Consider the following 72,089-nt stretch of genomic DNA (forward strand, 5'->3'; position numbering starts at 1 on the left):
ATGAGGACTAGCTCTGTCTTTATGTTCTTTCAAAATAAGTTTCAAAATGAATTTCAAAAAGTTTTTGATAGGACCATATGCGTTATTTACTTTGTATGCGATTACTAATCATGTTTGTTACATGTCAGGCATGAGTATTCACATATCCATAATAGGTTCATATGTGACCCAAATCTTTCCGAGGAGATCACTTGCAATATTGAAGTGGATAATGAAGATGAGGAATAGATCAGAAGAGAATGGATCCGTCATAAAGAATCAAAGCCACTCACGTTGGAGAAAACGATTACTGTAAATCTGGGTGATAAAGAGAACCCCAAAGAGGTTAAGATTGGAGAAAGTCTTCCCTTAGCAGAAGCAGAAAGGATCACAGATTTGCTCAAGGAATATCAAGATATATTTGTATGGACTTATGCTGACATGCCAGGCCTTAATCCAAGCATAGTTGAACATGCTTTGCCAATTGATCCAAATATTCTACCAAAGAAGCAAAAACTGAGGCGAACAAAGCCGGAATTGGCAAAGAAAATAGAAGAAGAAGTGATGAAATTACTCAAAGTCGGTTTTATTGAAGTAGTACCATATCCAGAATGGGTTGCCAACATAGTACCCGTAATGAAGAAAGATGGTCGAGTGCGGGTGTGCATTGATTATCGCGACCTAAATAAAGCAAGCCCTAAAGATGATTTCCCACTTCTACACATCGATGTATTAGTGGATAGCACTGCTGGGTTCGAAATATTTTCATTCATGGATGGTTTCTCAGGATATAATCAAATCCTCATGAAGAAAGAGGATAAGGTGAAATCATCCTTCATAACACCATGGGGCACATTTTTTTACAAGGTGATGCCTTTCGGTTTGAAGAATGCCGGTGCCATATATCAAAGGGTAATGGTAACTTTGTTCCATGACATGATGCACAAAGAAGTCGAGGTATATGTGGATGACATGATTGCAAAATCCAAACAAGGAGAAGATCATGTTGAGGTGCTTCGCAAATTGTTTGAAAGACTTAGAAAGTACAAGTTGCGGCTGAACCCCAACAAGCGTGTATTTGGGGCAAAATCTGGCAAATTGCTAGGATTTGTGGTTAGTATCAGGGGCATCGAAATAGATCCTTCCAAGATCAACGCGATATACGACTTAAAGACTCCTTCTATGGTAAAAGAAGTGAGAAGCTTGTTGGGGCGATTAAACTACATTGCCCGTTTCATATATCAGTTTTCTGAGACTGCTAAACCATTCTTCAAACTATTGAAGAAAAATGCCAAAGTAAAGTGGGATACGGAATGTCAACAAGTCTTTAACAAGATCAAAGAATATCTGGTATGCCCACCAGTGCGGGTACCACCAATTCCTGGAGTCCCACTGATCTTATATTTGACGATTCACTATGAGTTGCTAATAGCAGTGCTTGTACAAAGAAGACCAAATGATGGTAAAGAAAAAGTCATTTATTACTTGAGCAAGAAATTGACGGCATCAGAGGTGAATTACCCAGCAGTTGAGAAGACATGCATTGCATTGATTTGGGTATTACATATATTAAAACAGTACACCCTTCATCACCAAATTTTGCTAGTGACCGAGAATGATCCGATCAAGTACCTTCTTGAGAAATCCTCCTTGGTCGGGAAATTACCAAAGTGGCAAGTCTTGTTATCTGAGTTCGACATCAGAAGTTCATCCCAAAAGTCAGTCAAAGGACGAGCAATAGCAGACATGTTGGCAGAAAATTCGTAGAATATTGCCAGTTCTGAAGAACGACTTGATGACCACATATTGACATTAGTCGACGACAAATGGACCATGTATTTTGACGGTGCAACTAACTTATCTGGATCAGGAACTGGGGCAGTACTGATCTCCCCAAAAGGCCAACACTACCCGGTATCTGAGAAATTGATATTTCTATGCACCAATAACGTCGCTGAATATGAAGCATGTATTCTCGGCTTACAATTAGCCCTTTCAATGAAGGTAAAAAGATTGCAAGTATATGGAGATTCTATGCTCATCATATTGCAAACAACTGGTGAATGGCAAACTCGAGATGCCAAGCTGATTCCTTATCACAGATATTTAGAAGAGATGATAGAAAACTTCGAAGAGGTAACATTCGATTATCTCCCAAGAGCTCAGAATCATTTTACGGATGCTCTTGCAACTTTGTCATCCTTATTACAAGCTAAAGATGGTATGGATATAAAACCATTGAGAATCAATATTCTTGAACAACCAGCTCATTGCATGATGGTCCAGGCAGAGTTTGACAACGAACCATGATATCATGACATCAAAAGATATCTTCAATCAGGAGAATTTCCTGAAGAAAGCCAACCAGGTGACAGAAAATTTATAAGGAAGATAGCCAACAAATTTTTCCTCAGTGGTCAAACCCTCTACAAGAAATCATTTGATTCAACCCTGTTAAGATGTGTAGATGCTATATAAGCTGAGCAGATCATGAAAGAAATTCATGAGGGTGAATGTGGACCGCACATGAATGGATGAGATTGGGATATTATTGGATGACAATGGAATCAGATTGCATCCAACACGTGAGATGTTGCCATCAATGTCAGGTTTATGGAGATAAAATCATTACACCGTCAAATGAGCTACATCAAATGTCTGAGCCATGGCCATTTTCAATGTGGGGCATTGATATGATTGGTCCAATCAATCCCAAGGCCTCAAATGGACACCGGTTTATCCTAGTTGCTATTGACTATTTCACTAAATGGATTGAAGCAAACTCCTACACAAATGTTACTGCCAAGAATGTTGCAAGATTCATTAGGCGGGACATCATTGCTAGGTATGGAGTTCCAGAAGCAATAATTACGGACAATGGCTCAAATCTAAACAACAGAATTGTAGATGATTTACTTGAGCACTTCCATGTCCGACATCTAAACTCATCTCCATATCGTCCATAAATGAATGGAGCAGTTGAAGCGGCAAATAAGAATATCAAGAAGATACTGACCAAGACAGCCGAAAATTATCGTGATTGGCACGAAAGGTTGCTGTATGCTCTGATGGCATACCGGACTTCAATTCGAACATCAACTGGAGCAACCCCATTTTCTTTGATTTACGGAATGGAAGTAGTGCTACCTGTTGAAGTAGAAATTCCTTCATTAAGGATACTATCTCAATTAAAGCTTTGAGAAGCTGAGTGGATCCAACAAAGATATGAACAACTCAACATAATCGATGAAAAGATATTAAGAGCTATATGCCATGGACAAGCCTATCAAAGACGAGTGGCTAAATCCTTTAATCGAAAGGTGAAACCGAGGAATTTCAAAACAGAGGATTTAGTAGTGAGGAAAGTCATCTTCAACAATTCAGATCCTCATGGTAAATTCACTCTAAATTATGAGGGTCCATACATTATCAAGAAGGTTCTTCTTGGAGGAGCATTGATTCTTGTAGATATGGCAGGAACAGAACTGGCATATCCTGTAAATGCAGATGCTGTCAAGATTTTCTACCCATGAAATGAAGACGAACATTCAAGAAAAGATTCGGGTCACTTTAGAACAGGTGCATATCATGCATATCACGCATGTCATGCATTTCATGAACATGTTTATCTGTTTTGCAGAAGAAAGCAAAAAAAAATTTGAACCAGTTGATGATTTCAGAATTCCCAATGGAGTTATCAAATAGTAGAGGGAAGTATCATTTCTAATTCTATTTTCCAATGATATCCTTTAATGTGCTTTCCTTTTTATTATCCCCAGAGAGACAAAGAAAAGGGAACAACAATAGAAGAATCCCCAGTGGAACCAAAGCAAAAACATGCAAACAACAGGGATCTTGATAAATTGATCATATAGGTATCCCTAAATCGTGAGGGTATGTACTAAAGAGGTTACCTTACTAAGAGAAAAATCAAACTTTTTCTTCCCCAAACGAAATGACACTAAGGCTGAGCAAAAGCAAAACAAATTGTTTTAAAAAGGAAAATACCTCAGAAATGTTTCAATCAAAAAAATTTTTGAAACACGCTTTCTTTAAAAATGCGCTAAGCATCAAAATTCCCTAAAAAGGGATAATTTGACAAAAGGTTTTGAAAAATTTCATAGAAAAAAGTTTGGATTAAATCGAATGGAAAGACCTTCAAATGATGAAAGGTAAGCCATATCCAAACACGTCCCTTATACACTCAAGGTCAAAATAGAGAAGTGAGTGAGAAAAACTCATTCGAAGGAAATAGAGGATATTCACAATGATTACATGGATTGAAATGATAAAAGGCAATCATTTCACTATCCCAAATACATACTTATCCCTTGCAAACCAAAATTTGAGCCAAAACAGTAGAGAAGTTTGCCAAAACAACCCTGTTAAGAATCACCCCACATTGGGGCAAATCAGGAGGTTTGTGGATTGATAGCTATGGAGAATAGGATCAAGAAAGATTTTATTGTATACTCTTGCATCAATCTTTCTGTGATAACTTCATATGAAGTCATATGGAAGCTCAAGACATCCCAAGAGGAAGAAGAGCACTTCATTTCTTATACCCAAACATATTACCTTTGGCAAAGCCCAATTGAGCCTGAATATTCATTTCAAAACACCAAATTGATGATCATCTCTTCATATTGGAGCATAAGCATAAGATCCACTTTAATAGATAAGAAGCAAAAGGGCAGAACACAGAGTCCTTAGAATTCAAAAAGATTAAAGACAAAGGAGTCTGGGGCATGAAAAAGCAGTGTGCCTGGTAAAAGCAAGGCCAAATGCCCGAGAAAAATGAGAAAGAAAAGAGAGTGTAAAAGAAAGCTCAAAATGAAAAAAAGTCATGACAAAGCAAAGTCAAGATCATGAGAGATCATAGATCACAGCAAGTGAAAATGAGCAAAAGAAAAGAGATTGTGATGAATGTTTAGAGAACTCTGATGTTCATAGAAGAAAAGATCTCTAGTGAAAAAAGAAGAAAAGAAAAAGTGGTGATGCCAAGAAGATCATCAATTTCATAAAAAAAAAACCCTGAATTCAAACAAATGAGCCTTTTTTAGCCTACCAAATACCAACAATACAACCTCTCCCTAAAGACTCTTCAGATTGAGATGTTGAGAGTAGAAACATGACTTTATGACAAGAAGTCATCACTCAAAGAAGTATATGCAATACTATCTTGTCTTATCCTCGAGGTTCTTAACTTGTAGACCCGAAGTCAGATATGATAAAATCCTTTTTCTGGGCCTCAGAATGCCTATCCTTTGAATAGCCATTGACCAAGCCAACATTACAATCCTTTGAAAGACCTTATTGGATCAATTGGATTGTATACATTGCGAACATCTCCAAACACCTAAGGATTGGTTAAGAGAGAAAAAAAATTGAGGGATATCAGACAAGTCCCCTTTCAATCAGATGAAGAAAAGACCAAGTTCATAGATTGAAACAAATCCTTTCTAATGAAGGTCTTCCAAATGATCATTTCAAGCATTTCTTGAAAGATTGCAAGCATTTTGTTCAAATAATTCTTTGAAAAGAAAATTTGATTGTCTGAAATGCATTTAATGCAAAGAATGCATATTTCAAAACCAGGTTTCAAAAGTTTTTGGTCAACTTAAAACCAAATTTTCAAACAGTTTGTGGTAAGCTAAAAAAAAACCACATTTCAAACAGTTTTGATCAATTTCAAAACTACTTTTCAAAATAGTTTTTGGTCAACTAAAAAACCATACAAAGGTTAGTGAAACCTCAAAATCACAAAACTCACGGTTAAGGCGTTCATTGTTTGAAGTCTTTCCAAAGTCCTGCTGGTGAGGAACCATTAGGCAAATTCAAAGTCCTACTGGTGAGGAACCACTAGGCAAATCCAAAATCCTACAGGCAATGAGCCCCTAGGCAAATTCAAAGTCCTACAGGCGAGGAGCCCCTAGGCAAATTCAAAGTCCTACAGGCGAGGAGCTAGGCAAATTCAAAGTCTTACAGGCGAGGAGCCCCTAGGCAAATTCAAGTCCTACAGGCGAGGAGCCCCTAGGAAAATTCAAGTCCTACAAGCGACGAGCCCCTAGGCAAATTCAAAGTCCTACAGGCGAGGAGCCCTAGGCAAATTCAAAGTCCTACAGGCAAGGAGCTAGGCAAATTCAAAGTCTTACAGGCGAGGAGCCCCTAGGCAAATTCAAAGTCTTATAGTCGAGGAGCCCCTAGGCAAATTCAAGTCCTATAGGCGAGGAGCCCCTAGGAAAATTCAAGTCCTACAGGCGAGGAGCCCCTAGGCAAATTCAAAGTCCTACAGGCGAGGAGCCCCTAGGCAAATTCAAGTCCTACAGGCGAGGAGCCCCTAGGCAAATTCAAAGTCCTACTGGTGAGGAACTACTAGACAAATCCAAAGTCCTACAAGCGAGGAGCCCCTAGGCAAATCAAAGTCCTACAGGTGAGGAGCCCCTAGGCAAATTCAAGTCCTACAGTTAATGATCCCGAATCGAGATCCCTAACGTCTTTTCGGTACCTAAAACGATATGATGTGTCTAACGTGCCACACGAGTTTCCGAGATCTATCCACTAATACTAACCATTCTAAACGTGATAACTCAATCAATCAATATAAGCAACACAATCAATTGCAATCAAACAAAACAATCCTAATTTGGGTCTCTAAACTGAAACCAATTCAAAACACTCAAACTCTAGTAAAGCCCTAAAGACTTATTCATTCAATGATATGTGTTGTTTAGGGTTTAGGATTTTTTAGGGGTAAAAACTCCTAAATTAAGGATTCTCAAAAAACGCCGATTAGGCACCTCTAAAAATTCTAATTTCACCTGCAAAGGTTGGCCACAATGTTTTTGAGTCATTCTGTGAATTTTTAAGGAAAGCTAACTTGGATGGCTTACGGCAAAGGGAGGCTCTCCGGCGAAGTTTAGAAGCTCCGGCAAGGTTCAACAATGGCGGCTAACTCAGTTTTATGCATATTCAACCATTCAAAATGCAAGCAAGCAATGAAAATGTGATTAGAACATGTTTTTAGCATCTAACATGGCAAAATCGCGAAGAAATATACATGATTAATCTAAAACCTAATCTGGAAAATTTATTAGACTGTGAGCATGATCGGACCTTTACCTTCTTCGTAGGAGGATCAAATGAAATTTCCGAGGCTAATGACGACTATGGAGCTCTTCCTTAAAACTTAGACTCCTAACTGGTAGCTTCCGCTTCGCCTGAAAAGGTCTGGACCCGCCGGCCGATCGCGATCTTCAAGCGATGATGATCAACCTCGCCACAGGTTCTCCGGTGAGGAAACTCACCGTTGAGACTGATTTGCCGGATCTTTTCCAGTCGGAAAAGCGCTGATCACTCGGCCCTGGGAGTCTCTACTCACGCTTATGCTCGTTCTCTCTCTTTCGGGCTCGTTCTCTCCCTCTCTTTCTCTCAGAAAAACCGTCGAGCACCTTCCTTTCGTTTGATAATGTTTTTTCTCCTTTTTCTAGCTTGATTTTCCCACCCAAAGTTTGTTATTACCGGCCTTCGAGTCGGTTAGATCAAATCTCCGATGCCAGCTGGAAAATCTCCAGCTGGAATCGGAGTTTAACACGTGCTTAATTGGTCTGGGTAAGGCGGTGAAGAAGCGGGGCCGGAGATATTTTTTCTGGGTTTATAGTGTTCTGGGTAAGTTAGGTAAGGAAGGAGACCGACCCGGGTCGGGTCTAGTCAATCCAATCGACTCGGCAGACCAGGGTTGGTCTATTTTCACAAATTCAACCCGATTTTAACCCCAAAATTGGATTCCTCATCACATTTTGTACCTCAACATGTGATTTTCCCTAATTTTTGTCACAATTAAACCCAAAATTCTCAATTGCAAATTTAGATCATTAAGGTTTTTATTCAATTTGATATCTAGATGACCTGATTGGGAAAAATCCAAAATTGGATTAGCCATGACTGATTAACCCTAGAAATGATGGTCTTATAATTCGACAATTTCAAATTGATAATGATTCCCAATTTGGGCTAAAAAATCCATTATTTTCAACTGGATTTTGGGGCTTTTTGATTTCTTTGGTAAATTGTGCAATTGGACCGACCATTATGTAATTCAAGGTTCCAGAATCATTTGTTATGAAGACACTATAGCCTAGAAATAACTAGAAATGACTCAATTGAATTTTTTATTCAATTTGGGCTTGTTTTTACCCAATTTTAGGAAAAAACACATTCCTTATTGAAATTTTTAAAATTGATGCTGTATTAATGAAATTGGATTTAAAATAAGACCAATGACTATTTTTATGTAATTTTTGGACTCTATTTGCTATTTTTCTTGATTTTCTCTCTTATTTTTGGTTAAAAGAAATTAAAGAAAAATTCTAGAAAAAATTAATTTTGGATTAGAAATAGGTTCCTAAGCTTGGCCAAGGTTCCTAATCCTAATTTTGTAATTTTTTGAAAAATTTGAAAAATGAGCTAAAAATCAAGTGTCAACACCTTACAAGAAATTGATTGTTATGCACTTACGGTTCAATGATATTTTGATGCCATTGTTCCTCGAATTTCTACCTTTAGAGACTAGTAATGAAATGTGAGTTATGACGTCTGCCTTGTTAGACTTAAGGTTTAGGACTAACGATTGTCGTGAATGCTCTTTTGATGTGTTTATTAGCTATCTGTTTAGTATAGTGTGATGGATATTCTTTGTTGGGCTATTGCTCACCCTTGTGGTTGTTGAACTTTTCAGATTAGTAAGTATGGGCTATCCGCCACTTGCGACTCCTGTCACGCTTTTTGGCTCCTTGGATGAGTTTGAGGGCAGCCTTCTTCGTTTTACTGATCTGGAGTTTCCAATGGTTCGTTCGGTACGTTACGAGGCCACGATGTGGGTAGACGTGGGGTTACCGAATCACCGAGTGCCTATCCGATTGGTTTCAGTTTTCCTTGACGTGGGACTAAGCTTGGTGGATCCTATCCATTACCCTGTGAGCAAAAGTGGAAGCAGTAATGGAGCGAGCGGTGGTGTGGGTGGTTGACTAGGTTGGTAGTAACCAACTTAGAGAACCATTTTTGGGAAGCATGACTTGTCACTTTTTGAAAAATGGTCATACAAGTTGGGTGATGCATTTTGGAATGCCAATAGACGAATCAGGCTAATAAGACCCGTTAGGACATAGCTTTTGTTTAGGGATGGCTTCCCATGTATGTCCTTACTTGTATGTCACCCAAATGTTATAAATAAGAGAAGCAAGGAACTTCTAGTAAATGTTGTCATTCACTTACATATTAGTTCTTTCGTGGGGTAACTACAGCGCAAGTGCCATAACTTTTGTACGGAGGACACTTAAGTACCATAACTTTTTTTTGGCTCACTTGAGTGCCATAACTTTCAAAAAAAAGATCACTTAAGTACGACTTACGAGCTGGTCGTGAGGGCCCTAAACCGCGGCTTTTCCGGCCGAACAATGACCTTCCCGGCGAGGCGAGCACCACCAGCTTGAAGAGGGGGTGTCGGTGAATCATTCCATGGCCTCCGTTTGTCTCGAAATTTCCGTTTTAGCCTCCGTTAACGAAGGTAAAAATGCTTCGTAGTCACACATTTATCGAGTCGATTTGTGTGACTACGAAGCATTTTTACCTTCGTCAACGGAGGCTAAAACGGAAATTTCGAGATGAACGGAGGCCATGGAATGATTCACCGACACCCCCTCTTCAAGCTGGTGGTGCTCGCCTCGCCGGGAAGGTCACCGTTTGGCTGGAAAAGCTGCGGTTTCGGGCCCTCACGACCAACCCCTCTGACAAGCTAGTCGTGAGGGCCTGAAACCGCGGCTTTTCCGGTCGAACGGTGACCTTCCCGGCGAGGCGAGCACCACCAGCTTGAAGAGAGGGTGTCGGTGAATCATTCCATGGCCTCCGTTCATCTCGAAATTTCCGTTTTAGCCTCCGTTGACGAAGGTAAAAATGCTTCGTAGTCACACAAATCGGTTCGATAAATGTATGACTATGAAGCATTTTTACCTTCGTCAACGGAGGCTAAAACGGAAATTTCGAGACGAACGGAGGCCATGGAATGATTCACCGACACCCTCTCTTCAAGCTGGTGGTGCTCGCCTCGCCGGGAAGGTCATTGTTCGGCCGGAAAAGCCGCGGTTTAGGGCCCTCACGACCAGCTCGTAAGTCGCACTTAAGTGATCTTTTTTTTGAAAGTTACGGCACTCAAGTGAGCCAAAAAAAAGTTATGGCACTTAAGTGTCCTCCATACAAAAGTTATGGCACTTGCGTTGTACTTACCCGTTCTTTCGTAGTACACTAGATAACTCAATTAAATGTGTACCATAGAAAGGCCATGGATGTCAAATATGGAGTTTTACAGGTACTTCAAATTATTCATTGATATTACGTTAGTAGTATTGAAACAGGGTCTTGCCAGAACCTGCTAGACGGGAAGCTTAGACTTGACTAGTTTATATAGTAGTTAAACTATATTTTACATTCATGTTATAAATGCTAACCTAAAAAGGGATACACTTTATGTCGAGTCGCCAATTAGTGAGTATCGGGAGTTAAATGGGTAGCATTAGTAAGTGGCCAGTCACGGGATGTTACACTGGGCACAATGGGTTAAGTAAGATTCTTCACTTGAACAAGTTTTCCTTTGTAGGCAAGGCATTTTGGCAAAGTTGCCATAGGAATAGTTTGATTTTAGGTAGGGTGTTCATGCTCCACACTTTAGACCATAGAGCTCATGGTATTTGGTGCGAGTACGAGGCTTGTTGATTAGCTGGGCTGTCTACTTCTTTTTTAAGATGATTGTACCCACTTTTAACTGAGTAATTCCCTGATTTGGCTGTTGTCCATATTAGTCTATCTTTCTCTTCCATAGATGGGATGGGGATGGCCAAGATTTCCTCCATGGTACTGTCTTCAAACAAGCTATAAGGCTTTGTTCATTCCATTTGGCCTGGTCTCTATCAATTAACTCAGACACTAATTAAGGATCATCTTGGTTTGTTGGACCTACAATTGTGCCCAATCGTGTCCACCTGTCTTCACGAATTCTAATCGATTTTCCATTCCTTACTGACCATTGAACCGAGCCAAATAATGCATCTCTTCCAATCAGCAAGCTATGCCATCCCCAAGACGATCTTTGTCCTTTCCTCACATGCCAAAAATCAGTGTTGGGGAAGTAGAGCCTTTTTAGTATTTGGCACCAAAGCGTCGAAGGTGATTGTGCCATCCTCAAAGCCTGTTTGCCCAGCATTGCCCTATTAAAGGTGATTAGGTCTCGAAAACCCATACCTCCACTGTCCTTCCTCTTTTTCATTACCTCCCAGCACTTCCAGTGTATACCAGCCTTAGAATCAATGTTTTCCACCAGAATGAGGCAATTTTTTGTTCGATAACTCTACAAATAAAAAGCGAGAACTTGAAGATTGACATGGCATATTGCAGGAGAGCCTGGACAACCGTTTTCATTAAGATCTCCTTTCTAACCTTTGATATCATCTTTTCCTTCCACCTTTCAAGTTTCATGTTTACCCAAGCTAGTATCCAAGCAAACATTTATTTCTTTGATACGCCCCAATCTAAAGGGATACCTAAGTATTTCCCTGTTTTGTCTATTTATGGGACTCTTAATTACTGTGTCATATTCCTGCAAAGATACTGGGGGCAGCCCGAGCTAAAGAAAATACCTGACTTGTTTAAATTGATTGCCTGGCCCATGTCAAAACAATATTGATTGAGAATGTTAGCCAGGTTTTGGCATTCTATAACTTTCCCATTCGGAAGAAAGATAGAATCGTCCGCAAACAACAAGTGGGATAGACTTGGGCAATGTCTATTTAGCTTTATTCCTTTCACTGTACCATCTTCAACAGCTTTTTTTCATTAGAAAGGAGAGGACATTAACCACAAGTATAAAAGATAAGGTGAGAGAGGGTCACCTTGTCAAATTCCACGTGTTGGGTTGAAATAGGGCAAAGGCTCCCCATTGAACTTCACACTAAAGGAGACAGTAGTGACACATTGCATGATCCACACGACCCATTTTCTACCGAAACCTATCTTCAACATACAAGCTTTTAGGAAGTCTCACTCAATCCTGTCGTAGGTTTTTTGCATATCTAATTTCAGCACTACTTGGGATTTTTTCTTCCTTTTCCTAATTCGTAGTTGGTGCAGTACCTCCTAAACTATCAGGATATTATCCTAAATTTTCCTTCCACTAACAAAGGCACTATGTTCCACTTCAATCAATTGAGGCAGCCACGTCCTTAACCGGTTAGCCAACACCTTCGAAATGATCTTGTATATGAAGTTGCAAAGGTTGATGGGTCGGTATTGTTCCAATCTTTCTAGGTTGGGAGTCTTAGGAATAAGGGTAATCATGGTTCTATTCATCTCCGGGTTCAAGCTTCCTGATTCCATGAACTCTTCCACCACTTTAAGTATATCATTCTTAATATCCAGCTAGTGATGTTGGTAAAATTGTCCATTAACACCATCGGGTCTAGGTGCTTTCACAGCTCCCAACTGAAAGACGGCCTCCTTAACCTCTTTCAAGGTAATTTTGGCTATTAAGGCTTCATTTATTTCATCCCCAGTTAATTGAGGACATTGATCAATAATGGGCTGGAAGTTGCGAGGGCCAACTAAGCTGTATAAAGAAACAAAAAAAGTCCCTTGTTGCTGTTTTCAGTATAGTTGGGTCTCTATTCCACTGTCTGTCTGATAATTGTAATATGGATATTCTATTTCTCTGCCTCCTTTGTATCGTGGTAGCATGAAAGTACTTGGTGTTTTTATCTCCCCACTTTAGCCAACTAATTCTTGATCTCATTCCCCAGTACATTTCCTCCTATCTCCACATCATTTCTATCCTTGTCTTAATCCTTTTGGCCTTTTTCACAGTCATAATTAAAACCCTGACCATTAGTAATCTTCTGGAGTTCAGCCTTAAGAGATTGAATTTGTCTATGAGCGTTGGAAAATTTTTTGCTCCACTGCATGAGAAAGCATGTGATCTTTCGAAGCTTAGCCAAGAAATTCACATTTTTAGCATAAGTGTCCTTTAACGCCGCAGTAACTACTCCTTCATATTCCTTATCCTCCAATCAAAATGCCTCAAATTTGAATTCCCTTTTCCTTCCTTTTGTTTCAGCCTAGAATGACACAAGAAGTGGGCTATGATCCGAGACGATTGCAGGCAAGGCGTAAGCTAAAGCTTATGGAAACATTAATCTCCAATCCGCACTACACAAACCCCGATCAAGTTTTTCCTTTAATAATGCATCACCTTCTCGATTATTGGATCAAGTAAACACACATCCTTTACACTCCAAATCCATCAATGAACAATTATAAATGAAATCTTTAAAAGCCACCCTTCTATATTGTTCCGCCAGTTGTTAACACCTGATTTTTAGCTCATTTTTTTTCATATTTTTAAAAATCTCAAAATTAGGGCTAGGAATCTTGGCCAAGTCTAGAAACCTACTTCTAAACCAAAAATAAATTTTTTAGCATTTTCCTGCATTTTTTCTTAATTTCTTTTAGTCAAAATAAGTGAGAAAATCAAGAAAAATAGCAAATGGAATCAGAAAATTCCATAAAAATATTCATTAGTCTTATTTTAAATCCAATTTCATTAATACATCATCAATTTTGAAAAATTTCAATCCGGTATGTGTTTTTCCCAAAATTGGCCAAAATCAAACCCGAATTGAACAAAAAATGCAATTAAATATTTTCTAGTCATTTTTAAGTCATAGTGTCTTCACAACAAATGATTCTGGGACCTTGAATTACATAATGGTAGGTCAACTTGCACAATTTGTAAAAGAAATCAGAAAAACCCAAAATTCAATTGAAAATTAGGAATTTTGAGCCCAAATTAGGAATCGTGCCCAATATGAAATTGTCGAACTATGAGACCATCATTTCTAGGGTTAATCAGATGTGGATAATTCGATTTTGGCATCAATTTTGCCTAATCAGGTCATTAGGACATCGAATTGAACAAAACCCTATTAACCCGAATACAAAAATGTGAAAATATTGGACATGATTATAATAAAAATTGGGGAAAATCACATATTTGGGTTCAAAATGTGATGAGGAATTCAATTTTGGGGTTTAATTTTGGAAATTAGGTCAAAATTGAGCTTAATTTTTGAATTCAGACCAACCCGGGTCTACCGGGTCAACCCGACCCGACCCAGGTTGTTCATCTTCCTTACCCGACTCATCAAAACGTGCACTAAACCCAGAAAAACATTTCAAGCCCGTGACTTTGCCGATCTTCCAGCCAATTTGGCACGTGAAAATCGACTTGGCCAGCTGAAGAATCTCCAGCTGGCACTAGGGAACCAATCTAACCGATCGGAAGTCGGTTCCAACGAACTTTAGATGGGAATTTTGATCAACAAAAATAGAGAAAAAACTGAACATTGGAGAAGGAGGTGTTCGACGAATTGCCAGAGAGAGAGGAGAGAGAGAATACGTGCGAAAGAGAGAGAGATTGAACGTGAGGTGAGTAGAGACTCCCTGAGACCGAGCAATCGGTGCTTTTCCGATCAAAAAGCGCCGACAAATCGGTCTTGACGATGAGTTTCCTCATCGGCAAACCAAAACAGGAGTTGGCCGTGAACGCCTAAAAATCGAGCTCGACCGGCGTGCTCCTAGCCCTTCCGGCGAAGCCAAGACCACTAGTTGGAAGTATGAGTGTTGAAGAACAACTCCACGGGCACCGCCTAGTCCAGGAACTCAGATTTGATTACATTCGAAGAAGGTGAAATCCTCTCATGGTCATGGTTTTCCAGAATTCCAGAAAGCATGATTTAGTTCAATCTTGCTGATTATGCAATCTTCTCTCAGATTTTGAGTTTCTGAATGCTTAGAATACATTTCTAAACATATTTTGTGTTGTTTGATTGCATTTTTGGGCATAAAAAACGCATAAATCGAATCGACCATTTCGTGAACTATCTCGCCGGAATTCGGAGGATCTCGCCGGAGCATCCCCATGGCCATAGGCCGTCCAAGTTAGCATTTTCTCACATTGTTTGATGATTTTATATCGATTGAGATCAACGTAGACGGTTAGGGCGATTTGTATGATAATCTGTGGGCTTGAATAGATGGTTTAGGGTAGTTAGCAAGTTAGGTTTTTTTGGATCGGTTTTACGCCGGCCAACAGAGGTCCGACGACGTGCTAAATGGATCGGACTGAAAATAGAATACACGAACTTTACAACGGATCAATCAGAATGACGAAACTCTCACCGGAAGGTCACCAGAGAATGATTCAAACTGGCGGCCTCGAGAACATAGAACTAGGATTCATGCCCATGAGGTGTTTGATAAAATGCCTCAGTGAACATAAAGGAAAATGACGCCGTTTATGGCGTCATGCTCGCCGGAGGAGATGACCGGCGCCGGCGCCGGCGAGGCCCGGTTCGGTCTAGCCAAACCGGGTTGAACTGGGCTGGTCCAGTTCGTTTCCCGGCGGGAAATTTTAAAAATAAATAAATAAATAAATACTAATAAAAATCTAAAAATAAAAATTCATAATAAATAATTAAAAAGTTAAAAAAAATTAAAAAAAAATAAAAAGTTGAAGAAAAATTTTGGAAAATCGGAAAAAATTCAGAAAAATAGAAAATTCACAGAAAAATAAAATTTTTTTTCATAAAAATTCAAAAATTTTCAGAAAATTCATAAAAATTCAGAAAATTCAGAAAATACAAATAAAAAATGTGAAAAATTTAGAAAATCAATAAAAAATTTGAAAATTGGAAAATTCGTAAAAATTTTCAGAAAAACATAAAAATCAATTCTCGGTTAATGAAATTCTCAGAAATTCAATTTTCGAAAAAAAAAATCAAATTTTTTTTTTCAAAACTTCACAGAATGGTTCAAAAACACCGTGGCCATCCTTAGAAAGTGAAACTTGAATTTTTGGAAGTGCCCAAGTGGCATTTATACAAAATCTCAAATTCAAAGGTTATAACCCCTAAAAAACCCTAAAATCCTAAAAATGCAAATCATAAATGGATAAGCTTTAGAGCTTCGTTAGGGTTTGGATATTTTAATTGATTTTCATTTTTAGAGACCATTTAGGATTGATTGATTGATTTGATTGACATTGATTGCGCATTTAATTCTTGATTGATTTTTCTTGCGATTAGAATTGATAGAATTAGTGGGTAAGCCTCGGAAACTTGCATAACACGTTAAACATCGTATCGTTCTTAGGTGCCGAAAGGGCGTTAGGGATCTCGATTTGGGATCATTAACGTAACCAAGTCCCCGTACTTAGAATTTCTGGTTCGTAGAATCGTGGTATTTCTCCCATACCCCGATTAGGTTTCTAGTCTACCTACTAATAATGACTAGTGGCGACTCCAAAATAAAAAACTTAGACCAAATAGGAAATTACCATCCGTTGTCACGTGAGGTATGGTCCGGGAGAGACCCTTACACGGAAATACCTCCTTAGCGCGCAAATCCCGAAAAATCTCAAAAAAGCGCGGCGCGACAAGCTTGGCGACTTCGCTGGGGAGTTACCTTTTTTAAGTGGACTTAGGCCTAGATAGAACGATATGCTTGTGTTTTGTGCTTGGAAGGATCCCAAGTACGTCCCGCTAATGATAGTGTTAAATGGTTTTGCAAGCGGGTGGTATAAGGAGTGTAGTCTTTGCTAACCCTTGTTTTGCAGGATGGTGTTTGGATTGAATGTGAATTGAATGAGTTTTAGAAGTGTTGTTTGGTCATTAATTGCTATGCATGTCTTTAAATTATTTTAGCACTACACCATTAGCACACACCACCCGTGGCCCAACCCCGGCTACATTTAGGATTACCCTTAGGAGGTATGTGTTTAGGCGAAACTATGAGCCAATTGCTCATGAGATCATTTAAATGCAGTACCGATCATCGAGGTGGAATAATATTCCATTACTTTGGACCGATTACCTATTGGAATGGGATCCCTTGTCCATTAAGGTGGTAACCTTGAGCCTTTAGCATATCCTACCTTTTTAGGCGTCAAAACTTCACTTGTTGCATTCGCTTGTCTTTGTGGTTGATATACCTAAAACCAAACGAAAACATTCTGGTAAGCAAGTATCGTTCCATTCCATTCTTTTACAATTATGCAAGTTAGTTGGCACATTTTTAAAAAAAATGCCTAAATGACATTCAATGCTTGGTCTAAATGCCCTTTCATATTAGAATGCATGATTAGGACGTCATACTCCATTTGACCGTTCTTTCATTTTTAGATGAAATGTATAGGTCCATGGTGGATTTTCCATGTAATTCAATTGCTTATTCGTTCATTTCAATGTATTCGAAGATATAAACCTTAGTTTAGGACTTTATGGTCTAAATGGAGTATGATAGAATGGGCATTTACATCACACATTGAATTTGTCCCTGATCTCAAATATATGCTCTTTTAAGGTCTAAACGGACTCAAAATGACATTTGCATTACTTTCTAGGAATGTGTTATTTTAAATCCAATTTCATTAATACATCATCAATTTTGAAAAATTTCAATCCGGTATGTGTTTTTCCCAAAATTGGGCAAAATCAAACTCGAATTGAACCAAAAATACAATTAAATATTTTCTAGTCATTTTTAAGTCATAGTGTCTTCACAACAAATGATTTTGGGAACTTGAATTACATAATGGTTAGTCCAATTGCACAATTTGTCAAAGAAATCAGAAAAACTCAAAATTCAATTGAAAATTAAGAATTTTGAGCCCAAATTGGGAATCGTGCCCAATATGAAATTGTCGAACCATGAGACCATCGTTTCTAGGGTTAATCAGATGTGAGTAATTTAATTTTGGCATCAATTTTGCCTAATCAGGTCATTAGGACATCGAATTGAACAAAACCCTATTAACCCGAATACAAAAATGTGAAAATATTGGACATGATTATAATAAAAATTGGGGAAAATCACATATTTGGGTTCAAAATGTGATGAGGAATTCAATTTTGGGGTTTAATTTTGAAAATTGGGACAAAATTGAGCTTAATTTTCGAATTTAAACCAACCCGGGTCTGCCGGGTCGATCGGGTCAACCCGACCCGACCCGGGTTGTTCATCTTCCTTACCCGACTCATCAAAACGTGCACTAAACCCAGAAAAACATTTCAAGCCCGTGACTTCGCCGATCTTTTTCAGCCAATTTGGCACGTGAAAATCGACTTGGCCAGTTGGAGAATCTCCAGCTGGCACTAGGGAATCAATCTAACTGATCGGAAGTCGGTTCCAACGAACTTTGGGCGGGAATTTTGATCAGCAAAAACAGAGAAAAAACTGAACATTGGAGAAGGAGGTGTTCGACGAATTGCCAGAGAGAGAGGAGAGAGAGAATACGTGCGAAAGAGAGAGAGAGAGAATGAACGTGAGGTGAGTAGAGACTCCTTGAGACCAAGTGATCGGTGCTTTTCCGATCGAAAAGTGCCGACAAATCGGTCTCGACGGTGAGTTTCCTCACCGGCGAACCAGAACAGGAGTTGGCCGTGAACGCCTGAAAATCAAGCTCGGCCGGCGTGCTCAGAGCCCTTCCGGCGAAGCCAAGACCACTAGTTGGAAGTCTGAGTGTTGAAAAACAACTCCACGAGCACCGCCTAGTCCAGGAACTTAGATTTGATTACATTCAAAGAAGGTAAAATCCTCTCACGGTCATGGTTTTCCAGAATTCCAAAAAGCATGATTTAGTTCAATCTTGCTGATTATGCAATCTTCTGTCAGATTTTGAGTTTCTAAATGCTTAGAATACATTTCTAAACATATTTTGTGTTGTTGATTGCATTTTTGGGCATTAAAAACGCATAAACCGAATCGGCCATTTTGTGAACTATCTCGTCGGAATTCGGAGGATCTCGTCGGAGCATCCCCATGGCCATAGACCGTCCAAGTTAGCATTTTCTCACATTGTTTGATGATTTTATATCGATTGAGATCGACGTAGACGGTTAGGGCAATTTGTGTGATAATCTGTGGGCTTGAATAGATGGTTTAGGGTAGTTAGCAAGTTAGGTTTTTTTGGATTGGTTTTACGCCGGCCAACAGAGGTCCGACGATGTGCTAAATGGATCGGACTGAAAATAGAATACACGAGCTTTACAATGGATCAATCAGAATGACGAAACTCTCACCGGAAGGTCGCCAGAGAATGATTCAAACTAGCGGCCTCGATAACATAGAACTAGGATTCATGCCCATGAGGTGTTTGATAAAATGCCTCAGTGAACAGAAAGGAAAACGACGCCGTTTCTAGCGTCATGCTCGCCGGAGGAGATAATCGGCGCCGAAGCCGGCGAGGCTCGGTTCGGTCTAGCCAAACCGGGCCGGTCCGGTTCGTTTCCCGGCATTTAAAAAAAATCTCAAATTCAAGGGTTATAACCCCTAAAAAACCCTAAAACCCTAAAAATGCAAATAATGAAATGGATAAGCTTTAGAGCTTCGTTAGGGTTTGGATGTTTTGATTGATTTTCATTTTTAGAGACCATTTAGGATTGATTGATTTGATTGACATTGATTGCGCATTTAATTCTTGATTAATTTTTCTTGCGATTAAAATGGATAGAATTAGTGGGTAAGCCTCGGAAACTTACATAACACGTTAGACATCGTATCGTTCTTAGGTACCGAAAGGGCATTAGGCATCTCGATTTGGGATCATTAACGTAACTAAGTCCCCGTACTCAGAATCTCTGGTTCATAAAATCGTGGTATTTCTCCCATACCCCGATTAGATTTCTAGTCTACCTACCAATAATGACTAGTGGCGACTCCAAAATCAAAAACTTAGACCAAATAGGAAATTACCATCTGCTGTCATGTGAGGTATGGTCTGGAGAGACCCTTACACGAAAATACCTCCTTAGCGCGCAAATCCCGAAAAATCCCAAAAAAGCGCGGCGCGACACCAGTTTTTGCCCCACTTTCTCCCAATGATATAATACTTCGTTGAAATCTCCAATGCAAACCCAAGGTAGGGTATTATGTGCGTTAATGCTTCTCAACTCCTCCTACAATAGAACCCTTTTATGGAATGTACACAGTGCATGTACAAAAGTTATCCTCATCAATATTTTCCTCTCCTCCTCTCTACATGTAACATTGATATACTCCATAGTGAAAGATTCCACAGTAATTGATACATCTTCATTCCACAACACCACAAGCCCCCCCGCGCGTCCCAATTGGGTTCACAATAAAGCAATGTTGGAATGTTAATCTCTTCTACAACCTCAACACCCTTTCTGCTTTGTTCTTTGTCTCCATGAGAAATACGACATTGGGCCTTTCACGAGCCACTAAGGCTCTTAGTTCTTGGAAAGCCCCTGATAGTTCCATCTTAAGATTTTCATTAGTACCCTTATGACTTATTAAAATTAGCCACCAAAGCCCAATTTATGTTCGCTACAACATCATCCGACCCCATATTGCCCATTCAACAACATAAAACAGCTAGTCTTAATTCTTTATATATCATACTGTCTATGATTACCTTTGTGATGCAGTTGCAAGACACACTCCCAATAACCATAGAGAGAAATTTTTGGCCAGAGGTCTTCAACGACTCCTTTCCTCCATACCAAGACAGTCTCAACAAGAAGGAACTTCTGCTACCACCAGTCCCACATTCAGCCAATGCAGCAACCACTCAAGCCGTTAGCTCTAGCCTTTGACGTGCATGTTAGGATGATACTAGTGACTGTAAAACAATATGTTTTAGGGGTTAGGGCATGAAATGGTTTTTAAAAGTGTGGATGAATGGAGCTCTCAGACGGGGATAGGTAAGCTAGGTGAGGGGATTTAGGGTTTGTCAGGGATTTTAGGGCTAAAGGATGGGACATAGCTGATCTAGGTTGATGAAGATGGAAGATTGTGCAAGTGGGGGGGAGCCACAGCATGATTTGGTGTAGAATGGGTGACACATGAATGGGTTATGGCCTAGGAGGGAGGTGTGGCTCCGAGAATGGGTTGTGGCCAGAATTTGCTTGCTCTCGGTGAAGTAACCATTGAAAGAGGAAAGCATAATGAATAGGATGGTGGGTGAGGATTAAGGGAAAGACGAATGGAAGGGGATTAGGGTTTATAGGGTTATAGGGTTTTGGGTAGACTATCACCATAAGGGGTAGGGGAGAACTCTTCCATAGAAGAGAGAAAAAGCTCTCACAGGGAGAGAGGGTAGATAATTTGCTTATCAATCTTCTAAGCAAACGTATCTTGTTCATGTGTTTTTCCACTTGCAAAGAAGCTTTATTACCTGACTTCTTGGAAAGGACATCCACGCAATTCTCATGTGTGGTGCAGTAATATTTACTTGATACACTGGAAAGGGCATCCACATAACTAGAAAATTATCCAATCAGCTCTAATTTTATTGTTATGATTCCAACTTAGTCCTAAATGTTTCAATTTTGTTAATTTAGTCTTAAACCTTTGCACAAAATTTCAATGTAGTACTTTCGGCCAATTTTTGTCGAATATTGCAGATGTGGCGGTGTACCACATAGGACGACTAGCAATGACTAGACCACGATGTCAATGATTTTCAGCAAAAATTTATTATAATGACTACTTAGGAATTTCACGCAAAAATTTAAGATTGAATTGACAAAATTGAAACGTAGTATATGTTTGGAACTATTCGAGTAATTTTCCCGAGCTCACTAGCTAGAGTCAAGTTCTTTTAGGTGTAGGAGAATGATCCAAAACCAATTTTAGATTGAAATTACAATTTAATTCAATTTCCTTTCTTTTAGATTTATTATTATCTTATCAAAATTTGAGGGGAAAATGAACAAAAAAAGTCTTAAACCTATTGCATTTATATCAATTCTGTTCTAAACCTTTTAATTGGACAATTTATTCTTAAGTATTTTCATATCGGTATCAATTGAGTTCATCCGATCAATTTTGGCCAAAAATTATTGACATGGACGCCGGTGGTCCTTTGTCGCATGGCTGGCGCTGATGTGGACAAATTTTTTAATTTTTAATATTTTTTCGAAATGTTTATTAATTTTTTTTCTTTTTTCTTTTTTTCCTATGAAAGAAAAGGAAAAAGGAAGAAAAAGGGAAAAAATTAATAATTTTTTTTAAAAAAATGAAAATTAAAAAAAGTTATCCACATTAGCGCTGGACATGCTACGTGGGACGGCTACTATTCACATAATCAATTTCGAGCATAAATTAGCCAGATCGACTCAATTAGTACTAATGTGAAAATATTTAGGACTAAATTGATCCAATTGAAAAGTTTAGAATTGAATTGGTACCAATGCAATAGGTTTAAGACTTTTTTTGATACTCTTCTCGAATTTTAGGTCATACTATTTTTTCTTTAGGTAATGTTTATCCGGTGAGGAATTAGGTTTACTGATAACACTACAAGTATCGATACAATTGCAACGTTTTAGTTGGCCTTTGATTATGAATTGATGATGAGATTATTGATTTAATGTCATGAATCGGTGAATCCTTCCTTATTCCTTTGTCTTTTCTCTGATTTTCTCTTCTTTCTTTTAACCTTGTCAATTCCTCTTTCAAGCCTTTTATATCGGATTTAATTTTAGATCTGAAACCTTCTACATCAGATTTGATAATGTGGCACAAATAAAAAAAAATGTCAGATTATAGATCTTGAATTCACTACGAAGACATTGTTGATTGTCTTGATAATCATTATGAGATTCATTTTCTTACTTATAAGATTGTAGAAAGGGGCGATTAGCACTACCGACCTGTGATATTCTGAAATTCAATCCATTTTCGGGATCTATGAAATGATTATCTCATCGATGCACTTTTAGTTAAATTTCACGCGGAATTGATCACTCTTGAGAAGACTAACCATTAGGGAATGGCTAGCTAGGAATCAAGTACGTGGACCTACGAACTTGGCCATTGATCGACACTTCGACTGTAAGGATTGACGAGAGATATTTTGGCCCATTATAGACCGATCCAAGGATATTTATGGAACGATTCGCAAATGTTGTATAATTAGATCGCGGGTGATTCCGCTTGACCATTATATGAATTTCGAACAATCCTAAACCTAATCCGAACGATCGCGTCAATCGGAACTAGTGATTGACCCTTGCAATTACATGACAACCGAGGTCACCATGGTTCGAGTAAACTAAGATGTGGCTCGATATCGAATCGGCCACGGGTCGATACGCGTAACTCCTAAAAGTCGCCCATTAGTTTGAGATACACTAAAGTCGCGATTGATTGGTTTTAGCCATGAATTAGAATCCGGAATGGGATGTCAAAGTTTCAAGATTCCACGTAAATTTATCGGACGTCGTCTCATCAAGCGTGGCCAACTATTAGATCGCTCGGAATTATCGGAACAATGTAATTTGGACCGGATATGGGAAAAGACCATTTTACCCCCGAAGCTATTTGAATTCATTTGAAAGGTTGAAGGACAAATTGGACATTAGTATTTTCCCTTCATGGCCGAATTAGTGGACCACTCTACTCCTCCTCTTCTTGCTTATTTATTTTGTTTGCCATTTGGTATTTTTTGGAAAATTAGTTAGAGGAATTTTGTGAACCATTGGATCTTGGCTTGGGGAAGGGGAAGGATTTTGGACCCTTGGATGCTAGTGGGGTTGGTGATGGGGTTTTGTGAAGTGAGTGGGGTTAGTATGATCAAGTCTCTCTCTCTCAATTCTCTCCCTCACTCTCTCCTCCCTTGCTCTTCATTCGGCCGAACCTCTCTCCCCCTCCACCTTGCCGGACCAGCTAGCCATTTCCAGCCACCATCCAGCCACCGTGCAGCCACTGGAGATGTGCTGGAATAGCCGCCGACGCCGCTGCTGCTCACCACCGCCACACCCCTTCTTTCTCCCTCTTTCCTTTCCATTTTCGATCACCACCAGCCCCAACCGAGACCAACACCACCCCTCACTGTGACCACCAGCCCATGTTCATCCTAGCCGTGGACCGCCGTGACCAGCGCCGGCGCCGATCTTCCCGTTCGATCGCCGGAGCTGCTGTTGCTTGGCATGGCTTTGCTTGGCTTAGCTTGCTTGTCTTGGCTTAGGATTCCTAGTAAGTACTCCCTAAACCTTGGTTAAGACAATGGGTTATCAATAGCATGTTTAAGGACTGATTAGATATGGTTTAGTGGCTGGTTGGATGATAACTCTATTTTAGATAGAGAATTTTTTCTAATTTAAGCTTGATATTTGCTAAATTTTGATGAGTTTTTGGTGAATTTATTTGCTACTCATGTAATTTTATTGAATTTTGTAGGAAATATAACTTTCGGAGGCTAAGGGACCATGCACACTATTTGCAGAACACGCTAGGACCATATGCGTAATTTTCCCGTGTATCTGTGTTGGAATTGCAAATCAGTCCCTGCGTCTCAGCATCTTCCAGAATATCTCAGTATCTTCCAAAATATTTTGTCATGAAGAAAAAGCCAATCAAGACCAGAAATTTGGAGGATTTGACCATAATTGAGGCTAGGTTCAAAGAAAATCAAGAATAGGAATCTTAAGAAGGAAAATTCTTAATTTGGCGAGGAATCCTATTCAAGACCTAATGGGGCCTGACCTAGGGTAGATTTTTGGGAGGCAAAATAAACCCCCCTTGTGACGCATATTTCAGTATCCGGAGGAGCTACCACCTCTGAGGAAGATTTTAGGTTTTATTAGTTAGCTTTTATTCTTCTATTTTGTTAGTGTAGTTAGCGCATGTCAAGGAGAGAAGGAGGAGACAAACCTGAACCTCTTTGTGACTCAACTTGGTGAAATTTATTTTAATTTAACATTGGATTCTCTTTAATTTTTGTTGTTAGTTTAGCTTTAACTATGTTCTAAATTTCTTTTGTTAGAGCTACAATAGATCTTAACCATGTTTGATTGATTATCAAGACTTGCTCATGCAATATAGTTGTTCTGATTGTGTCGTTCTATATCATGATTTTAATGCTTTTAGAAGTTTGGCCAACTTTTAAATGATTTTCGATGTATGCATGATACTGGGTGGAGATTGCATGCATGTGCACTGGTGATATTGAATCATAAATTAAATCTAGATCAAGGTACACTAGGTTGTTTGTGTGGTTGCAGTAGCAGATCTAGGTTGGGACTACTTAGATTAAATTCGGGAATTTCCACAAGAACTTAATGCTTTTAGGTAGTTTAAATTCACCTAAGGTTAGTGTGGGTTAACATACCTAATTAGGGATTATTAGACCGAGGTCGGCTTGTAATCTAACTTAGGGAAATTTCACCAACACAATTGGAAATTAATTTGTTGCATAACAAGTTACGAAAGTTGATTATAAGTGGTTAAGTGAAGTTGGATACTCAACGCTTTGTGATCTTGGTTAAAATCTTGATAATTTGCCTTGTTAATTTTCGGTTTGCTTTGGATTAGGTCTACTTTGCAATTTTAATTAGCTTTTGAATCCTTTAAGCTTCGGCTCTTTTGTATTTAAATCCTTTAATTGGTTTAGTTCACCTTTTACTTGCCTTTTCGACTTGGTTAGCTAGTTCTTTGGATTGATCACCTTTGGTAAGTAATTGGATAATTAGAGACAATCCTCGTGGAAACAATACTCACTCATCACTTTATTACTTGTAGATATTGTGTGCTTGCAATTCACCTAGCAAGTTTTTAGCGCTATTGTCGGGGATTGCTTTGATAATTTTCCAATTACTATTGATATCGAGCGATTCTTGGTTTAGACTAGCCTTTATTTTGTTTTTAATTTGTTTCTTTTGCAGGCCAAACTCACCTCTCTACAAAAAGTGGGAGGAGCATCGCATGACCCGAAGCCAAAAAGGAGACCTTGAAGAGTTTGATCCCGAGATTGAAAGAACCTTTTTTAGGAGAAGAAGAGAGCAAGCATAAGCAATCCCCATTGCAATGGCCGAAGCTCAAGAAGTCGTAGCTCCAAGGAGGACTTTGAAAGATTATGCTGCACCAACAATTCAAGGAGCACAATCAAGTATAAGGAGGCCGGAGGTGCAAGCCAACAATTTTGAGATTAAGCCATCCTTAATTCAAATGCTTCAAAATGCAGGGCAATTAAGTGAATCACCTAATGATGATCCAAATCTACACTTAGAAGCATTCCTTGAAATTTGTGACACTGTTAAATTCAATGGTGTTACTGGTGATGCCATTAAGTTAAGATTGTTCCCATTTTCTCTTCGTGATAAAGCTAAGACTTGGTTGACTTCTCTTCCTACAGGCTCTATCACCACTTGGGAGGACTTGGCTCAAAAATTCCTAAGTAAGTATTTTCCTCCCTCAAAATATGCCAAAATGCGTAACAATATTACTACATTTATGCAGATGGATGGTAAGCCCTTTTATGAAGCATGGGAGAGGTTTAAGGAGCTGCTAAGGAGATGCCCGCATCATGGACTACCAGTTTGGATGTAAGTGCACACATTCTATAATGGAGCACATCCCACCGTTCGGGCTAGTCTAGATGCGGCTGCTGGAGGCACTTTGCAAAACAAGTCACCCGAAGAAGCTGTTAATCTACTCAAGGAGATGGCAAGCAATAGCCACCAATGGCCAACTGAGAGATACCAAGCTCGGAGGCCAAGTGGAGTTCATGAAGTTGACACTAATATGGCTTTGAATGCAAAACTTGATGCATTGAGCACAATGATTGCTTCTTTGAAAACTAAAGGAGTATCTTGTGAATTTTGTGGTGGAAATCATATTAGCACTGATTGTCAAGTAAGTAACCCTTATGCTAGCTCTTCTGAACATGCTAACTTTGTTTCAAATTTTAACAGGGGTCCTCAAACCAATCCTTATTCCAACACTTACACTCTGGGATGGAGGAATCACCCTAATCTATCTTGGGGAGGTCAAAATCAACAAGGACCAAGAGCACCACCACCACCCATGGAGAAGTCGAATTCCAACTTGGAGGATTTGGTTGCCAAACTAGCCCAAACTATGGAAAGGCAAGCCCAAGCCATGGAAAAACATGCTCAAACCACTCAAGATTTCATGAGAAGCATCGATGTAAGACTCCACAATCAAGAAGCATCAATTCGAAACATAGAGAAACAAGTGGGGCAACTAGCACAAAGAATTAATGAGAGACAAAATGGTGCATGACCAAGCAATACCGAGAGGAATCCCATAGAGAATGCAAAGGTAATTACATTGAGGAGTGGAAAAAAAAAGTTGGAAAGCAAAACCAAGATGAGGATGTAGTAAAAGAGAAAAGGGCCGAACCTAAGCAAGGAGTAAAAACCAAGACCGAATACAAGGATGAGCCTCTAAAGAGCAAGCCATCTCTAACGCCATATGTTCCATCTATTCCTTTTCCAGAGAGGCTAGCTAAACACAAGCAAGATAAGCAATTTTCAAAATTTTTAGATTATCTTAAACAATTGCAGATTAACATTTCTTTTGTAGATGCTTTAACTCAAATGCCAAGTTATGCCAAGTTCTTGAATGAGATCCTAGCTAACAAGAGGAAGTTAGAGGAGTATGAGACCGTGAAGTTGAATGAGGAATGTTCGACCATCCTTCAAAATAAGCTACCACCAAAATTAAAAGATCCAGAGAGTTTTACTATTCCATGCAATATTAGTGATGCTTACTTTAATAAAGCTTTATGTGATCTTGGTGCTAGTATAAACCTAATGCCTTATTCGGTGTTTGTGAAACTAGGTATGGGGGAAGTAAAGGCGACCACCGTGTCTCTACAATTGGCGGATAGATCTATCAAATATCCAATAGGCGTGGTAGAGGATGTTTTAGTGAAGGTGGATAAATTTATCTTCCCGGCGGATTTCGTTGTGTTAGAGATAGAGGAGGATTATGAAGTTCCTATCATTTTGGGCCAACCATTCCTAGCCACGGGAAGAGCGCTCATTGATGTACAACAAGGAAAATTGATCCTTAAAGTTGGAGAAGATCGAGTCACCTTCAATGTCTTCAAGGCCATGAAAAACCTCGAGGGACCGAGTAATTGCTTGAGGATGGACACCATAGATAGAGAAGTGGAGACCCTGTTTAAATTAACCGCAATTCAAGATCCTATAGAGGCATATTTGGTTCGGCCAATGGAAAAGACTGAAAATGAAGAAATTTGGGAGGTCGTGGAGTTTTTAGAAGCAAGTCCACCATACCCAAGATGGAAAGCACCAAAATTTGAAGAGTTGGAGTCAAGTGCAAAGAAGCCAAAACCCTCCATTGAAGAACCAGCAACTCTTGAGCTTAAACCCTTGCCTTCTCATTTAAAATATGCTTTCCTTGATGGTGTTTCTTACCCAGTGATTATTTCTTCTTTTTTGACAGGAGTGATGGAGGAGAAGTTACTTAAGAGTGCTTAGAGAGTATAAGAGTGCGATTAGGTGGACCATTGCGGATATAAAAGGGAATAAGCCCCTCTATTTGCATGCACAAAATTTTGATGAAGGAGCAATACAAACCGGTCATCCAGCCACAAAGGAGGCTCAATCCGAAAATGCAAGAAGTTGTGAAAGCCGAAGTGATTAAGCTACTCGATGCAAGTATTATCTATCCAATTTATGATAGTGATTGGGTGAGTCCCATGCAAGTAGTGCCGAAAAAGAGAGGTATGACTGTTCTAACCAATGAATATAATAAATTAATTCCAACTAGAACGGTTACGGGTTGGCGAGTTTGCATGGATTATAGAAAATTGAATGATGACACTCATAACAATCACTTTCCTTTACCTTTCATTGATCAAATGTTAGCAAAACTTGCTAGGCGTGAGTATTATTGTTTTTTGGATGGATATTCAGGGTATAACCAAATCCATATTGCACCTGATGATCAAGAAAAGACTATGTTCACTTGTCCCTATGGTACATTTGCATATAGAAGGATGCATTTTGGTCTTTGTAATGCACTTGCTACTTTTCAAATATGCATGATGGCTATTTTTTCTGACATGATAGAGAAATGCATTGAGATTTTCATGGATGATTTCTCTGTTTTTGGCATATCTTTTGATTCATGCTTGCATAATTTAGCTTTGGTGTTACAAAGATACGAAGAGACTAACCTTATGCTAAATTGGGAGAAGTGTCATTTTATGGTGTAGGAAGGGATAGTGTTAAGCCATAAAATCTCTGTTAGGAGTATGGAGGTGGACCAAGCCAAAATTGAAGTTATCTCCAAATTACCACCCCCTACTTCTGTGAAATTACTTCGAGGATTTTTAGGACATGCAGAGTTTTATAGGCGATTCATAAGGGACTTCTCCAAGATTGCAAGACCACTCACAAAATTGCTTGAAAAAGATGCTACGTTTGATTTTAACTCTGAGTGTTTGCAGGCATTTGAGACCTTGAAGGAGAAGCTGATTTCGGCTCCTATAATGACACCACCATATTGGAGTTTGCCTTTCGAGTTGATGTGCGATGCTAGCGATTATGCCATTGGAACCGTGCTTGGTCAAAAGAAGGATGGGATTTTTCGAGCCATACATTGTGCTAGCCGAACTCTTAATGGATCTCAATTGAATTATGTTACCACTAAAAAGGAGCTTTTAGCAGTTGTTTTTGCTTTTGATAAATTTCGTTCTTATTTGATCGGCTCTAAAGTGATTGTCTATACTGATCATGCAGCTTTAAAGTACTTGTTGGCAAAGAAAGATGCGAAACCAAGGTTGATTCGTTGGATCTTGTTGCTTCAAGAGTTTTATTTAGAGATCAAGGACAAGAAAGGGACCGAGAACCTTGTGGCCGATCACCTATCTAGGTTGCCGAATGCCCCTAGTAATGAGGTACCGATCTTGGATGATTTTCCCGATGAAGCACTCTTTTCCTTGAAAATCGAAACTCCATGGTATGCATATATTGTGAACTATTTAGTAAGTGACATCTTCCCCCCTGACTTGAATTATCAACAAAGGAAGAAGTTTCTCTCCGATGTTAAACACTACTTTTGGAAGGATCCTTATTTGTTTAAGGTATGTGCTGACCGAGTTATTAGACGTTATGTTGCTAATGAAAAAATCCCTAACATTCTTTTTCATTGTCATGATGGAGAGGCGGGTGGTCACTATGGTGCCACCAAAACTGCTGCTAAGGTTTTACAATGTGGATTTTATTGACCTACTCTTTTTAAAGATGCATATGCTTATGTTTCTCATTGTGATAGGTGTCAAAGGACTGGGAACATATCTAGAAGGCATGAGATGCCCTTAAACAATATAATGGTGTGTGAATTATTTGATGTTTGGGGCATTGACTTCATGGGTCCGTTTCCACCTTCTTTTGGTAACACTTACATATTGGTTGCATGTGAGTATGTGTCTAAATGGGTAGAGGCTGTGGCTTTGCAGTCTAATGATGCTAGGGTTGTTTGTAATTTTTTAACGAAGCACATCTTTACTCGGTTTGGTACACCTAAGACTATTATAAGTGACCAAGGCACATACTTCATGAATAAACAATTTGAGTCACTTTTGCATGAATATGGAGTCACTCATAAGGTAGCTATTACTTATCATCCCCAAACTAGTGGTCAAACTGAGATATCTAATAGGGAGATAAAGAGAATCTTGGAAAAGATTGTGAACACTAATAGGAAGGATTAGGCAAGAAAACTTGATGATGCTTTGTGGGCTTATAGAACTGCTTTCAAAAACTCCTATTGGTACGTCACCTTTTCGACTTTTGTATGGTAAAGCATGTCATCTACCTATTGAATTGGAACATAAAGCATATTGGGCTTTGCAAAAACTTAACTTTGATATGCAGGCAATAGGTGAGAAAAGATTACTTCAGTTGGATGAGTTGAAAGAGATGCGCAGTGATGCATACGAAAGTGCAAGAATTTACAAGGAGAAAATAAATAGATGGCACGATAGACATATCTTAAGGAAGGAGTTTCATGTGGGTGAAAAAGTTTTATTATATAACTCCCGTCTTCGTTTGTTTCCAGGTAAGTTGAAATCTAGATGGACCGGTCCTTACACCATCACCAAAGTATTCCATTTTCGAGCCATCGAGATTATCAATGAGGAGGAGGAGACTTTCAAGGTGAACGGTCATAGGCTCAAGCATTACTATGAAGGAGGTTTCGATGCCCAACCATCTTTCATCACCTTGGTTCCACCTACTTAGAAGCATGGGAAGAGTTCGGCTGCGAACTATAAAGCAAGCACTTCTTGGGAGGCAACCCAAGTTTCTAATCTTCTATTTCTTGTGTTTGTTTGGTTTTTGTGTTTTTTTTTAAATAATAAAAAAAAAAAAAGAATTTTTGTGGATACGAATTTTCTGTTTTGTAGGGATAGCAATGCGCATGGGCATGGGGCAGAATGCATATTCTGCCGCCCTGCGGTGCTCCACAAAGACAGAAGAGGGGTTAAGGACGCACGGTCGTGCGACCGTGCAGCCAAGAAATTTTCCTCGAGCAGCCTCTAACAATATACCTGAGCCATTCTTCACCCTGTTAGGCCTGATTCAACATGGACTATTGCCATCTTCGCATATCCAGGGGAGTATTTCGAACCTTACTTTACTCTAATTTGTTTGCTCATTGCTCGTGTTTAATTCTTTATTTTTACGCATTGAGGACAATGCTTCATTTTAAGTTGGGGGTAGGGGCTCGAAAATGTTTGTGTTAAATTTTTTGCTAGTCTTGAAAATTTTTGGTCTTATTTGAAATTTTTGAAATATTTTTGAAGCAAACTTTATAAGAGATGATGACTTTTAAACCTTAATTTACAAGATTGATGTCCTTTTCATGGTTATGAGTTGTCGCGATATAAATCTTGTTTAATTTGAGAGTGATATATGAGTTAGTCTTAATCTTGATTGTGCAATCCATATTTTGAGCACCTATCCTTGCTTTTTGAGTTATGTGCGCTTAGAAAAGATCAATGGGAAGTATGTGACTCTCTAGAACTCACATAAGTCTTAGAATTTGTTTGATGTTCTCTTGAAATTAATATGCTATACTCAATTAAGAAGGTGATATAGGCATTCTTTGGATCGTTTGAGCCTTTCAAGCCTACCTTGTTAATTGATCCCTAGTACCATTTTGAGTCTTTAATTGCCCTATTTGTCTTTGATGACCTTATAATGTTGATCCAAGTTAGGTGTATTATCTTACCATACACCCCATAGGCATGTTTATCCTTAAAGCTACTTTAATAGTTAGGGATTCTTGATGTGTTTGAAGTTGCTAAAGCTTGAAGTAGTCAAAAAAAAAATCGGCAATGAAAGAATGAAAAAGGAAGAAAAAGTCTTAAGTGCAAGTTATAAAGTGGAAGTTGTTTACTCCTTTACTGCTTAAACGGATCCCCACCGCTGACTTTCAACTTGGGTGAGCCTTTTGGATACTCAATGGGTTAGCATTACACTATGGGAGGGACTAGGGAGGAACTTCGCCGTAAAGCGTGGAAAGAGAAGCAATGAAAGCTTTAAAGTGTTAAGTGTTTGTGAATTGCATGGCTATGATAGTGTAAGCAGATGGATGATATGTCTTGAATCCTATTTAATTCAAATCCTTTGAGAATTGATATGTTTATGGGGTGTGTTGAGCTTAAATCCTTTATATCCTACCCTCAGCCGAGCCACATTATAAGCCTTAAAGACCTATTGATTTTTGACTGGATATTGGTTTTCATTAGTGGAGAGAGAATTGAAAAGCAAACCTATGAGACTTGGTTAGTGGATTTTGAGTTTGGGGTGTTGCATATCAACTTGATTTATTGGAGTATACATGATTTGGAAAGTCAAGGGTCACACACACACGGATTGCATGATTAAGGTTAGATATAGCTTATGTATTGGTTTTGGGTTTGATGGGATTTATGTTTTCCTTTGAGTAATTGCGAATGGATGGTGATATCTGGAGATGAGGTTTGTCTGATTCTTAGTTTGCTCGAGGACTAGCAAACATTTAAGTTGGGGGTAATTGATAACTATATTATAGATAGAGCATTTTTACTAAGTTAAGCTTGATATTTGCTAAATTTTGATGAGTTTTTGGTGAATTTATTTGCTACTCATGTAATTTTATTGAATTTTGTAGGAAATATACCTTTCGGAGGCTAAGGGACCATGCGTACTATTTGCAGGATACGCTAGGACCATATGCGTAATTTTCCCGTGTGTCTGTGCTGGAATTGCAAATCAGTCCCTGCGTCTCAGCATCTTCCAGAATATCTCAGTATCTTCCAGAATATTTTGTCTTGAAGAAAAAGCCAATCAAGACCAGAAATTTGGAGGAATTGACCATAATTGAGGCTAAGTTCAAAGAAAATCAAGAATAGGAATCTTAAGAAGGAAAATTCTTAATTTGGCGAGGAATCCTATTCAAGACCTAATGGGGCCTGACCTAGGGTAGATTTTTGGGAGGCAAAATAAACCCCTCTTGTGACGCATATTTCAGTATCCGGAGGAGCTGCCACCTCTGAGGAAGATTTTAGGTTTTCTTAGTTAGCTTTTATTCTTCTATTTTGTTAGTGTAGTTGGCGCATGTCAAGGAGAGAAGGAGGAGACAAACCTGAACCTCTTTGTGACTCAACTTGGTGAATTTACTTTAATTTAACATTGTGTTCTCTTTAATTTTTGTTGTTAGTTTAGCTTTAACTATGTTTTAAATTTCTTTTGTTAGAGCTACAATGGATCTTAACCATGATTGATCGATTATCAAGACTTGCTCATGCAATATAGTTGTTCTGATTAAGTCGTTCTCTATCATGATCTTAATGCTTTTAGAAGTTTGGCCAACTTTAAAATGATTTTCGATGTATGCATGATACCGGGTGGAGATTGCATGCATGTGCACTAGTGATATTGAATCATAAATTAAATCTAGGTCAAGGTACATTAGGTTGTTTGTGTGGTTGCAGTAGCAGATCTAGGTTAGGACTATTTAGATTAAATCCGGGAATTTCCACAAGAATTTAATGCTTTTAGGTAGTTTAAATTCACCTAAGGTTAATGTAGGTTAACATACCTAATTAGGGATTATTAGACCGAGGTCGGCTTGTAATCTAACTTAGGGAAATTTCACCAACACAATTGAGAATTAATTTGTTGCATAACAAGTTATGAAAGTTGATTATGAGTGGTTAAATGAAGTTGGATGCTCTACCGCTTTGTGATCTTGGTTAAAATCTTGATAATTTGCCTTGTTAATTTTTGGTTTGCTTTGGATTAGGTCTACTTTGCAATTTTAATTAGCTTTTGAATCCTTTAAGCTTCGGCTCTTTTGTATTTAAATCCTTTAATTGGTTTAGTTCACTTTTTACTTGCCTTTTTGACTTGGTTAGCTAGTTCCTTGGATTGATTACCTTCGGTAAGTAATTGGATAATTAGAGACAATCCTCGTGGGAACGATACTCACTCATCACTTTATTACTTGTAGATATTGTGCGCTTACAATTCACCTAACATTGGACTTGGTTGTTTGTTGGTTGTTGCTTGGTTGATTCTCGCATTGGTTGCTGTTGTGCCCTTGTGTTTTGTTATTTTTGTGGAGACCAATGTGGGCCAAATCTAAGAGGGTGTTCTTCATGAAAGTTGTGCCTAACATCTCAAAGTATAATATATATTAAATCTGAAATTTTTGGAGATCATTTTGGGGCTGTTGGAGGTCTATTTTCGGAGCGTCTCAAATCTACCGGACTTACTGTTCACCTGACTGGCTTGTCTTTCTGAATTTTTATAAATTTTTCCAGGCCTATTTTCAACAAAATTTCTGCATGAAAATTATTAAGGACACTTTTGTCTATGGAATATAAAAATTTAAAATCTTTCTAAAGAGATTTGTATAATGATTGAGGTACATTTTGAAGGCCGGACGGTCTGTCATGGCGGGCTAATTTCGGTCTGACTTTGAGTGACAAAACGAGGTGTTTACAGTCAGAACTAGGTTTTGTGTTCCCATGAAAAATGTTTATCAAGATGTCTCCTAAGACATATCCAAAATTCAGAATTTTTGGAGTTGAGTTACTATTTATTTCGAAAGGATTTTGGTTACTGCGCAATTGCCCAAATTCGCCCCGGTTCTGTGCAATTCAATTTTCTCTCTCTCGGGAACTATTCGGTGTTGTTGTTGCATGTGAGGGGCGCGGCTGGTTGTTAGTTGAATACGGTTTGAGTGGCATTTGGCAAATCGAAAAGATGAGAATTGATTTGAGTGCTTGAATGCTCGTGTGATCATATAATGCCCTGAGGCGTATTATGGGCGGATGTAACCCGTCTTGATGCGTTTTACGTGAGACGATGCCCGATTTATCAGATGCCCGGTAGAGGCCTGGATGCCAATCGTGGTAAAGGCCGGATCGATGCTCCTCATGGAATGCCGTCTTGATGCATATGACCTAGGACGTTGCTGTCGACGATGTAGCGGGACGATGCCCGATTACGCTGGAAGCCCGATAACCTGATGCGTTTTACGCGGATTCAGGGGAGCCTGAGGGGCTGTTAATAAAATGGACTTAGTGAGTGCGATGTGTATTATGGTATGCCATGTTGAGAATAATGTTGGACATGTCTGGATTATTAAGTCTGCTATGCATGTTCTTGCCTCGATTCGGGTTGTGATGTTCGTCGAGTGGTTGCCATGTTGTGGCGGTTTACTAACGTGCAGGGCTTGTGTATGTGCCAAGGCGAGGTAAGGGCGCATGTGATTGATGTGGCACGTTGATTGATAGAATTGCATGCTCAGAACTATCCTGCGGTACACGTTAGCTTAAGTGAGGCTTAGATAGTTTCTTATTGAGATTTATTCTCATTGTTGTATTCTCAAACCTTTCAGACCCCCGACCATGAACCTAAACGGTCCTCCGCAACGTTTTGGGATACCAATGGACATGGACCATATGTTGACGGAGTACCCGGCAAGAGAAGATAGGGTTTATACTAGGCACACTAGTACTGTTTGGGTAGACGAGGGCGAGATCGCTTAGAAACCCCACACCTTTTTGGTTTGGTTCTACGGGGACGGTGATGCGTTGTTTGGTCCCCTTCGCGGATTTGATGGTCCCCCTGATGACAGAGTAGAAGGGTGGGATCCCATGGAGATCATTCCACCAGACGAAGTTGTCACTAGTCCGGACACCAGTCCTGAAGATTCGGAGCCTATTGAGTCTGACCCTGAGCCGGAGCCTATGGAGTCTGACCCCGAGCTGGACCCTATTGAATCCGAACCCAAGCCATTCGACGACATGGCTGATCCGGGTTCGCCCGAGTTCTTCGAGTCCAATTTGGAGATGCCGCATGGGCATCATGGGGGTGACTGATAGGTTTAATGCTCCTGTCTGTTGTATACATCTTTTGGTAGAGAAGTTAGGCTAACCCAACCACCCGATCCTTTTTGAATGTGTGTGGTTTGTAACGGAGGCCTCTAGTAAGACTTGTATGTTGTGCTCTTGTAAGTAACGTTACATTTATAAAAGTGTTTCGTTGATGTGTTTCAATTGTCTCTTTATTACCTCGTTTGATTGTATGTTGTATGGAGAGTTCGAGTTGCTTTCGTGTGTGTTGCTTTTTAGTTCGTTCGTTTGGGTTGGCGATAAGTCCCGGGATGTTGCATTCTTAACGACTGAGGCAGGATGTTGCGTGCTCGTAGGATTGGGGCATGACATGACCAAACTTTGGGCATTATCGTGGAGTCTCACACCCGTCGAAATATTCAGTTTGAATTATAATTACTTCACACTATCCATGACCCTAAAGTTCGATATTGGTGAGTCCGCCGTTAGCTGGGAAATCTCTGGACACGAGGCATGCAGTTTGTCAGGTAATGTAATACGAGCTATCTAGAGATTTGCTTGAGACTTTTCTTGAATTCGTAACCTCGTGGAAGATGGGTGGGTGAACCTTTTAGTACTAGGCCAATTACCTTGGTGGTGATAATTATCATGTGATTCATAACTACTTTGAAAACCAAAATCGGTACAGGTATCTTGATAATTAGAATAATCATAAAAACCATGATAATCTTGATGATCGGATTCATGAAAACAATAATCTTATTAAACTCAAGAATCCGAGTAAATCATGAAATCAATAATCATCCGATCATATTTAAAGATGAAACTGTTAGTGGAAGTATATGGACAATTGATATATGGCCAATTCCACGGAGATTGCAAGGTCCTGGGGCTTGAATCTTTAAAGTTGATTCACCTGACAAAAGTTGTGGCAACAAAAGTAATTACACAGCATTGGATATCGATCTAAATCTGTCGTGCAAATAACTATGCCCTGATACTAATTCATGACGAAAAAATCTAACTCCGATACCAACCATGAGAACCAATAGATGCATAACTAAAGCGCGTAGAAAGAAAGGTTTAGAAAATCATTGTCGCGACCTACCCGAACCGATCGTCGGTTTTAGGCCAAGAGGTATTTGTCGATGGATATGAACAACGATTGGTTCGTTTGAATAGTGAACCAAATGGTTCATTAATCCAATGACCGAGGCACTCCCAAGCCTCATACCTCGCGCGACGAGAATTGTCTAATTTAATCATTCGATTGGAGTCGCCACTAGCCACGGTCAAGAGTTGGCTAGAAACCCTGATCGAGACGCGGGAGTGTCGTCTCGATACATGCGAAAATCAGAGATTCCAAAATTCGGGGACTTGATTACATTAGCAATTTAACGAGTGCCCTTTCGGTACCTAAACTTGAATGTTCGCAAACTAACATACCGGGCAGCCTATCGAAAAAGCTAATATTCCTCTTAACCGTTCTAAAAATAGAAAATAACAATCAATGTATTAAAAGTGCGCAATCAGATAATCATGAAGAAAATGAACAACTAGCGACCTCGCATCTCTCTAAAAAGAAAATGCAATCAAAAGCCCTAAGGTAAAGTTCTAATGGCTTATCCGATCTTTTTTAGAATTTTTTAGAGGGTTTTTTCTCTCTTTTTTTGAGTTTTTTTTTACCTAAAATCTAGTGAAATTAGGCCCAAAACTGATTTATGAACATTTCTTAATTTTCTGATTTTTTTTTGGAATTTTTCTGAATTTTTTTAAAAAATTTATTAATAAAATAAGATCTTCGGACCGGGTCTCGTGACCCAATCCACCCGACTTCCTGACCCGAATTACCGACCCGCCCGGGACCCCAATTTTCTATTTCTTTTTCTGATTTCTTTTGATTTTCCCCTCTTTTCCTTTTCTTTTCTCTTTTTTTTGTTTCTTTTTCTTTTTCTTTTTCTATTATTTTTTTTTCTTCATCCCCTCCTTCCTACCTTCCGCCCGTAATGCTTCGCCTTTGCTTCTTATGTTCTTCACAGAGTCTTCTTCTTCTTCGATCGACCACGCCGTGATCACCCACCGCCGGCCATCGGCTCGGGCCGCCAGCACCAACTGCGGACGCCGGCCTACGCCGTCACCACCGGACGACGCTTCGGTGACCACGTCGACGACTTAAAGAAGAATCGCGCCTCCCCGTCGGCGACCCAAAACTCAAACTCATTTTCCGGTTAGAACATCTTTCATCGGCTAAAATCTTTCAAGCGATACAATGGACACACATACACACAACAAAGATGGGGCGATGAGAGAGAGACTGACTAAGGCGGCCTCTAACCGCGGGCGTCGATCCAACGACGGGAATGGCGTCTCCGGTGAAGGTTTCCTCGATGGCTCACTCGGATACACGATAAAGATGCCACAACAAAGAACAAAACAACACAAAGATCGGTCACCAAACATCAACCTCGGGACGAACAAACGTGAATCTAAGATTTTTACGGTGTAGACGCGGTGACTTTGGTTTCGGTTTTCATTCGGGCATTTCGTCGAACAGGTGGGATGCACCTAAAACTGAGGGTTTCCAAGTGGATTTCAGCGGGATTCGAAGGTTTTCTTTTATGGAAATCGTTCAATAACACATCCTGGAGGTACAAAGAAACATTTTCGTCATCTCGTGGTGCCGGGCGACCACCGAATAGACTCGGTGTGCCCGGCACCCGAGGGGTAGGGGAGGGGGACCAAAACAGGGCAAGACGAAGAAGACCCACCTGGTTCATGGTTGGCCGAGGCGAGGTACGACAGCTGGAGGCTCGGCGGCAACTCGGACGGCCCCTGCGGCGAGTGGGCGAGGCTCTCGGTCTCTCTTCTCGCCCTCAAGATCTCTCTTTTCCATCCCGTTCTCTTCTCAAACTCCTCTCTCTTGGATCTCTTTGTTGTCTCCTCTTGATCCATGATTCCCCTGTTTCTCTCCTCTTCTCTCTCTGGAACTCTTCCTTCTCGCTTCTTTCTTCAAGCCTTTTTTTTTCTGATTACTCCCCCCTCCTTTTTCTCTTGCCAAGCCTCCTCCTTTTAGATTCCCACCGGTCCTCTCTCTTTGGTGTCCCTCCAAAACGGTCCCCGATCAGTCAACGAAGCTAGCTCTTTTTCTTTCTATTTTCAGCTCAAAGTCGCCGTTGATCGCCCCGCCCTTCGCATCGCTTCTACTTCTTCTTTGCGTTACGCTCTCCTGCTTTGTGCTGCGTTCTGCCTTTTCCTTCTTTTTCGTAAGTGAAGGAGGCAAAGCCCTTTTGGTGAATGGGATGAACGGTCAAAGAGGAAAGCCCTTCACGTGCTTTTTTTTTTAAATAATTTTTTTTATAATAATTTTAAATAAATAAAAATAAAAAAGAAGTAAAATAAAGCGAAAATATGTTTCACTAAATCTATTAATGCAAATGTGCCTAATGTCTACATGCCACACAATTTAATAAAAATATTTTTATTTAGGGGTTAAAAATCAATCCCTAATTTTTATGCGATAAAACCCTAAATGATTTCGGCAAAATTTAGGTGTCAACAGCTGCCCCTCTTTGAAGGGGGGCTCGAAGAGGTTCCTTTCAAAGATAAGAAACAATTAAATTTTGTTCATGGAGGGCATGAAAAGATGCATGAGAGATGATTGGATTTTTTTTTTCATGCCTGCCATACCGTATAAGAATGGGCTTTGGGCTAAATAAAATCTTGTTATGCAAAGAAGGAGACTCTGGGCTGCGAAAGCTCGCCAGGTCGATGGTGTACTCCGGGTTGCGAAAGTTCACCGGACAAGGAAAGAAAAAGACTCTGGGCTGCGAAAGCTCGCTAGGTCGACGAGGTGTTCCGGGCTGCGAAAGCTCACCGAGCAAGGAAAGAGAAAGACTCTGGGCTGCGAAAGCTCGCCAGGTCGATGTGGTGCTCCGGGCTGCGAAAGCTCACCGTGCAAGGAAAGAGAAAGACTCTGGGCTGCGAAAGCTCGCTAGGGTGAAGGGGTGCTCCGGGCTGCAAAAGCTCACCGTGCAAAGAAAAAGACTCTAGGCTGCGAAAGCTCGCCAGGTCGAAGGGGTGCTCCGGGCTACAGAAGCTCACCGTGCAAAGAAAAGGATTCTGGGCTGCGAAAGCTCGCCAGGTCGAAGGGGTGCTCCGGGCTGCAGAAGCTCACCGTGCAAAGAAAAAGGACTCTGGGCTGCGAAAGCTCGCCAGGTCGAAGGGGTGCTCCGGGCTGCAGAAGCTCACCGTGCAAAGAAAAGGACTCTAGGCTGCGAAAGCTCGCCAGGTCGAAGGGGTGCTCCGGGCTGCAGAAGCTCACCGTGCAAAGAAAAGGACTCTGGGCTGCGAAAGTTCGCCAGGTCGAAGAGGTGGTCCGGGCTGCAGAAGCTCACCGTGCAAAGAAAAAGACTCTATATTGACATTTAGGGACTAAAACCATGTAAATGTCGGAAATTCCACCTAGGGATTAAAATCCTATGAGCAGCTAAGATCCCGCCTAGGGACTAAAACCCTATGAACGGTAATAGGAACAACACCTTGAAGGAACGCCTAGGGACTAAAATCCTATGAACGTCGAAGATTCCGCCTAGGGGCTAAAACCCTATTGAACGGCAAAGGGAATGAAACCCAGAAGGAACGCCTAGGGACTAAAACCCTATAAATGTCAAAGATTCGCCTAAGGACTAAAACCCTGTGAACAGCTAAGATCCCGCCTAGGGGCTAAAACCCTATGAACAGCAATAGGAATAACAGCTCGAAGGAACAACTAGGGACTAAAACCCTGAAAATACGCCTAGGGACTAAAACCCTATGAACGGCAAATTTCACTCAAGATTTTGAAATACCTAATGTTTTTCACTCAGGATTTCAATGCCGAAGGTTTTCACTTAGGACTTTATGTGCCTAAGGTTTTTCACTCAGGGCTTAATGTTGTAAAAAACATGGTTTAAAGATAGACCTGTGAACCTTTTTGAAATCAGGGTTTAAGGACAGACCCGGAACCTTTTGAAATCGAGGTTTTACGAAAGACCCGGAACCTTTTGAAATCGGGGTTTAAGGAAGACCCGGAACCTTTGGAAATCAGGGTTTTAGGAAAGACCCGGAACCTTTTGAAATCGGGGTTTTAGGAAAGACCCGGAACCTTGTGAAATCGGGATTTTAGGAAAGACCCAAAACCTTTTGAAATCGGGGTTTAAGGAAAGACCCGGAACTTTTTGAAATCGGGGTTTTAGGAAAGACCCGGAACCTTTTGAAGTCGGGGTTTAAGGAAGACCCAGAACCTTGTGAAATCAGTGTTTCAGGAAAAAGACCTAGAACCTTTTGAAATCGGGGTTTAAGGGAAGACCCGGAACCTTTTGAAATCAGGGTTTCAGGAAAAGACCCACAACCTTTTGAAATCGGGGTTTAAGGGAAGACCCCGAACCTTTTGAAATCAGAGTGTTATGTAATAAATGCATAAACCTTTGCATTGCGTGGTTTAAGGACAAACACGCAAACCTTCAGAAAGCACGATCTCACGTGGGGAAGACTTCTCATGTAAGAATGGTTTCGGGCTGTTAGAGCTTGCTGTACATATCGATCAAAAGATTCCAAAATGGATACTGCACATTTAATGGAACGTGTTATACCAAATGCTCTGGTAATGAAGGCATATCAGGCGAGATCAATGTCATTTGATTACATGTCATGAGAGACCATATCAAAAGAGTATCATCAATGATAAAATGTTGATTACATGAGCAACTCAGGCTAGTTTCAATTGTTCGGAAAGCATTCAAAATCCTTCGATATCACAAAATTGCCTTTAGGCTTGAAAGACGTCATTAATCATCAAATTCCCTTAAGAGACAAATCTTCGTCAAAAAGACATTGGCTCATGGAAGGGGCTCATTAAGTATGCCAAATTAGAACTTCTTAGTCGGAAAGGGCTTCTTACATACTCTTCTAGAAGGTAGCTCGATCCCATCCATTAATGTGGGAAGTAAATCTGATCTCTCTATATACCTCACACTATTAGTGTCGGAGGCTTCGAGAATCATTCGCAATAAGCACACATTGACCAATCCAAGAGGTCTTTTGTAAGGACTATAATGCGGGCTTGGTCATGGTTTCAACAACGGATAAGCATTGACGGCTAAGAAATGAAATAATCGTTAATCATCATTTTCGCCAGGTTTACAAGTCAAGAAACCTTTAGGTAAGATAAGACAATCTTGCCTCCACTTCTTCAAGCGACAGATTCTTTGTGAAGTCCTTATTTTCACTTGAATCATCCCAATCAAAAGAGACTTTGGGAAATGGTTGAAATATTGGTTCGGTGAAAGTTTCGAAAGGCTCAGAAATTCTCAAATGGGATTTAGGAGTTGGTGATTATCATGGCATCATTACCATATCATCCAATCGTTTTGAAGGCACTCGACTTTTGAAATCCAACTTGTCTCGAAAGTCCATTGACTAATCATTTTAATGTAAGAGCTTTGCTCTTTTCTCCAATGACTTTTGCATTTGCAATGATTTTTTCTTTGCAAGCATTTTGCTTTTGACATTCCCACTTTTTTTTTCATGAGAATTTTTCTCTTGATGCAACTTTTTTTTTTTTGCTCTTTTTTTTTTACAATGGGCATTGGCCTTGCTTTTACCAAGCACACTGCTTTTTCACGCCCCCTAGTTTTCATTTGACTTTTGCTCTTTTCATTTTTTGAGCTTTTAAAACTTTCGAGATGTTTTTCACACTGTCTCATGAGTACCAATTGTCTTGATAAATCACGTGCTTTGCCTCAGTGTAGGGAGATAATCACCATTCGGGCTTTAGAAATGAATATTCAAGCTCAACTTGGCTGAACAAAGGGTATGAGTGTTTGGATAGAGAAAGAAATGCTCCTCTTTATTTTGGGATGTTTCAAGCTTCCATAAGGACTCACCTGAAGTTATCACAAAAAGATTGATACAAGTAAGGGCAAAGAAGTCTTTCTCATCTTTTCCTCCAAAGAATGTCAACCAAAACCTCCAAATTTGCCCCGTTGTGGGGTGGTTCTTGTCAGGGGTATTTTGTAGAAATTCTCCACATGTAAAGGCTCAAAGGGGCTTGACTATGGTCACCTGTAGTGTGTAGGATATATGAAAGAAATGCCTCTTTTCATTTTGATCTGTGTACTACTCGCGAATGAATCTCTTGTCCTTGAACAACACAGGTTTTCTTTTCCGCTCAACTCTCAAAGTATTTACGGGACGTGTTTAGAAATGGTTTGCCTTTCCTCATTCTAAGTATTTCTCACTTGGCATTATTAACATCTCCCTTTCGTTTTGTTGAGATCATCACGGATTGATTAATCTCCACAGGGAATTTTGATTCAAAATGAATGATCCGCCAAGCACCAAGGCAATTTTTGGATAAAGATGATATCCAAAATTTTTGTGAAAAGTTTACTTTCACAGTTCTACTTTTGTGCTCTTTTCTCAAATACATCAGAAACTCTCCCATTTTTTCATGAACAAAATTTTCATTTGATTTTCATTTGAATTTTGGAAGAAGGGTACTTACTTGCGACATGGCGACTTGGTAACCCTGTAAAGAATAAAAAAGAATGTGTTAGTGCATGAATCTTTATAGATCGAAAGATTGGAAACGACACATCATTACCCTTCACTTGCATTTGTCCTTCATGTTTTTAATGCTTCCTATCAAGGGAAGAAAGAATCACATCAAAAATGGAATCAAAATGGGCAATTGGAAACGATACAATTTACCCTCATTTGAATTTGCTTTCTCGGGTGTTTGACAACTCCCTTCATTCGAATTTGCTTTCTTATACGTTTGACAACTCCCTTCATCTACCTTCTTCGCCTTGACTTTTCGACATTATTTCGATATTTAAGGGCATTGTCCCTTGGATGCTTTGCCCCATCTATTGCATGCTTCCTTGGTAGGAGGTGTCGCCTCCGCGGTCAATGTGCGCCTTTGTCTATAAAAGAGGAGATATGGTAGTTCAATCCCAAAATTTAATTTGACTAATTTAGGAATGATACACCTTTTTTGTGTTGAATCGAATGACTCCACTTTATCGTGCATCATGAGTGAAAGTTATTGCCCTTTGAGCGACCTGCCCTGTTTACCACCCTGAAAAAGGAAATGGAACATGTTATCTCCACTCTCGATTGAACTTAATTTAGGAACGATACATCCTTTTGTGCTAAATTGGATGTCTTATCATGACTTGTTGGTGAGAGGCCTTGTTCTACATATGTTTCCCCATCATGCTTGCTTGGTGGGGGGGAAGGAAAGACTTTGCCCTTTGGTCAAATGCTTCACATCTAGTTAGATGAAGTTTGGCATCCGGTCCTCAATCCATCTCCATTGTCGTTCCATCGTGCTTTGTTTGGGAATTTCTTGAAATATTGTGCCCCTCCACTCTCATCTCTGTTTTGGCCACATTATCTCCCTATTAAGTGCTCTCTTTTTTATGGGGGTAAATTGGCATTGCAATGACTTATCATGTTTGCTTGCAGAACTCCGCTCATTTTTCATTATTCCTGCATATAGAAAGGAGAGTAGCACATTTATCATGACTCCAATTATCATGAGGGACAAATCACGACATGAACTAAAATGAGGAACGAGATACACCCTTTTATGGTTATGCGATTGTCTGTCATTTCTGTTCTACTGGAGTGATACACCTTGAAAGTCAGCTGCGCCATTAGAGTCCTTCATTTGTCATCTCACGCTTCGGTATTACCCACTTTGCAATTATCTACTTCATCAGAATCCATCATAGCTCCTTGTAAAGAGTGTTGAAGAAATTGCATAGCAATTGAACGACAAGAAGTATTTCTCTTAACCTGTTTTGACAAAAACGGATGAACGAGTCAGTTGTTGCACAAAGAATTCTTATTGGAACAATTACAGAGTTACCATCTCACGATGTCCTTTTGCAAATCAACCTGCAAAATTGGCCAGGTGAAGAGAAACAATTTTATGCAAGTCGTTCTTGAAACTCAATTTCAAAACATTTTGAAGGTAAGGCATAAAAGCCTAACTCGATGACTCAATTGAAAATACTGCAATTACTTTTAAAGGACAATGATCTAAATTAGGACCTCATTACTCAAAGACGTGAGTTGCGTGGTTACAAAAATATCGATTGGGTTCACAATTAAAACCCAAATCAGAAAACATTAGTTCCCAATAAGAATAAAAATAAGGATAAAGTTTGAAAAACTCTTGAATAGAGGAGTGCAAACAAATAATTTTCGTTCTAACTCTAAAGTACACTTTCTTGCGTGATTAAGCAAGAGAATTCCAAGGGATGACTGTTACGCATAACCTGCAAAAGGAAGACAACGTTAGTATGTGAATGAAAAAGTGGTCTTTCACTGATGCCGCCTCTTATGACGAAAGCGAGGCAACAATACATGCCCCCATGGTTCCTATTTGTGGGCATTTAGTATTTCACCAAGATTTCATCGTAAGTAGAGACATCATTAAAAGATCAAATCGCGGCTATCAATCGAGCGCCCTTTTTATTCCAAAAGTTTCATCGCAAAATGCGGCATATCAAATTTGAAAGACTGATTTGCGATTTCATTTTTGCAAAAATGAGGTGATTCCTATTTTAAAAAATTAATACACAAAAAGTGATTTGAATTTTGATTCCGAAATGTGAACAAGAAAGAATTTTATTGAAAATGTTATTTCAATTTTATGCCCCAAAATACCATCTTGACTTGGAAAATTTTTTATACAAAATGTGATTTTAAGCCCATAATTGAAAATTTAGACAAAATCATCTGTTTTGTAAGGCCAAATCAGAGGTGTTTGAGTTTTATGCTCAAGGCTCACTGTCAAGAGTGATTGCCCGAAATTTTCAATTATAAGCTTAGATCACCTAGGGCATTCAATTGATTTTCGCGAATTTCAAAAATGAAAGTTTCAACCAAAAGTAAACAAGTAAAGAGAGAAACCATACTTACAGTGGATGACAAACTTTCAATCACATAAACATGCGAATGTAATGTGCGGCTCGACTTCTACTCTAGATGGCTTAACAAATTGAAGCTAAGAGGGTGATCTGACCGTCGCAGTCTCGCGTTGGTGTCAGGTCCTCTTAACTCCGGCTTAGTCGAAAGAGATAACCTATAGTCACGCGGTCTCGCGGACAAGGATAAACACTTACGACACCAAGAAAGAATTTTTCGGGAAAAAGAAAGGCAACCTCTACATCGCAGTCTCGCGTTCGAGGTTGTATCTTTCTTAACACCATCCTAAAGTATCCTATCGCGGCCCAGGTCCGGCAGCACGGTGGTGTGTGCAACAGTGTAGTGCTAAAGCATTTAAGCATGCACAACAGTTTATACACAAAGCACTTCAAGAGTTCGAAAGAGAAAAACATTCATTCCCAAACTCCAAACCTACAAAACAAAGGGTCAACAATTACTCCACCCCTTATAACTTCCAACCTGCAAGACCATTTAACACTTTGTTAGCGGAATTACCTTAGCCTTCACGATGCGCTCCCATAAGACCACGTTAGTTAACAAACAAACAATCAAGATATACTAGGCCTAAGTCCTCAAGCCCCCAGCGGAGTCGCCTAGCTGTCGCAACCTACCCGAACCGATCGTCGGGTTTAGACCAAGAGGTATTTGTCGATGGATATGAACAACGATTGGTTCGTTTGAATGGTGAACCAAATGGTTCATTAATTCAATGACCGAGGCACTCCCAAGCCTCATACCTCGCGCGACGAGAATTGTCTAATTTAAGCATTCGATTGGAGTTGCCACTAGCCACGGTCAAGGGTTGGCTAGAAACTCTGATCGAGACGCGGGAGTGTCGTCTCGATACATGCGAAAACCAGAGATTCCAAAGTTCGGGGACTTGATTACACTAGCAATTTAACTAGTGCCCTTTCGGTACCTAAACTTGAATGTTCGCAAACTAACGTACCGGGCAGCCTATCGAAAAAGCTAATATTCCTCTTAACCGTTCTAAAAATAGAAAATAACAATCAATGTATTAAAAGTGCGCAACCAGATAATCATGAAGAAAATGAACAACTAGCGACCTTGCATCGTCTCTAAAAAGAAAATGCAATCAAAAGCCCTAAGGTAAAGCCTTAATGGCTTATCCGATCTTTTTTAGAATTTTTTAGAGGGTTTTTTCTCATTTTTTTTGAGTTTTTTTTACCTAAAATCTAGTGAAATTAGGCCCAAAACTGATTTCTGAACATTTCTTAATTTTCTGATTTTTTTTGGAATTTTTCCGAATTTTTCTGAATTTTTTAATATTTTTGAATTTTTTTAAAAAAAATATTAATAAAATAAGATCTTCGGACCGGGTCTCCTGACCCGATCCACCCGACTTCCTAACCCGAATTACCGACCCGCCCGGGACCCCAATTTTCTATTTCTTTTTCTGATTTCTTTTGATTTTCCCCTCTTTTCCTTTTCTTTTCTCTTTTTTTGTTTCTTTTTCTTTTTCTATTATTTTTTTTTTCTTCATCCCCTCCTTCGTACCTTCTGCCCAGAATGCTTCTGCCCTTTGCTTCTTACTGTTCTTCACAGAGTCTTCTTCTTCTTCAGTCGACCACGCCGTGATCACCCACCGCCGGCCATCGGCTCGGGCCGCCAGCACCAACTGCGGACGCCGGCCTACGCCGTCACCACCGGACGACGCTTCGGTGACCACGTCGACGACTTAAAGAAGAATCGCGCCTCCCCGTCGGCGACCCAAAACTCAAACTCATTTTCCGGTTAGAACATCTTTCATCGGCTAAAATCTTTCAAGCGATACAATGGACACACATACACACAACAAAGATGGGGCAATGAGAGAGAGACTGACTAAGGCGGCCTCTAACCGCGGGCGTCGATCCAACGACGGGAATGGCGTCTCCGGTGAAGGTTTCCTCGATGGCTCACTCGGATACACGACAAAGATGCCACAACAAAGAACAAAACAACACAGCATCAGTCACCAAACATCAACCTCAGGACGAACAAACGTGAATCTAAGATTTTTACAGGTAGACGCGGTGACTTTGGTTTCGGTTTTCATTCGGGCATTTCGTCGAACAGGTGGGATGCACCTAAAACTGAGGGTTTCCAAGTGGATTTCAGCGGGATTCGAAGGTTTTCTTTTATGGAAATCGTTCAATAACACATCCTGGAGGTACAAAGAAACATTTTCGTCATCTCGTGGTGCCGGGCGACCACCGAATAGACTCGGTGTGCCCGGCACCCGAGGGGCAGGGGAGGGGGACCAAAACAGGGCAAGACGAAGAAGACCCACCTGGTTCACGGTTGGCCGGGGCGAGGTACGACGGCTGGAGGCTCAGCGGCGACTCGGACGGCCCTCCGGCGAGTGGGCGAGGCTCTCGGTCTCTCTTCTCGCCCTCAAGATCTCTCTTTTTCCATCCCGTTCTCTTCTCAAACTCCCTCTCTCTTGGATCTCTTTCTGTTGTCTCCTCTTCAGTCCATGATTCCCCCTGTTTCTCCTCTTCTCTCTCTGGAACTCTTCCTTCTCGCTTCTTTCTTCAAGCCTTTTTTTTTTTTTCTGATTACTCCCCCCTCCGTTTTCTCTTGCCAAGCCTCCTCCTTTTAGATTCCCGCCGGTCCTCTCTCTTTGGTGTCCCTCCAAAACGGTCCCCGATCAGTCAACGAAGCCAGCTCTTTTTCTTTCTATTTTCAGCTCAAAGCTGCCGTTGATCAGCCTGCCCTTCTGCATCGCTTCTACTTCTTACTGCGTTCTGCTCTCCTGCTTTGTGCTGCGTTCTGCCTTTTCCTTCTTTTTCGTAAGTGAAGGAGGGAGAGCCCTTTTGGTGAATCGGATGAACGGTCAAAGAGGAAAGCCCTTCACGTGCTTTTTTTTTTTTTTATAATAATTTTAAATAAATAAAAATAAAAAAGAAGTAAAATAAAGCGAAAATATGTTTCACTAAATCTATTAATGCAAATGTGCCTAATGTCTACATGCCACACAATTTAATGAAAATATTTTTATTTAGGGGTTAAAAATCAATCCTTAATTTTTATGCGATAAAACCCTAAATGATTTGGGCAAAATTTAGGTGTCAACAATCATAGAGAAGGAAGTGAAACCCAATAGCAAGAAAAGAACAGAGAAACCGAGGAAACGGAGGAAAGTGACTAAATAGAGTATCGTGAATGCTCGATGACGTCTAATATAAGCTAGCAATCTATATATCGGCAAGGCAGTTAGAAAAATGCCGTCATGCATTACGTAACTATATTCTTATTGATCGGAAACTCTTGAAGCAATAAGTAATAAATGGCGCTAATAGAATTATAGAAACATTACTATGAATCGATTTGATTTATGGGTAATTATGTCTATAACATACTTGAGGTCGAAATGTGAAATACCAATGTAACCAAGGAAAGAAATTTATAAAAAAAACAAGTCATAAGCAATAAAAAAAGAAATAGATATGCACACAAAAGAATCTCATAAGAATACTTTGGAGGAAGCAAGGAAGGCACGGACGGATAAATGGATAATTCGCCTGGCCTGTAATTTCCGGCGATTCGCTGGGGCACTTTGGTCATCCCGCTCGTCCCTCTTGTATTTACGGATCCTGCCATCGTCCCTTTCGTCGCTGCTTACTCACCCTCCGCTTCCCGAAGAAACACACACTGATCCACTCTCTCTCTCCCCGATTCTTCCTTCACCTTCAAGCTCCCCGTCGAATCGCCCCCCGACGTCGCGCTCCCGAAATCCCCTCGCCGGACAAACCCTCGGCGATCGCTCCGGCGCCCTTCCGCCGCCGACGATTTCCCCGCATCGCGGCCCGATTCCGCATGGCCCGGCGGGGTGGTACGTCGCCGCCGCCTCTGGATTTTCCGGCGCCGTTCTCGCGGCCGGAGCGCCGCTCTCGCGTGTCGTCGTCGTCCTGATCTGCTCGTTGGCTGTTGCAGGTTCCTGAGGTCGGGATTTTTTGGGGGGCCCGAGACATGGAGGGCGGTTGCGAAGGAGGCGAGGCGCGGTTCTGCGGTGTGCGATTCGGTCAGTCCGAGGCTCGAGCTCAGCGCGGCCGCTGTAACGGTGGCTTCGAGGCTCACGGCGGAGGCAGCAAGAGATTGAACGGTTCGTCTTCCCTGATTGTGTATGCTCGGAGGGTTAAGCCGCGCAATGGCTTCACCGTGCCCGCCGAGATCAGCGGAGCGGAGGGTTTCGACGGATTGCCAGAGATTGGCGTCGCGAATGAGGCCGCCGAGGTGCGGCAATCTGATGGGACTTCGGATTTGTCCCTGAGTGAAGCGGAGGTGGAGACCGATCGAATCTGCTTTTCTGATGAAGAACCGGACAGTGGGCTGGTGGAAGTTGTTGTGCAGGAGGATTTCAGTCGCACTATAAGAGGACGGCAGTCTCTTGAAGAAACGAAAATTCTTGAAGAGCTTGATGGATTGGTAGAGGTTGTGATTCGAGAAGATGGTGGCCAGGACGAAACAGCTCTGGTACATAAGATCGAGGAGGGACAGACTCTAGTAGGTGTGTCGCATGCTGTAGAGTATGAAGCGATTTCAAAGGTGGAGGGGGATGCAAATGCCGAGACCGCAGGCATAGCCACTCGAAATAACCTAGAATCGAAAATGTCGAAGACATTTGTGTGGAACCGGGAATTGGTGACAGTCAGTGATCTCTTTGACACTGGTTTGCTGGACGGGGTAACTGTAGTTTATATGGGCGGCTGCAAGACGGTACGTACTTTATGTTATGGATAATGACTAACATAAAAACTCAAGACTCATGAGTGAGAATTTGCTCTTGGCGTTATAATGCTTAAATTCTGATGGTTGGATGCAGGTTCCTGGGCTTCGAGGAGTAATCAAAGATGGAGGGATATTGTGTTCATGTGCTAAGTGCAATGAGTGCCGAGTAAGTGCGCGGTTCGTTGCTTAATGGGCTTCATATTAGTCAACATGGTATACCCATTAATCGAGTTTATCTTTCTTCTTTACTCTTAATTTCGGGAATGTGTAGGTTATTCCACCTTCCCAATTTGAGATTCATGCATGCGGAGCATACAAACGTGCTTCGCAGTACATTTGCTTGGAGAATGGGAAGAGCCTGCTTGATGTGTTGAGGGCTTGCAGGGAAGCACCCCTTCACTTGCTAGAAAGTGCCGTTCAAAGTATTATTCATCACTCGCCTGTGGAAAAATCATTCACTTGTAGAGGGTGCAAAGGTATGCCTATGGGTGCTCTTGTTATTTAGGATAGCGTTGTCTGTCAAGCAGCGTCATGGTATTAGGATACTGACTGAACTTACTCTCTCTCTCTATCTCTCTTTCTCTTTTGGGTTTTCCCTCGTTGATCCTTGTTTTATGTTTCAGGTACGTTCCCTGCATTCTCTGTTGCCAGAGCAGGGTCTTTGTGTATTGCATGTGTGCAGTCAAAGAAATGTCAAAGCACTCACAATAACAAAAGTCATGCAAGGGCTAGGTATGCCTATTCTCAGACTCATATTCTGTAGCTAGTAGATTTCTCATGCTATGAGACATGTTGAATCAGTCTGGTGGGGCTTATTGGTGATCTTCCTATATATGTTGACAGTTATCTGCTTTGCATAGCATGTAATGGACTTTCTTTTTCTTTTTTGATGTGTCATGCTCTTTCAAGTCACGGGGGAATAGACTAGAAAGGTTTTTTTTTTTGGGTCAAAGCTAGATAGGAATTTAATACATCTAGAAATGTGTTGCATCTTTATAACCATAAGATATCTGTGCCTTCACTGTGGAATAACTGGCCATTTTCGTGGCCATGTGGTTGGATGTATAATGTGGATGCCTCAAGGTCAGAGGTTTGAGCCTTCACTAGTGAGTAATTTAGTTCTTCGCCACTGGCTGGCAACTTGGGAAGTCTTACTGTCACTTTAGATAAGTCTTAAGTTCCAATTCGAGCTACTTTCTAATCAATTACTGTTCACCCCCCTGAAGAAGTTATTTAGTAGATGGGTGATGTTGGTTGGTTTCAGTTCTGTCAACTTTGTTTTAGTGATATCAACTAGTAAGATTTTTTATCCGAGGAATTCAAAATGTTAATGCTAAGAAAGCCTTCTTTTAAGAGATGCTGTCTATGTTTTTCCAGGTTAGCAACAACAGTTGGAACCTTGGAGTCCTCCACGAGTCCTTCAATGAGTGTCTCTTTGCTAGGTGGAAGTGAAGGGATAAGAAAGACACGGTGAGAATGTTTTCATACTGAGAAGTATCTCGAGATTGTATACTGAGATATGCTTGCATGTATTTATCTCAGGTCTGCAAACAAGCTTCTAATGCCAAAGTCTGCTGATAATGCTTTGGCAGCTATTTCTTCTCCAAAGAGGACTCAGTGGAAAACATCCAGAAAGTTGGAATCTTCTGAATCTTGATAAATTGTGTTTCGGTGTAGTACACTTTTAACTTGAGTGTTTGTATCTTACCCTGCCTTGTTCATTGCTTTGCAACAGGTCACCGAGAGCAGATCTAATTTTGAAAGCATCTAGAAGTGCATGTGCTTTTATTTCTCCACAAATGAAGAATCAGTTGAAGATGAAGTTAGTTCCATTATAATGCTAATCTCTCATTCAGTGAGGCATAGTTTTGCAAGTCCATGTTTATTGATTAGTTCTTTTTACAAGAGTGTAATCTTTTGTATGTTGAAATGCATGAAGAAAGTTGGATGCAAAATGAGCTACTGCACATTCTCTCTCTCTCTCTTTTTTTTCCAGTAGATGCATATCATTCATCACGCCCTCTTATGTGCTTCTGTCTGCCTTTCTCCAGTAAATTATGCACACTACCTCTCTATATTTCTCTCCTGCTTGTCTCTTTGTAATAAATGGCAAATTAAAGAAATGGCAAACATTTTACCTATCTCATGTTGGATTTATTGTCAGGATCAGAGTCTGGGTTATCTCTTCATCTGCACAAGTCAGCTTTTTGTTTTGTTTAAGTTTTTAAACATGATGGTCATTCATATAGAGACATCACTGTGCGGTCCTTCTGATCCTTTGCGTAGATGAGACTTTTTTGTTGAATCTGCCATAATCTTTTAGTTTGTTTCTGGTCATGTACATTGGATTCAGTATTTAGGCTCTTGAAGATTTCTTCAACACTTCCTTGTTTCACTATAGAAGAGTCAATGGAAGACAGCTATAGAGTCGGATTCTATTTTCTCCCCTTTGATATGTTTTCATTATTATGTTATTCTTTCTCCGAAGTTAACAGTTATCTCTTCTATTTATTGGTGAATTAAAGATAAAGATAAGAGCAAATATGTGCCTTTTGTCATATTTGATTTATACTTGGCATTTGTGGCTGGATTGTGTTTCTGTTATGCAAGTCAGCTTATATAAGTTCTCAATAAATGCCTGGCATTTATAGAGAGGCAATTACTGTGCATTCTTTATGATCCTTTACATTTTACCATTAATTAGAGTTTCTTGTTGAATATTCCATATTCCTATATTTTGTTTCAGGTTACCGAAATTAGTTTCAAAGGTCCGGTACATGAAGAGCTCTTCAGCACCTATCTCTTTACACAAGAAGAGTCAATGGAAGATAACTATAAAGTAAAATTTTATTTTCTCCCTCTGGATCTAGTTCATGGATTTGGCTTATACATGTTTTCTTTCTTGAAAGTTAACAGTCATCTCTTCTATCTGTTTGCTGTCATCTTTCTGAAGAGATCAGAGATTGCATAAATTGGTATTTGAGGAAGATGGGTTGCCTGATGGAACTGAGGTGGCTTATTATTCCCGAGGACAGGTATGCTTACTAAGACGGTACTCAAGTGCGCTGAAAACACTTGCCAATTTGAAATCGATGATTTTCTGTGAACAGAAATTACTTGAGGGTTACAAAAAGGGTTTTGGGATCTTTTGCAGATGCTGCAACTGTGAGGTACTAGTTTCTTCCATTGAACTACAGTTACTAGAACAATTGAAGAATGTACATATGTTAGCTAACTTTAAAATGCAGGTCAGCCCCTCACAGTTTGAAGTTCATGCTGGCTGGGCTTCTCGCAAGAAGCCGTGAGTATTTTCGTTTTTCCTTTTGCCCCTTACCTTTTCTTTTGCAAGAGAAGCCAACTGACTTATCTGTTCTGTTTTAATTTGACAGCTATTCGAATATTTACACATCCAATGGGGTGTCTCTCCATGAATTGGCAATCTCTCTGTCGAAAGGGCGTAAATATTCTGCCAAGGATAATGACAACCTGTGCATTATTTGTGCAGATGGGGGGAACCTTTTGCTCTGTGATGGTTGCCCAAGAGCTTTCCATAAAGGTGATTCCTTAGTTATACTGTTAGTTGAAGAATTTACATATCAAGACGAACACCCAGCTCTATTTCTGTATATAGGAAAAACAAATATTTGCTGCTACTCTGGCACAGCCAAAGTAAAGATCGGAATGGGAATATTTTCCCTGTGCACAATTATAGAAGAACGAGATACTTCAAACTAGAAATGTACTTATGTTTTAAGCACAGATATTGATCTTCTTAGACTGTTTTTCCTTTATTTCCTACTGTCCGTAGAACAAAATCCTAAGTAGCAAACCTTTCATGTTGCATCTAATTGAACCATGGACATGATAGGCTCCTCTTCATGAATTATTAGAAACCAATCTGCCTGTCACCACTTGCATGCTGTTTGATCTTAATTTCAAGTCCAAAAGGAGGTATGTGTATAATGGAATTATCATGCACTGCTAAAAGATTAATACTCCATCAGTCTTGCATCGTATCCGTCTAATAAATACTTGAGATCTTATACTGGGGATTGCTTTGACTTTGAAGCTCTCGTTTATATGATAGTCTCTGCTGTTCGTTTTCTTTGCCCTTCTTTTTGGGGATGAGCTTGGGTGACAGTTTGAAATCTTTCCATATCATTTGTTAAAGTCCAGAGATTCAATTTTATTCTGTTACTTTGTAAGCTAGGATTAGATGCTTTAAGCGTTGACTTTGATCAAGCTCTTTTCTAGTCTGGCATGACAAGATCATTCTCCTCCCCCTTCTTTTATGCCAGTTTGTTCATGTGATGTATGTTTTTATTCTTATAAAGTTTTTCCTGGTTTTCATTTTGGTGTTTGTTCCTCAGTCTTTCCTTATCATTTGCTAAAGTCCAGAGATTCAATTTTAATCTGTTACTCTATAAGCTAGGATCAGATGCTTTGAGTGTTGACTGTGATCAATCTCTTTTCTAGTCTGGCATGACAAGATCCTTCCCCTCTCCCCTTCTTTTATGCCAGTTTGTTCATGTGATGTATGTTTTTATTCTTATAAAGGTTTTCCTGGTTTTCATTTTGGTGTTTGTTCCCTAGTTTTGGATGCAAGGCATGTGCATTGCAGATCTTAGTTACTTTGCTGCTTTAGGGATTAGTGCCTTAACTGACAGACCTACTTCCTTATGATTTTTCCTTTTCTGTTAACTATGGTTGCAGAATGTGCTTCTCTGACAAGTGTTCCACGTGGTAAATGGTACTGCGATTATTGTGAGAGTATGTTTCAAAAAGAGAAGTTTGTGAATGAAAATGCTGTTGCTGCTGGAAGAGTTTCGGGAGTTGATCCTATTGAGCAAATAACACAGAGATGCATTCGTATTGTCAAGAACATAGGTTCTGAGGTCACTGGATGTGCACTATGCAGGTTATTGTTATAGCAACAAAAGTTCGTCTAGCTTGTGTTTTGTCTATGAGGATCTTTTAAGATTTCTTACATAAATGTCATATTACCTCGTCACAACTTTTTCTCTTCAATCTACTTATTTAATAGCTTTTTGCTGTCTTAATACAGAGGTTATGATTTTAGCAAATCTGGATTTGGTCCTCGAACCATCATTCTCTGTGACCAGGTAGTCTCCCTCTTCTCTGGTCCTTAAACTGTGGATTTACCTTAACAATGTGGACTCAAGAATCTTTATATTCATTTTCACATAAAAGCTTATACGAATCTCTTCTTGGATTTACCTTAATAGTGTGAGAAGGAATATCATGTGGGCTGCTTGAGGGATCATAGAATGGCCAGTCTGAAGGTGCAGATTACGATGATTGCATCATGTTTTCACCTTACACTGCTTGTGCAGGAGCTTCCTTTACCATCTACTGATATCATCAAAATGGTGATGCAATTCTTTTGACAGGAATTACCAAAGGGGAAGTGGTTTTGTTGTACAGACTGCAGTAGGATCCACTCCACATTGCAGGGCCTGCTTGTTCACGGTGAAGAGAAGCTCCAAGACTCTCTTTTAAATATTCTAAAGAAGAAGCATGAGGAGAAAGGTCTTGCAACAGTTAATAATTATGATGCAAGATGGAGGCTGCTGAGTGGCAGTTTTGCTTGTTCTGAATCTAGGAGATTGCTTTCAGAGGCCGTTTCTATATTCCATGTGAGTAAACCCCTGGCTAAATGTCCATGTTGATTTTTTGGAGTACGGTTGTCTACTTAAATAACAACTGGATGCTTCGGCCAAAAAAAATAAAAACAACTGGATGCAGGAGTGGAACCATGTGGAAGACAATGTCCACTACTTGATTAACTATGTGAAAAAGAGCTCAGTACTTTATTATTAGGTGAATAATATAAGTATGGTTTCTCTTGTTTGCTTTCTCTTGGTTCAAACACAAGCAAATGGAAAAACCTGTGCAAGAAATGGTTTAGTAATTCTCGTGTTAACTAGAAGTGGAAGTGGAAACTTATGGTTAAAAGTACAGCCCTTTACAATTCTTCAGAATGTGTTAACTATTGAAAGAGTAGGTGAATTTGCTATAATGTTTCTGTAGTCCTCTTCAAATGTGCCACTGTGAAACTCTTTCAAGTTGAGATTTGAGATGCTTCCAAGTAATAGCATCCTTGAACGAGTAAGTTTCAGAAGCTCCCACTTTTAGGGACATAGGAAGGACTTTCGAGATGATCCAATCTTTTGGTGTCCTCTTCATGTATTATCACTACTGATGTTCCTGAAAAGTGCAAAAATGGATTCAGCCTTTATCCCTCGTGGGTACTGTAAACTCACATGCAATTTCATCTAGACTCGCAACATTTACCTCCTTTGGGTCCCAATGGTCCTAAGGTTTCCCAATCTAGGCCCAATTTGATTAATCTGAGTTGTTTTTCTATTGTTTAATTACTGTGACAACCTTTTTCAATTTGCACCTTTTAGCTCACATTAGATGCAAACTTCACTGCATAATTTAATCTGGATCCATTGCTTCTTTGAAGCATGTTGATTCTGGCAGATGATCAAGAAAATGCTAAACAATGATGAGTCATAGCTTATCTAGCTGAATGTTTTATTGCCAAAACTCGATGCTCTGTTGCATCTTGTAACATTCCAGCAGATGGTAACCATCTTTGAAACCTGAGCTGGACATTCTGTTTCAACAGGGTTGAGCAGGTACTGGTCATAGGTCCAGTTGATTAATCTCTTGAGCCTTCATTAGGGTCAGTGGACATTGATTCTATTTGGTAAATAGTATGCTTTAGTGTAGCTTTCATTATAAGATTGCCTAGTAATTTTAAGTTTGGTCTTGGTTATGGACATTGCTTGGGCAGGCTCAAGATGAGCTCTTGGGAGTGGAAATTATGTTTTGGCCATTTTTCTGATCTGAAATCTCTGAACCCCCAGATCATCAATGTCACATTGTGTTCCAGCAGGAACTACCACCTTGACACTGTTTATTGCTTGAAATAATTGAAATAGCGGCAAACCACACACATTCTCCCTAAATGTTTTTTCACTTTTTGCTGTTTCCCCAATCTTTGGTAAAGTAGGTTTTAATCTTTTAAGTTTTACTATTCTGGTCGTCGTTAGTAGAATTTTGGTAATGATTATTGTATCTGAGCTGATTTCAAAGATTTTCTTGCATCATCGTAAAGCGTTATGATTGTGATTCAGCTTAGATTCTGTGCAAGAATTATGACCTAGATTAGATGCAAATGATGGTGAAGAAACAAAATTGCACTAAAACTTAAGTACCGACCTCAGTCAGTTGTTGAAGATTATGGACTAAACTACAAAATTCATCATACCTTATGGACCATAGAAGCAACTTTTCTTTATGGTCACAATGTTTCTTAAAACACCATGTGTCCAATACCATACAGCTTTGTTTGGGAATGGAAGGAGAAAATCAGGATGGAAATGCCCAAAAACTTAAATTTTCCCTCCTTTCCCTTCTCACAGCAACTTAAGAGTTTCCCCGTCCACCCAATTTGTGTACCCTCCCTTTTCCGTCATTATCCAAACACAGCATAAATGCTTATTGCTGGTGATGTTCCAGTAGACTTAATGCTCAAGCCTAACCTGAAAACTAAGGTCCATATTTTACCCTGAATATCAATGACATAAGCTTGTGAAAATTGTTACTTTTACCTGTGGCAGTAGGATAGTTTAACTATCGCTAACACAAGGGAAAAAAAAGTAACTAAGAAGTTTTTGACATCCCTCTCCCCCTCCTGCCTCTTCCTTCCCAACACCGGTACATACTAAATAACACCCACCAAACAAAAAATAATAACGCTTCATTATTGCTGACGGTGTTGTATGTGCATACATTGGGGCTTATCTGTCGATCATCCTTTCATCACTGTGACTTTGCTATCAACTCGTTGAAATCTTCAACTATTCAAGAATGTCATGGTTCATGCCCAGTGTTAAATTGTGGATTGAGTCGTGAATGGTAAACCTCATTTTCCAAGGTTATTCAGCTTTGCGGGTGATATATTGGAGAAAACTTGGAGCTTTGCACCGCTTTGAGTTATGCAGTGCATCTGGAGATCACGTAATAAAAGATCTGGGATTTAATGATTCTCTGGCTACTTTTTTCTACTCTAATATTCATTGTTGGTCATCATGCTCTAGTTTGGGCCTATTCAAAGCATTAGTGTATAATATATACTTTGATACAACAGGTATATATTCATTTCAAAAGAATGCACTAATGTTTTTTGCTGATTAAACTGACTGTCACATTTCCACCATTTTGTTGGAACATGCTGCTGGTGTTGCCTGTTGGTGGTTGTAATATTTTATATGCAATCACAATACTCTATGCCTTCCTCAGGATCTTGCCCAGCTGTCCTGTGATCTGGTCGAATGTCTGTTATTGGCAATATTTAAGTAAAATAATTGTCAAGCCTGACCTTGCATTTACAGTCGATCTTTTTCTTGTTTTGGTTTATATAAACCAAAAATTGCATGTCAAAAATGTTTGAAAAGAAAAGGAAACACTACCAGAGTAACTATTAATTAGAAAATTCGACTGTAACATTTCAGGAATGCTTTGACCCAATAGTTGATCCTACAACGAACCGTGATCTCATTCCTTCAATGGTGTATGGGTAAGTCTCCAGTCATTAGGGTTGAACTTGTGTATTGCTATCTTTGACTCCGCTATTGAATATCTTAACCTTTAAATTTTAATGTACATGTCTCTGCTTTCGTTATCTGCAGAAGGAGCACGAGGAACCAAGAGTACGGCGGAATGTACTGTGCAGTGCTAATTGTCAAGTAAGAAAACTTTTATGCACCTTAAAGCAGGTTAACAGGAGTGAAAGGATTTTGATCATTTTTTGTGGTGCAATTATTGCAGCTCAACTGTTGTATCAGCAGGAATTCTTAGGATTTTTGGACAAGAGTTGGCTGAACTCCCCTTAGTAGCAACAAAAAAGGGCAGTCACGACCAGGTTAAATTATGTTGCTCTCTTCAGGTGTTTTGATATAGTCTGCCTACCGAAATTACCTAGTAATGAAGTTCTCCTTTTTATGTTTTGAGAAAAAAATTTAAGGATGACAACTTTTACTACAAAGACAGTCTTATGTCTGTGGGGTCAGTTGTATGGATCATGTCATGCCGTTGTGCTTTCTTTTGTTTCAAATCTTCTATAAGCTTGAGATATTCTAGATATTTCTTCATAGTCTACTTCCACATCTTTCCCTGTTTCTTTTAGTGGCTATTTGTCCCTTGAAATCACCCTATACAATGGTACGTCGGCTTTCCCACTAAAATGAGGTATCCTACTTTTTGTAATTCAACAAGCACTCAGGATCTCATCTTGGATCAGGATGCATGAAATTTTCTCATTTATGCTGTAGTGTACTGACCAGCTACTTAAGAAATAGGTTAAACAGTTCCTGGTTTCCAATAAATTCTCACCACTATTGCATTAAAATTCGTGGGACTGCACTCTTGAGGCTGCCCCTTCTTTTCCGTTAAAAAAAGTGAATTTTCACTCTTCGTTTGGGTTATCAGTGTAATATTTGAAGCTGTGGGCGAGTCTTCTAAATTCTCTGAACTGGTGATGCAGTTTGGGACTGGGCAGTTTTCATCAAATTTAGGGAGACTTTACTGTACATATTGATGCATGTCTATCTTTGATGTGAAAAAAGAAACACACCCTCTCAGTTGCTGCTCAAAATGTGATTGTGCATGTGGTTTCTACACGATCTTGTAAAGCACCATGCATCGATTGCTTCGTGTCCATCAGTTTCTCTGTATTATGGAACTGATCAATTTGATGAGGTAGTCATGTAAACATTAACCACTATGGATTTTCACTCAACTGCCTTTGATCTCATTCTTTCAATCAGGGTTACTTTCAACTACTGTTCTCTTGCATTCAGAAATTGCTGAGTTTCTTGAATGTGAGGAGCCTTGTGCTACCTGCTGCTGCAGAAGCAGAGTCTATATGGACAGACAAATTTGGTTTCGTAAAGATGGAACTTGACCAGGTGTTTAATCGGATCAATCTATCTTGCACTCTATTATGTGCTTTTTTATCACTGCTAACACGGATATTTTCTTAATCTGCAGCTCACTAGTTATAGGAAAATCTGCAGCCAGATGGTCACTTTTAAAGGGACATCCATGCTACAAAAACCAGTTCTGAGGTGCAGCGTTGATGATGCAGGAATATGTTAGTTTCGGGATTTCTTTTTTGAAGTTGTTTATTGGCAGAGGTTAGTTGGGTTCTCTCTTGTACATGTTTTTCTTATCCTTCTTTTAGCGTTGCGATTTTGTATATTATTCACAATTTTTGGCCCCTCTGAACCATGAAAAAACCGGTCACAGGTATAGGTTGAGAAAAGGGGGGAATTGGAGGAAGCTTGAACTTTGCTTTTTTGTAATGCTTAAAGGAAAAACGTTCCGAGTAAGCAAAGGTTCATTATGATGATGCATTTCTTTGGAAGCTTAAGTGTGCTTGCTTTCGATTTCTTTTTTCCTTTTTCCTATTTGGCTGACCGCTTGCATTTGCTGTTTGATATATGACATGTATGTATTTTGATGCTCCTGTAGGCAATAGCAATACTCCTAGTATATGGTAGTGGTGTGGTGTCCTCCAAGGTTAGGAAATGTCAAAGATCCATTATATGGGAGGGATGTTATGGATGCTAAAAAAGCCTTTTTGTGTCGCCCACTGCACTATGCATTCTTTTGTCTAGCCGTATGGATTAATTCTACGACTCACTGGCATTTTTTGTTCTCCACAATTGTCACATGAATTGGATCTTGCCTTTCTTAATATTGCACCGAGCATAGCAATTTTTTTCCTTTCAATAACAAGTATCAGGGGTCAAGTTGTCTAGGAAGCGATGAGATGATGCTGTTTAGTTGGATTCTTGGTTCCAAGGAAACTCGAAGGACCAGAGGGCAAATTAGTCGCTTGTTGTTGTTTGAAACATGTCTTAGTTAAATATTTGTTTATCATACTTTTCCACTTCAACTTAGTTGTCACTGCGCAGCAGTTTTGTTATTCTTTTTAGGATCTGCCGGAGCATGATATTTGAAATAAGAGTAGATTAAAATTTCAGAAGTGTTTTGAAGTTTCCTTCTTGTGGAGATCTCTCACCAAGTTAGAAGGGAAAATTGTCCAAAAAGTACTAAACCTAAGCCTTATAATTTTGCCAATTCAATCTTAAACCTTTTCACGTTTGTTGAGTCAATTTAGCCAATTTTGATCGGAACGTCAGCCAGAACGTCAGCGGTCCTACGTGACTTGATTGGCACTTACATGGACATTTTTTATTTTTATTTTAATATTTTTTCGAATTTATTTATTCTTTTTCTTTTCCTTTTTTTTTTCGTGTTTTTCTTTTTTTTCTTCCTCCCTTCTTCCTCTAGTGACTTGATTGGCAACCGGCCATAGGTGGGAGACCGGCGAGGTCCCTCACTAGCCACTGGTGAGGGTGAGCCTTGCTCACCCAGCCACTAGTGGATATTTTCTTGTACATGTTTTTCTTCCCCTTCTTTTAGTGTTGCGATTTTGTATATTATTCACAATTTTTGGCCCCTCTCGACCATAAGAAAAACCGGTCACAGGGATAGGTTGAAAGAAGGGGGAAATGGAGGAAGCGCGAACTTTGGTTTTCTGTAATGCCTTATAGGAAAAACGTTCCGAGTAAGCAAAGATTTAATCTGATAGTTCTGCTTTTTTTGTCGATCCATTTATTTGGAAGTTTATGTGTGCTCGCTTTCGATTTCTTTATCTTTTTTCTTTTTGGCCGACTGCTTGCATTTGCTGTTTGATATGACATGTATTGTGATGCTCCTGTAGGCAACAGCAATACTCCCGGTATATAAGGGGCTCATCTTTTGATTTCTTAGAGTAAGGTGGTAGTGGTGTGGTGTCCTCCAAGGTCAAGGAAATGTCAAAGATCCATTTATATAGGACAGATGTTATGGATGTTTAAATAGGCTTTTCGGGTGACCCACTGGCACTACACATTCTATATGGATCAATGCCACAACTAACTGGCCATTTTTTGTTCACAATTGTCACATGAATTGGTCCGTTCACACTGCTCATGTGGAACATCAATTTCAAAGGTTTTTTGTTTTCTTTTTTTGGGGGAAAATAATCTATTACCTCTTATTTTAAATTCTAATTTAGTACACCTGTGATAATTTTACCGTCAGTTTCTGTTAATTTTTGGGTTGGATGACATGTGGTAGATGACGGGTGTACTATTTTGGGATTTTATTCTCTGTTCGTCACAAATGTACCAGTTTGTGATTTGTCATGATAATAATTCAATTTAATTGAGGGTAAATTTGTCACAAATGTACCAGTTTCGGGTTTTTTATGGTCAAAAAATTAGCTTAAGGTATTTTTATCATATGTGTACCAGTTTGGGATTTTTGATGATCAAAAAATTAGTTTGGGATAAATTTGTCACAGACGTATCAATTTGGGGTTTTTCGTGGTATTATCTTTTTTTTTTAATCTCCTTCGTTGTTGTCCCCTTGTCCAATCATGAGAAGCAATTTGACTAGGAAACAAATATTTGCTGTCAACAAGATAGCGTATGGCCGGTTGGTAATAACTAACGAGAATGATTTTGTAAACTAGAACTCACTAGAACTTTCAAGAGCACTTGGGAACTTATAGCTACAAAGGGCTCGTTCGTTTTGCGGAAAAAAAAAATTTGAAATTTTTTTTTGTTAGAATAGGTTTTTGTATCGCTTGCAAAAATAAATAAACAAATAGGTATGGTCATTGTCCATGAAAGTGTTTAGACATTAATTATTATTGATGATGAAAATATTTTCATTGATTAATTATTTCAAGCGATGCAAGTGATCACTTTTAGGGAATATATTTTCAAATTATTCATTTTTCGCTAAACAAACGGAGCTTAAATCTCAATAACAGTTCGTACGAATTGCATTGCATAAATTCTTAATTGATAACATCGCATCATGGTCGTGCTATGTTTGGAATACTTCTTAGGAGGCCACGTAAGTAATTTCCCTGAAATTTGGAGGCGTAGAAAATGAGTGATTTCTAAAAAGCAAAAAAGAATATCGATCGGAAGAAAATATTACCATTTTATGCTTGAAACTTCACATGTAGCATACAACTAAAACTGTTTCAATGGAAGTTGTGCTATTTTATCGAAAATTTCAACATTTTCAAATTTTGTAGAGACAAGTCTAGTGATTAGAAGTGATATGGGCGGGCGCAGGTTAATAATTAGTTATTTTTATTTTTCAACTAACTTATGGTTTGAATTTTCAATGGCCTTAACGTTTTACTAGTGGTTAATAGTTTTTGGGCCAGCTAAGAAATTTTTACCCTTTTTCATTGGGCCTCCTTTTGTCTCAAGCCTAGAAGACGAACGGCCCAAGAAAGGATTGACACCGAGAGGGGGATTGCCCTACCAAAAATTGCTTATTATTTTAGACCAAAAAATATTTTCAAATATATTTATGGCATTTACAAAAAATTAAAAAAAAAAAGAATTTTCAGCTCCCAAAGATTAATTTCTCGGTTTGCCATGGGCCATACAGTTGGACTTCAGGCCGAAGGCACCACCCGCGAGGCCTCAGATCAGCAACCATGATTGGGCTGCCATGCACCGTTCTTTTCATCAGGCTGACTTTTGCACGGCCCATTAGGCGCACGGCCCACAAATGCTTATCCAAACTCTACTTTGGGATTAGACCAGGAGGCATAGAAATGTGATGACAATTACCTTAAAATGTAAGTCTCATATTTCCTGCCTCTTTCGGCCTTCTTCCCTAAGTATACCTTTCTCAAAGTTCTTTCTTTTCCTTCTTCATACCTCGTTTATCGACTTATGCATCAGATGGTCCTCTCGAGATCAAGCTCACAAGCTCGTGAGAAACCGTGTGTCGTCAGAGCACACCAGCGAATAAACTTTTCTTAGTTTCGAGCCAAGCTTTGAAAACTGCATCAGGTCCGCAAGTATGGTATCAGAGCACACCAGCGAAAGCCTTCGATCCAACACTAACTCAACTCCTATGTCTTCAGAAATAATCACTACCGCTGCCTTTCCACATCTTGCAGCTTCAAATTCGACACTCAATCTTCACTCCCCACCCACCATAGGGGAAAAACTCACTGGGCAAAATTACCCAATCTGGAAAGCCCAAATTACCCCATATTTTCTTGCAGCCAATCTCCTTTCTGTTGTTGATGGCTCAAAACCAGCTCCTCCACAACACATCTTACATGCTTCCAACAACGGCACACTAGTGCCCAATCCCGAATACAAGGCATGGCGAATCCGTGACTCAATCGCGATGGGGTGGATTCTCAATTCATCCACCTCTCCTATCGTCGCTCAATTGATGAACCACACCTCTGCAGCAGCCATTTGGAGATACCTCTCCGACTCTTATGCCGCACAATCAACAGCACGGGCATTGGCTTTGCGACTTCAATTTCAATCCATTACAAAAGGAAGCCGCACAATAACATAATTTCTTCACGAGGCAGCCACCATCGCAGATCAATTAGCCACCATTGGAGAACCCCTATCAACAAACGAGTACCACACACACATCTACCGTGGTCTTGGACCAGAATTTTCCAGTTTGGACACAACGATCTCCGTCGTCTCTCAATCAAGAGCACTCTCACGTGACGCTCTTCATGGTTTGTTGCTTCAACACGAAGGAAGACTGGAAATCAACAAAATGACCTCCAATACCCCTCCACCTGCGGCTTTTGTATCTCACCAGTCGAGATTCACGTCTCAACAGTCTAAAGGGTGCACTCAAAATTTCAGCCCATCAAATGCAAGCCCATCCAGCACTAATTCAATTTTGCCGACACCAACAAGGGCACCAAACTACCGATCGTTTGGTGGAGGTGGCAAGCGACAAAATTCAGGTCCATTCTATCAGATATGCCGACGACAAGGCCACCGAGAAAACAATTGCAAGCAGCGGTTTAATCCCCAAATTATTACACCAGCATCACCTCAGGCACATTATTCGGCCCCAATCGCAACTGCACAACCCATAGCTTATTGTGCCTCACCTGCTACTCCACCTTCTGCGATGGATATTCAGTCTTGGTATCCAGATTCTGGAGCCACCCACCATATCACCGACAGCATTTCCGGCCTCTCCCAGGTCACTCCATACACCGGGAATCAACAATTGACTGTGGGTGATGGAGTTTCCCTTCCCATCACTCACATAGGTACATTTGTGTCTACAACAGGTCCACAATTTCGTCTCTTAGATGTCTTAGTTGTTCCTCATATTACAAAAAATCTGCTGTCAGTTTCTAAATTTTCGCTCGATAACAATTGCGTTTTCTTATTTTACCCCACCTCATTTGTTGCTCTGTGTGTTCATATTGGTCAGGTATTCCTCCGAGGTCATCTTGAGAATGGTCTATATCGGGTCTCCACCTCTGACAAGTCTCCGTCAACTTTCCTTAGTTCCTTCAACTTATGGCATCAACGCCTGGGTCATGCGTCATCTGATCGAATAACTCGTCTGCTTCAATCCACACAAACACAATTTTCCAAGTCATCTCCCTCCCATTGTACGGCCTGTCCTCTTAGCACAAATCCCCCTTGAACTTGTTCACTTTGATGTTTGGGAACCATCCCCTGTCACTTCTGTTTCAGGATATAAATATTATGTCTGTTTTGTCGATGACCATTCTCGGTTCACTTGGTATTATCCTTTCACCACTCGTGATCAATTTACAGACATTTTTAAGGCTTTTCACAAATTTGCAGAAACTCAATTGCAACGTACACTTAAGACAATTCAATGCGATGGCACACCAGAATTTCGCCGCTCTACTAAAGTGCGAAACCATCTCCTCCAACATGGTATTCATCAACGAGTATCTTGTCCATATGCTCCATTTCAGAATGGCACCGCTGAACGCAAACACCGCCACATTGTCGAGACGGGCCTAGCTCTTATGTCCCACGCTTCAGTTCCTTACCAGTTCTGGGAATATGCTTTTGAAACAGCGGTACATCTCATCAACAAGACACCGACTCCTCTCCTCAACAATCTCACACCCTGGCATATACTGTTCCAAACACCACCAGAGATTTCACACCTCAAAGTTTTTGGGTGCGTAGTTTTTCCATACTTGCGACCCTATACCACTCACAAACTTTCCCCAAGATCACATCGCTGCATCTTTCTTGGCTATCCTCCGGGGTACAAAGGCTATCGTTGTTACTACCCACAAACTGGCAAAATCTACATTGCGGCTGATGCAGTTTTCGACGAACACACCTTTCCATTTGGCGATACACCATCTCCATCGCCATGCTCTGCCCCTCCACCTACAAGTGTGGTACTACCTCTACCACCGATGAACCAGCCTCTGCCACCAATGAACAACTCTGAACAACACTCCACGTCTACAGTAGTAGATCTTGCCCTTGGGTCCTCACCATCTATCTCACCGACGTCATCTGCAACTCCCTTCACAACTCTGGAGCCTGACACTTCCAACTCCTCTACTTCGGACATTCCAGCCCCGGCACATCCCATGGTCACTCGGTTGAGAGATTGCACGATTCACCGACGAGTCCTCACAAGGAATCAAACTTTTGCTTTGACTGAAGGTACACAGACTCCCGTTGAGCCTACTTGTTTCACGCAGGCTTCTCGAGATCCAAATTGGCGTGCCGCTATGGCAGCTGAATATGATGCCTTAATCAACAATGGAACTTGGGAACTTGTACCAGCACCTTCTCATGTCCGCCCCATCGGCTGCAAATGGATTTACAAAATCAAGCTCAGGTCCGATGGCTCCCTTGAAAGGTACAATGCTCGACTAGTTGCCAAAGGTTATCACCAACAACCGGGAATTGACTATACGGAAACATTCAGCCCTGTTGCTAAGCCAGTCACAATCCGCACAATACTTGCGATAGCTTACTCTCGCGGCTGGCCTATTCGCCAACTAGATGTGTCCAATGCTTTCCTTCACGGCCACTTATCTGAAGAAGTCTACATGTCGCAACCACAAGGATTTGTTGATCCCCAACGACCAACTCATGTCTACCGTCTTCGACGTTCTCTCTATGGCTTAAAGCAGGCGCCACGCGCGTGGTACCAACGGCTCAGTTCATATCTCCTTAAAATCAGATTTTGTGTATCTACTGCGGACTCTTCTCTCTTCATTATGCATACTCCACATTACAGCATTTTTCTGCTTGTCTATGTGGATGATATCATCCTAACAGGGTCACCTCAGGCTCCTCTACAGTCCTTACTTAACTCACTCCAAAGTGAATTTGCCATCGAAGACCTTGGACCCCTTCACTATTTTTTGGGAATGGAAGTTCAGCACACCTCCACCGGCCTTCTACTCAATCAAACCAAGTTCATACAAGAGATTCTGCAGTGGTCCAAAATGACCGAAGCCAGAGCTGCTCCTACTCCTTGCACCACCGATGCACCGTTATCTGCTTACTCCGGTGATCCTATGCCTGATCCTACACTTTATCGTAGCATTGTTGGAGCTCTTCAATACCTCACACTCACACGCCCAGATATAGCTTATTCTGTGAACACTGCCTGTCAGTTCCTTCATGCTCCTACCACCATGCATTGGCAAGCTGTGAAACGGATCCTACGTTATCTTGCTGACATTCCACAACACAGCCTACATTTTAGCCGCTCGTCCTCCACTACTCTCCATGCATTTTCCGACGCAAGCTAGGCCGGTGATCGTGACGACCGACGTTCCGTTGGTGGCTTCTGCATCTTCCTTGGTTCCAACCTTATTTCCTGGAGTTCACGCAAACAACGAACAGTTGCTCGCTCTAGCATCGAAGCAGAATGCAAAAGCCTAGCAGACACCACAGCCGAGCTCATTTGGATAGTTTCTTCTTCGCGACCTTCATGCACTACCTTCACACCCACCTGCACTATGGTGTGACAATCTCTCGGCTATCTATCTCACTACGAACCCGATTTTCCATGCTCGCACAAAGCACGTGGAGATTGATTTTCACTTCATCCGGGAACGCTTGGCACGCCGTCAACTCTCGGTTCATTATATATCAACTGTCAATCAACCAGCCGACATTTTCACCAAAGGACTCTCATCAGCTAGATTTCGGATGCTTCGAACCAAGCTGAATGTCCATTCTGCCCAGTCAACTTGCGGGGGGATGTTAAGGGAATCAATCAATCACCGAAATTCAAGAAATCAGCAACAATCAACCAATCAACAACATTCTGGGTCCACCAACGATGGTAACACCAAAGAAGGAAGATTGGAAGAATCAAGCAAAGAAGGAAACCCGCACCACAATCTCCACCAAAGAAAGAAATAAATTGACAGAATCAAATTCTCTCAAATCAAGCATCAACAAATCACTACATCAATTCCCAATCAGTGAATTACGTTTCCTTTCAAAACCTCCTTAAGTGTAGACATTGGTCTTCTTGTGACAGTCTATAAATAGAGCCTCTGTAATTGTACAAAGACACGACAGAAAAAATACAAAACACAAAAAGTTTATTCACACATTCATTCCTCTGTTTTTCTGTTCAATTCTTCCTCACTATTCTTAGTTTCAACATGGTATCAGAGCACACCAACGAAAGCCCTCGATCCAACACTAACTCAACTCCTATATTCTTAGAAATAATCACTACCGCTGCCTTTCCACATCTTGCAGCTCCAAATTCGACACTCAATCTTCACTCTCCACCCAACATAGGGGAAAAACTCACTGGGCAAAATTACCCAATCTGGAAAGCCCAAATTGCCCTATATTTTCTTGCAGCCAATCTCCTCTCTGTTCTTGATGGCTCAGAACTGTTGAAACTATATAACCAACAAAAAAGTTGAATTTATTTTTAATGGGTCTCGGTAATGAGCGCCTTCGGAACAACTATTAAGCATATTTCATGAGAAAGTTTCGATTTTCAAAATGCTGATTACACATATCGAGAGAAAATAATGTTTTGGAGGCGAAATACCCAATCCTTATTACAATCGACCTCAATCTCGGAAAGGAATTCAAGAAACTTTCGAATCATCGGACTAACATTTTTAAGTGCCACCAAGCACTAAATTAAGTAAAGAGGACATGACAATGGTCCAAAAACAGGGCATGAACAGGGGAATTTAGGTTATAGCCCAAGCCTTCGTACACGTCCTCGTGTCTTTGCTACTGTCTCTTTCACGTGTTCGCAGAATCATTAGGGAATACAAAGTCACAAAATTCAAAGCCAAGATGAAAACAAAGGTCGACGTCAGATTCCCAACAAGAAGCATTTGATAAATTGATACAGTAAAAGTCAACATTCATCGTGTAGTTTTTAAGCATAGGATAAAATCCTTATAATGGACGTCGGCCGTCCTATATGGTTCGGTCGGTATTGACGTGGACAATTTTTAGTTCTATTTTAATATTTTTTGAATTTATTTATTTATTTATTCTTTTTTTTTTTCCTTTTTTTCTTTTCTTTATTTGTTTTTCTTTTTCCCTTCTTCTTCCTCTAGTCGGTCGTTGGGTCTCAGCGATTGGCGACCGGCCATAGGCGAGGGTCGACGAGGTCCCTCACCAGCCAATAGTGAGGGCGAGCAAGCCACTAGTGAGGGCAAGCCTCGCCCGCCCCATCGCTGGGTAAGGTCCAGCCTCGCCTAGCCACTAGCAAGGTTGGTGGCATGAAGAATTTGGCCATGTCGAAGGGTGGAGGAGGAGGTAATGGCTGGTTAGGGTTTCTTGGGGAAGCCATGAGAGAGGATGAGGTGTGGTTCCAATTGACATATTGCGACATAAATTGGAGCGTGAGGGCTGATGTCTAACCTCAATAGAGGAGGGAGGAGGGTCAAGAGGTGCAAAGTCCAGAGAGAGAGAGAGAGAGAGAGAGAGAGAGAGAGAGAGAGAGAGAGAGAGAGAGAGAGAGAGAGAGAGTGCACAAGCGGGATAGTTCATCTCCAGATTTGAGATCTGCAAAGAGTGGCAAAAATGGTCATTTTCGGGACCTTAAACAGAGAGAGAGAGATTTGTGTATTGGAGATTGTAGGACCTCAGATGAAGGTGAGGGCCAGTAAGGGCGAGTGTTGCCCGCCTCTTGTGAGATCGAGCCTTGCTCGCCCCTGAGAAGGTTGACCTTGCCCAACAACGGTGAGGGTGAGCCTCGCTAGTGGATAGGCGAGGGTTGACCTCGCCAGATTTGGTGATTTCAAGCATCGCCCATCCATGGCAAGGTCGACCTCACCTAGCGATGACGAGGTCAACCCTTGCCAATGGCGGGCGAGGTTCACCTGCACTACGTAGGACAGTCGACGTTTACGTCAGTGATTTTCGGCCAAAATTAGCCGGATAGACCGATGCGTGTGTGGGTGAGTGATTCCGAAAATGGGGTTTTTTTGGGTTATGTGTATGGATTGGTGTGTGTTTGGAATAGTACTTGAAGGGTAAAAAGGTAACCGAAGGATAGAATTAGGATCGTCACTAAGGTATAAAGGACGTGTCACCAACCAAGGATGAAGATCGAGATCAACGAAGTTTATCACAAAGGCTTAAATGACAAGCCACCCGCTAAGGTTAAAGGACTTTGGGATAAGAGAAGCTCACCATCAGGGCCTAAAGGGTAAACCACCAGTCGAGGATAAAGCATTTCTTCGTTCACTACTTAGGAGTAATCCACTTTCCAGGGATAAAGAAACCAGAATAGGAGTTATCCACTCTCAAAAAATATTCGTTCACATAGAGGAAAATCTCATATATTTAATATTCATCAAGTCTAGTCTATTACAATAGAAGACTCTCCTCTATTTATAGGGGGACTATGGCATAGGAAATAACCAAACATTGAAGACCTAGAAACTAGAATCATTTAAATACCTAAGAACTAAGGATTTTGACTCTCGAGACTTGCATAACGATTAAGACTCATAAAGACCTAGGAACTCATAAATTCATTAATGACACTTAGGAACTATGAACAGTAATAAAGATATGGAGACTTGAAATCTTAACTCTTCAGGCCTTTGGTTCATCTCCCAAAATTCGTGCTCCAAGCTTGACTAGGAAATAATCACCTTAGGAAATCATCAACTATCATAGGAAATTTCTCGGAACAACCTCTCATT

At 40.3% G+C, this 72,089-nt stretch overlaps 1 protein-coding gene and 1 non-coding gene across 3 annotated transcripts; one reads left to right on the plus strand and one right to left on the minus strand.

Annotated features, from left to right (window-relative positions):
- Window positions 1-26,310: 26,310 nt before the first annotated feature.
- On the minus strand, window positions 26,311-26,417 carry LOC115675365 (small nucleolar RNA R71). Its single transcript, XR_004005037.1, has one exon. It is a non-coding gene; the product is annotated as a small nucleolar RNA R71 (small nucleolar RNA).
- A 23,436-nt stretch (window positions 26,418-49,853) lies between these two features.
- Window positions 49,854-61,424, plus strand: LOC115675236 (uncharacterized). 2 transcript variants are annotated; one of them, XM_056303615.1, is made up of 23 exons: window positions 49,854-50,069; window positions 50,171-50,953; window positions 51,060-51,131; window positions 51,237-51,441; window positions 51,589-51,697; window positions 52,343-52,435; window positions 52,508-52,600; window positions 52,701-52,787; window positions 53,712-53,804; window positions 53,919-54,000; window positions 54,076-54,135; window positions 54,214-54,266; window positions 54,355-54,521; window positions 55,679-55,883; window positions 56,031-56,088; window positions 56,212-56,268; window positions 56,377-56,622; window positions 59,512-59,576; window positions 59,689-59,745; window positions 59,828-59,921; window positions 60,826-60,966; window positions 61,049-61,194; window positions 61,307-61,424. In XM_056303615.1, the coding sequence occupies exons 2-22, from the start codon at window positions 50,207-50,209 to the stop codon at window positions 61,154-61,156; spliced, it is 2,892 nt and encodes a 963-aa protein (XP_056159590.1). In that variant the 5' UTR covers window positions 49,854-50,069; window positions 50,171-50,206; the 3' UTR covers window positions 61,157-61,194; window positions 61,307-61,424. The 2 variants fall into 2 exon arrangements, with proteins under 2 accessions (XP_056159590.1, XP_030453693.1); XM_030597833.2 differs by having other exon boundaries at window positions 61,049-61,424.
- The last annotated feature ends 10,665 nt before the right edge of the window (window positions 61,425-72,089 follow it).

The sequence above is a fragment of the Syzygium oleosum genome, unplaced genomic scaffold, assembly GCF_021117445.2.
Source record: "Syzygium oleosum isolate NSW1041296 unplaced genomic scaffold, Sole_v2.1 Sole_v2.28, whole genome shotgun sequence".
Classification (NCBI taxonomy): Eukaryota; Viridiplantae; Streptophyta; class Magnoliopsida; order Myrtales; family Myrtaceae; genus Syzygium; species Syzygium oleosum.

What these genes read in the sequence shown, in the direction of transcription:
- LOC115675236 (XM_030597833.2), top strand. Translation starts at nt 50,207, where the DNA reads ATGGAGGGCGGTTGCGAAGGAGGCGAGGCGCGGTTCTGCGGTGTGCGA. An exon ending in AAAAGTCATGCAAGGGCTAG is followed by an intron (nt 51,698 to 52,342) that starts GTATGCCTATTC and finishes ATGTTTTTCCAG; the next exon opens with GTTAGCAACAACAGTTGGAA. An exon ending in AAGAATCAGTTGAAGATGAA is followed by an intron (nt 52,788 to 53,711) that starts GTTAGTTCCATT and finishes ATTTTGTTTCAG; the next exon opens with GTTACCGAAATTAGTTTCAA.